At 46.8% G+C, this 71,138-nt stretch overlaps 2 protein-coding genes and 1 pseudogene across 4 annotated transcripts in view; 1 reads left to right on the plus strand and 2 right to left on the minus strand.

The window, feature by feature from the left end:
- Positions 1-11,615: 11,615 nt before the first annotated feature.
- Positions 11,616-12,713, minus strand: LOC308279095 (peptidyl-prolyl cis-trans isomerase D-like; annotated as a pseudogene). The gene has a single exon. The product of its transcript is annotated as a peptidyl-prolyl cis-trans isomerase D-like (transcript).
- Positions 12,714-21,490: 8,777 nt separating this feature from the next.
- TFE3 (transcription factor binding to IGHM enhancer 3) lies at positions 21,491-34,618 on the minus strand (the record flags this gene model as incomplete). 2 transcript variants are annotated; one of them, XM_080719252.1, is made up of 10 exons in its annotated part: positions 21,491-22,021; positions 22,431-22,578; positions 24,468-24,543; positions 24,729-24,785; positions 27,151-27,268; positions 28,989-29,093; positions 29,264-29,509; positions 30,622-30,925; positions 32,240-32,353; positions 34,500-34,618. In XM_080719252.1, 10 exons carry the CDS (start codon positions 34,616-34,618, stop codon positions 21,590-21,592), a joined length of 1,719 nt encoding a protein of 572 aa, XP_080575378.1. In that variant the 3' UTR covers positions 21,491-21,589. The 2 variants fall into 2 exon arrangements, with proteins under 2 accessions (XP_080575378.1, XP_080575379.1); XM_080719253.1 differs by lacking the exon at positions 28,989-29,093.
- Positions 34,619-66,234: 31,616 nt separating this feature from the next.
- Positions 66,235-71,138, plus strand: part of CCDC120 (coiled-coil domain containing 120) — a gene marked incomplete at both ends in the record, with an annotated part of 9,638 nt that continues 4,734 nt past the window's right edge. The window contains 5 exons of the mRNA XM_080719304.1: positions 66,235-66,297; positions 66,427-66,517; positions 66,661-66,794; positions 69,419-69,559; positions 70,377-70,647. Of these exons, the coding sequence (XP_080575430.1) occupies positions 66,235-66,297; positions 66,427-66,517; positions 66,661-66,794; positions 69,419-69,559; positions 70,377-70,647 (700 nt within the window). The remainder of the gene's footprint in view (positions 66,298-66,426; positions 66,518-66,660; positions 66,795-69,418; positions 69,560-70,376; positions 70,648-71,138) is intronic.

Here is a 71,138-nt window from a genome sequence, read left to right on the forward strand (position 1 = left end):
GCTAGAAAATCTTTATTTATTTATTTATGTGGTGTGTGTGTGTGTGTGTGTGTGTGTGTGTGTGTGTTACAGGGAATGGAATTCAGGGGCACTCTACCTCCGAACTACACACCTAGTCTTATTTATTTATTTATTTATTTATTTATTTATTTATTTATTTTGGTGGTACTGGGGGTGGAACCCAGAGGCTTTCTACCTCTGGGCTATACTCCCAAGCCTTTTTAATATTTTATTTGGAAACAGGGTCTCACTAAGTTGCTGAAAGCCTCACTAAGTAGCTGAGGCTGGCTTCGAACCTGTGCGAGCCTGCCCAAGCGCGGAGATTAAAAGCGTGCGCCACCATGCCCTGCTACACCTAGTCTTATTTTTTATTCTTTTTTTTTTTTTTTTTTTTTTTTGCTGGTCTCGGGATGGGACCCAGGGGCATTCTACCTTTGTGCTATACCTTCTGCCCTAATTTTTATTCTTTATTTTGAAACAGGGTCTCACTGAGTTGCAGAGGGCCTCACTAAGTAGCTGAGGCTGTCCGCAAACCCAGATCCTCCAGTCTCAGCCTCCCGAATGCTGGGATTACAAGCATGCGCCTTCATACCTGGCTATTCTTTATTTTGACACAGGTTCTCACTAAGTTGGAGAGGGTCTTACTAAGTAGCTGAGGCTGACCAGGAACTTTCAATCTTCCTGTCTCAGCCTTCCAAGTACTGGGATTCAAGCCTGTGTCACCATGCCGAGCATTATCTAGGCAATCTTAAGGCTCACCTTGGTTGTCTTTCGTTTCTCAGGGATCACTTTCTTTTAATTGTCTAAGGTCTTATATCTTGAAATGTCTTGTTCCATATATTTGTTTGGATTTCTATTTGTTTCAGGCAGGAGAGCAAATCTGGTTCACATATTCCATCTTGGTTGGAAGTTAGAAACCTCTTTATTGCTTTGTACTATCATCTGTATTGCTCACAGGATATTAAAACCTCCATCATGGATTTGGCTATTTTTCCTTTATTTCTTTTGAAATCTCCTTCTCCTACTCTTCCTATTTTCTTTTTTAAAAATTCTTTATATTGAGACAGGGTCTCACTAAGTTACAGAGAGCCTTGCTAAATTGTCAAGGCTAGCCTTGAACCTGCGATCCTCCGGTCTCAGCCTCCCAAATTCTGGGATTACAAGCTTGTGCCACCACGCTTGACTTAAGGTCTGCAATTTAGTGAGGCTCTCAACAATTTAGGGAGACCCTGTTTCCAAGGAAATAAAGATAAAAAGGGCTAGGGTGTAGCTCGGAGGTAGAATGTCCCTGGGTTCAATTACAAATAAAAATAAATAAATAGGGCTGGAGATGTAGCTCAATGGTAGAACACCCAAGGATTCACTCTCCAATACCACAAATATAAAATAAAATCATGCCCATAATTCCAGTGTGTGGGAGGTTGACAGGAAGATCACAGGTTCGAAGCCAGCCTCAGCAACTTAGTGAGGCCCTTAGCAACTTAGCAAGTCTGTTTCAAAATAAAAAATAAGAAAGGAGCTGGGTGTGGTGGTGCACGCTTGTAATCTCAGTACTTGGGAGGCTGAGACAGGAAGATCCCAGGTTCAAAGCCAGACTTGACAACTTAGTGAAGCCCCCACAACTTAGTGAGACCCTGTTTTTAAGTAAAAAAAAATAAAATCGGAGCCAGGCGTGGTGGCACACACTTGTAATCCCAGCATTCGGGAAGCTGAGACCTGAGGATCGCGGTTCACAGACAGCCTCAGCTACTTAGTGAGGCCCTCTGCGACTCAGTGAGACCCTGTTTCAAAACAAAGAATAAAAAATTGGGTAGGGGGTGTAGCTCGGAGGTCAAATGCCTCTGGGTTCCATCCCCCGACCTGCAAAAAAAAAAAAAAAAAAAAATCAGGCTGGGGGTTTAACTCAGAGGTAAATGCCCCTGGGTTCAATCCTCAATGTCCCCAAAATAAAAAAAGAACAGGCTGGGGGTATAGCAGCTCAGAGGAAGAATGCCTCTGGGTTCAATCCCAGAACCACAGGAAAAAAAAAAACTCTGTTTGAGGTATAAGTAGAATGCCATTGGGTTAAATCGCCAGCAACACACACACACACACACACACACACACACACACACACACACACACGAAAGAGCTGGGCACAGTGACACATGCCTATAATTCCTGTACTTTGAGAGGTTCAGACAGGATTGAAGATTGGAGGCCAGCCTCAGCAATTTAGCAAACCTCTCAACAATTCAGCAACAGCAACAACCACCTCAACAACTGGGAGCCGGGTGTGGTGGCCCACGCTTGTAATCCCAGTATCCCAGTACTTGGGAGGGTGAGACAGGAGGGTCACAGGTTCACAGCCAGCCTCAGCTACTTAGGTCCTCCACAACTTAGACTCTTTCAAAATAAAGAATAAAAAAATTGGGCCGAGGGTGTAGCTCGGAGGTAGAATGCCCCGGGTTCCATCCCCAGTACCGCAAAAAAAAAAATTCTTTTAAGGCCAACCTGGGCAACTTAGTAAGACTCTTCCTCTCAAAGGGGGCCTTCAAGCTGGGAGTGGTGGCGCACACTTGTAATCCCAATATTCAGGAGGCTGACACTGGAGGTTCTCGGACAGCCTCAGCTACTTAGTGAGGCCCTCCGCAAGTTAGTGAGACCCTGTTTCAAATTAATAAAGCTAGGCGTGGTGGCGCACATTTGTAATCCCAGCATTATGGAGGCCGAGACCTGAGGATCACGGTTTCTGGACAGCCTCAGCTACTACTTAGTGAGGCCCTCTGCAACTCAGTGAGACCCTGTTTCAAAATAAAGAATAAAAATAGGGAAGGGGGTGTAGCTCGGAGGTTGAATGCCCCTGGGTTCCATCCCTAGACCTGCAGAAAGGAAGAAAGAGAGAGAGAGAGAGAGAGAGAGAGAGAGAGAGAGAGAGAGAAAAGAAAGAAAGAAAGAAAGAAAGAAAGAAAGAAAGAAAGAAAGAAAGAAAGAAAGAAAGAAAGAAGCTGGGCGTGGTGGCGCACGCTTGTAATACCCGCACTTGGGAGGCTGAGACAGGAGGATCACATGGGTTCGAAGCCAGCCTCAGCTACTTAGTGAGGCTCTCTGCAACTTAGTGAGACCCTGTTTCCAAATAAAATAGAAAATAGGTCTGGGAGTATAGCCAGAGGTAGAAAGCCCCTGGTTCCACCCCCAGTACCTCCAATAAAAATAAAAATAAAAATAGAGAATAAAAACTAACCCGGGTGCACGCTTGTAATCCCTGCGTTTGGGAGGCAGAGAGAGGAGTATCCCGCAGGTTCGAAGCCTTTCTTGCTGGCTTAAGAGACACTGTTTCCAAATAAAAATATAAAAATAGCCCTGGGAGTGTAGCCCAGAGGTAGAAGGGCTTCCAGAAATCCCAGTACCACAAAAAAAAAAAAGAATAAAAACTAGGGCAGGGGGTGTGGCTCTGAGGTTGAATTCCCCTGGGTCCCAGCCCCAGACCCACATAAAAAAGGGAGGCTTCAGTATAGATCAATTGTAGAACACCCCTAGGTTCAGTCACCCATACTCGTCAAAACAAAAACCTCAGAGCATGTTCTACCATATTTGCCTCTGATTTTATTGCCTTCTAGAAAACACTGTCTACTTGATTATTAGCTTGAATATTTTTTGTGGGACTAGAGATTGAACCCAGGGACAGTCTGCCCCTGAGCTACATGTCCAGCCATATATTATAATTTTTTAAAATTTAAAACAGGTTCTCACAAAGTTGCTGATGGCCTCGATAAATGGCTGAGGCTGGTCTTCAAACTGCAATAATCCTGTCTCAGTTTCTCAAATACTGGGATTACAGGTGTGTACCACTATGCTTGAATTTAGTTTAAAAACATTTTTTTGGTACTGGGTATTGAGCCCAGGGGCATTCTACCTCCAATCTATACCCCCAGCCCTATTTTTATTTTTATTTCAAAACACCATCTAAGCAAGTTGATGACAGTCTAACTATTTGCTGAGGCTGTCCTCAAACCTGTGTTCCTCCTGTCTCAGCCTCCCAAGGACTAGGTTTACAGATGTGTGGCACCACAACTGGCTTAGTTTTTTTGTGGTGCTGGGGATGGAACCTAGGGGATTTTCTACCTTTGAGCTATACCACCAGCAGATTTTTTATTCTTTATTTTGAAACAGGGTCTCACTATGTTACAGAGGGCCTCACTATGTGGTTGAGGCTGGCCATGAAATAGGGATTCTTCTTTTTTTTTTTTTGGTGGTACTGGGGTTCCTGTAAGCCCTTCTACCTCTGGGCTACACTCCCAGACCTATTTTTTTTATATTTTGAAACAGGGTCTCGTAAGCCAGCGCGGCTGGCTTCAAACCTGCACGATCCTCCTGTCTCCGCCTCCCAAGCGCGGGGATTACAAGCGTGCGCCACCACACCCGGCATTTGAAATAGGGATTCTTCTATCTCAGCCTCTCAAGTACTAGGATTACAAGCGTGGGCCACCATGCCTAGATCAGTTTTTTCTTTTTTACTTTCTTTCTTTCTTTCTTTCTTTCTTTCTTTCTTTCTTTCTTTCTTTCTTTCTTTCTTTCTTTTTCTTTTCCTTCCTTCCTTCCTTCCTACCTTTCTTTTCAGTACTAGGAATTGAATACAAAGCATTCTACCCCTGGGATATACCCCTAGCCTTATTTTATTTTTTTTCATTTGAAAACAAGGTCTTGATAAGTGGCTGAGAGCCTCACTAAATTGCTAAGGCTGACTTTGAACCTGCAATCCTCATGTTTCAGCCTCTTAAATTCTGGGATTGTGCCACTAGGCCCAGCTCCCAGCTTAGTTTGAAAAAATTTTAAAATCACTTTCATGTGTTCGCCTATAATCCTAGGATCATTTTAGCAAGACTTGTTTCAAATTAAAAATAATCTGGGTGTGGTGACATACACCTGTAATCCCAGTACTTGGGAGACTAAGACAGGAGGATCCAGGTTCATGGCCAGCCTCAGTTACTTAGTGAGGCCCTCTGCAACCTAGTGAGACCCTGTTTCAAAATAAAAAATAAAAAATAAATGGGCTGGGGTGTAGCTTGGAGGCAGAGTAACCCTGGGTCCCACCCCCAGTACTGGGGGAACAAAAAGCATGACAAATAAAGAAAAGCCAGAATTAGCCGGGCATGGTGGTACAGGCTTTTAATCCCAGTATTTGGGAGGCTGAGACAGTAGGATCATGGGTTCATGGCCAGCCTCAGCTACTTAGTGAGGCCCTCTGCAACTTAGTGAAACCTTGTTTCAAAAAAAAAAAAATAAATAAAAGAATAGAGTGGGGGTGTGGCTCAGAAGTAGAATGCCTAGTAACTCTTAACTCTGTTTACATTGTCTTTGGATATACAATTTTTTTTTATTTTTAGGGAGTTTGTTTACCCTTCTGTTGCCTGTGCCATTGAAATCATATCCAAGAAATCACTGCCAATTTCAATGTTGTGAGGTTTTATGACCCAGATTTTCTTCTAAAAGTTTATAGTCTTAAGATTTATATGTAGGTCTTTTATCTATTTTGAGTTAATACTTGTATATGGGATTAGGTAAGGGTCCAATTTTATTCTTTTCCATGTAATTATTTTTCAACAATATTTAGTTAAAAGATTATTATTTCCACCACCAAATGTTCGTGGAAACCTTGTCAAAAATAACTTGACAATATAGGGAAGAATTTAGCTCTAGGCTTGTATTTAACTCCAATGGTTTATATATCTGCCTTTAGAACAGTACTACACTGTTTCAATTATTGTAGCTTTATATGGTTTGAAATCAGAAAATATATATCTTCTAGCTTTGTTGTTTTTCAAGATCGTTTTGGGTATCTGGAATCCATATTCCATATTAGGATAGATTTTTTTCTGAAAAATAAATATATAAATATATGATAGTTTCACCTAAAAAAACAGAAAAAAATATTCTCTGGTAAGAAAGAAAGCAAAAAGAAATATTGAAATGTTATCTTTAAGTCATCAAAAGCTTGGTATCAGACAAACTGTTATGTGAGATTATCTTCGTTAATTTTGGATAAATTGCTATAATACTAGATGTCAACCACTAAGCCAAGCATGGGAAGGAGGGATGGGGAGAGAATGGGGTGGGGATCGGGTGGGGGCTGACTGGGCGATGTGTGCATGTATGTCTACAAAAGTTTGTATCCCACTATGATGTATGAATACAGTGCACCAATAAAATTTAAAAAAAAGAAGTAGAATGCCACTGGGTTCAATCCTCAGTACCACAAAAAAGAAAGAAAGAAAAGCCAGAACTGAGAGAAGGAAACAAAAATGATTGCATTTGCTCTAATGTACAACTGGTCTTTCCGTCTTTTGTGATATTGCCACTTCTGATGAAACTCATGGATTTTGTAGAATGTCCCTCAATTTGGGTTTCTCTGATATTTCCACATGGTTTCACTGAGGTTATGAATTTTGGGGAAAGAAGACCCAAAAAGTGGAAAGCCTTTCTCTTTACATCATTTTAGGGGTCCATGATATCTTGTGTCTTATTACTGGTGAGACTAACTTGTCTTGGATAAGGTTGGTACCTTAACCATGAAGTTAATATTTTTCACTTTCCACATTCTCATCATAAAAAGCAAGACCACAAATCCAGTTCACATCCAAGAGAAGGAAAATTAAACTTCATTTCTTGGAAGGATGATAATTGAATTGTGTGGTGGGGGGGGCACGTGTACTTGGGATTGAACCCAGGAAACCAGGCATGGTGGCTCACGTTTGTAATGCCGGTACTTGGGAGGCTGAGACAGGAGGATCCAGGTTCCTGGTCAGCCTCAGTTAAGTACTTAGTGAGGCCCTCTGCAACTTATTGAAACTCTGTTTTCAAAATAAAGAATAAAAAGCTGGGTTGATGGTACAAGCTTGTAATTCTAGCATTTGGGAGGCTGATACAGACCATAGTATGTAGTATCGTGCAGGTTGGAAGCCAGCTGCAGTTACTTAGTAAGATCCTTTGCAACTTAGTGAGACCCTGTTTCAAAAAATAAAGAATAACCGGGCGTGGTGGTGCACACTTGTAATCCCCGCTCTTGGGAGGCTGAGACAGGAGGATCACACAGGTTCGAAGCCAGCCTCAGCTACTTAGTGAGGCTCTCAACAACTTAGTGAGACCCTGTTTCCAAATAAAATATAAAATAGGTCTGGGAGTATCGCCTGGAGGTAGAATGAATAAAAATAGGGCTGTGGATGTAGCTCGGAGTTCTGCCCCTGGGTTCCATCCCCAGCATCACCAAAAAAACAAAACAAAACAAAACCAAAAAACCAGGGAGGGGGAATTAAATCCAGTGGCATTCTACCTTTTAGCTATATCCCTAGCCTTTTTATTTTTGTAGTACTGAGGATTGAATTCAGGGGCATTTGACCTCTGAATTATACCCCCAACCTTTTTTTGTTTTTTGATACTGGGGATGGAACCCAGGAGCATTTGATCTCTGAGCTACACCCCCAGCCCTATTTTTTTATTCTTTTTTTAAAATTTTATTTATATTTATATATTATTTATTTATTTATTTATTTATTTGGTGGTACTGGAGGTGGAACCCAGAGGCTTTCTACCTCCGGGCTATACTCCCAGACCCATTTTATATTTTATTTGGAAACAGGGTCTCACTCCCAGACCCATTTTATATTTTATTTGGAAACAGGGTCTCACTAAGTTGCTGAGAGCCTCACCAAGTAGCTGAGGCTGGCTTCGAACCTGTGCGATCCTCCTGTCTTAGCCTCCCAAGCGCGGGAATTACAAGCGTGTGCCACCACGCCCGGCTTTTTAATTTTATTTTTATGGTTCTGGGGGTGGAACCCAGGGGCTTTCTACCTACGGGCTATACTCCCAAACCTATTTTATACTTTATTTGGAAACAGGGTCTCACTAAGTTGCTGAGAGCCTCACTAAGTAGCTGAGGCTGGTTTCGAACCTGTGTGATCCTCCTGTCTCAGCCTCCCAAGCGCTGGGAATACAAGTGTACGCCACCATGCCCAACTTTATTCTTTATTTTGAAACAGGGTCTCACTGAGTTGCAAAAGGCCTCACTAAGTAGCTGAGGCTGGTCTTGAACCTGCGATCCTCAGCCTTCCAAGTACTGGGATTACAAGCATGCATCGCTAGATTAGGCTCCCAGGGCTTTTAATTTTTAATTTGAAAACATAAACGGAATTTATTACCCTAGTATATCATACAGTCTTATCTCTGTTTCCTCACACTCATGTTTGTTTTCTGCTGCTCTCTCTTATCTCACCGTCTGGCTTGGCTACACAGCACATCCTTCAACTGTCAGCCCATAGCAGCAAAATGCTTATTCCACAACCCAACACCTTTCACAGGGTCAAGGTTCTAGCTCCGAAACCCATCCTTCCAGGAATGTCAGTGCTTGGGAATAAATGTTTAGCCAAGCAGGCCTCCCAGGATGGCTAGCTCCAGTAAGATGAGGATGGAAAGCAGCTGCTTGTTGATTGGCACTTTTCTGGACATTGAATGGAGAATCTTTTTACTTTAAGTTTTCACTTGTGTTAACCAGTCTGCTCTTTTTTTTTTTTTTTTTTTTTTTTTGCGGGTCTGGGGATGGAACCCAGGGGCATTTGACCTCTGAGCTGCACCCCCTGCCCAATTTTTTATTCTTTACTTTGAAACCGGGTCTCACCGAGTTGCAGAGGGTCTCACTAAGGAGCTGAGGCTGTCCTTGAACTGCAATCCTCCTATTTCAGCCTCCTGAATGCTGGGATTACAAGTTTGCGCCACCACACCCGTCTCTTCTTCTATTATTTCTCAGCCAATTTGGTCAGTCTCTGTGGAAATATAATGACACTACTCAGTACTTAGGATGGTCTGGTTCAGAGTTTTGGTGCCTTGCAGAAGCAATGCCCTTTGGGTCACTAGCCCATTCATACACTCATCTTCTAAGGCATATGAATCACATTTCATGTCTCCTTGATATGACCATCAAAGGTGGGCTTCTCACTTCCCAGTAGAGTTTGCCAAGGTCCCCCCGGTCATTTCATAGACGTTTTGGGGTTACTGAAAGACGTGGGAGCACACCAGAGCTCTTCCTCCATCTCTGCCAGCATTTTGTTTGCTTCCTGGTGCTTTTCACCAAAATCTCTGATCAACCCGGGCGTGGTGGCGCACGCTTGAAATCCCAGTGCTTGGGAGGCTGAGACAGGAGGATCGCAGGTTTGTGGCCACCCTTAGCTACTTAGTGAGGCCCTCTGCAACTTTGTGAGAACCTGGTTCAAAATAAAGAAGAAAAAATAGGGTCGGGTGTGTAGCTTGGAGGGAGAATGCCCCTGGGTTCTATCCTCAGTACTGCGAAAATAAATAAATAAATAAATATAAATAAAATAGGGCTGGGGGTATATCTTAGAGATATAACGCCCCTGAGTTCAAATCCCCAGTAACACACACACACACACACACACACACACACACACACATGTGCTCTGATCAACTTTTTTTTTTTTCAGTCCCGGAGGTTCCTAGCAGCTGTTCGGTGTTCCTCATAGATCTTCATGGAGGCTCTAGAAGATCTCGTGTAGCTTCTTGCAGTGCCCCGAGGAAGCAGTGGAGCTAGCTAAGGCGCAGGGCACACCCAGTAGCAGTTGTTGAGATTCTGAGGGCTGGGACCATTCCTAGCCCCGCAGTCAGCCGCCAGTCCTGAAGCCATCACAGATGACCCCTGCGCCACAGCCACCCAAATTGAAATAGGACCTTGCTAAGTTGCTAAGGCTGGCCTTGAACCTGCAAACCTCCTGTCTTCCCACCGTTCAGTACTGGTATTAGAGGTGTGTACCACCATTCCCACCTGAGATCAAATATTTAATATATATATTTTGAAATTGATACTATAAAGCTATGAAACTATTGTATTTCACCTTAGAGTTTTACCAGCTACTTTGTGTGTGTGTGTGTGTGTGTGTGGTATTGGGGATGGAACCCAGGGGCTTTCCACCTCTGGGATAGATTCCCAGATCTATTTATATATATATATATATATATATATATATATATATATATATATTTTTTTTTTTTTTTTTTTTTTTTTTTGGTGGTGCTGGGGTTCCTGGAAACCCTTTTACCTCCAGGGTACACTTGCAGACCTATTTTATATTTTTATTTGGAAACAGGGTCTCTTAAGCCAGCGAGGCTGGCTTTGAACCTGCGAGATCCTCCTGTCTACGCCTCCCAAGCACAGGGATTACAATCGTGTGCCACCACGCCTGGCTCGATTTTTGTATTTTATTTGGAAACGGGGTCTCACTAGGTTGCTGACAGCCTCACTAAGTAGATAAGGCAAGTAGATAAGGCTGGCTTTGAGCCTGTGTGATCCTCTTGTCTCAGCCTCCCAAGTACTGGAATTGCAAGCATGCACCACCATGCCCGGCTTACTTTAAGTTTGTAGTAGATCATTGTCTGCAGGAATTATTAGAGTTCAAAATTTTTTTTTTGTTTTTTTTGCGGGTCTGGGCATTCAACCTCGGAGCTACACCCCCAGGGTCTAAGTTGTGGAGGGCCTCACTAAGTAGCTGAGGCTGTCCATGAACCACGATCCTCCAGTCTTAGCCTCCTGAATGCTGGGATGATGGGATTACAAGTGTGTGCCACCAAGCCTGGCTGAATTTTTTTTTCTTATCCAGTCAGCTCAATGATGTTTTATTTACTTTTATTTTTTCCATTTTAAGTGTAAAGTTTATTCATATTGCTTTACAAACATCATCATTATCTGTGCACAAAATTTCTTTTATATTCCCAAATTGAAATTCTGCACCCATGAAAAATAACTCCCAATCTCCCCCTCCTGGCGAATTTTTAAATATTTATTTATTTGTTTATTTATTTATTTTTGCAGATCTGGAGATAGAACCCAGGGACATTCTACCTCTGAGCTACACCTCTTGCCCTATTTTTTATTCTTTATTTTGAAACAAGGTCTCACCAAGTTTCGCAGGCTCTCATTAAGTAGCTGACAATGTCCGCGAACTTTGATCCTATGGTCTCAGCCTTCAGAATGCTGGGATTACAAGCGTACGCCACCAGGCCCAGCATATTTTTAATTTTTGTACTGGAAATTAATTCCAGGGTCTTTCTACCTCCTAGCTACACTCCCAGCTCTTTTCTTTTTCTTTTTTCTTTTTTTTTTTAGGGTCTGGGGATGGAACCCAGGGGCATTCAATCTCCAAGCTACATCCCTTGCCCCATTTTTTATTCTTTATATTTTTTGTATTTTATAACATTTTTTATTAAGAGGGAACCTATTTCAATATTTCTAAACTGTAAACAATGAGGAACTGAAAAGTCAAAGTTATCACATTAGGGTCACATACAGACATTACTTTTGTGTGTGTGTGTGTGGGGGGGGTCTGGGGATGGAACCCAGAGGCATTCAACCTCCGAGCTACACCTCTGCCCTATTTTTTATTCTTCATTTTGATAAAACCGGGTCTCATTGAGTTGCAAAGGGCCTCACTAAGTAACTGAGGCTGTCCCTGAACCGCAATCCTCTGGTCTCAGCCTCCAAAATGATGAGATTACAAGCGTGAGGCACCAAGCCCGGCTCACACAGTAATTCTTAACATTGTCTCACTGGCTATATAAGCAACTCTGAATCCTTATTAAGCAAACATTTTTGCATATACCGCCTTCTCTTTATCTTTCTGTGCCTTTATTTTTTGTTTGACTTTCAGTAATTCTGCCTGGATGGCTTTATCTTCTGGCGCTATCTCCTGAGCTTTCTTAAGATCAGCCAGTGCTTGATCGTATTCTTTTAATTCTTGCCATCCTTGAGCCCTGCGGTACAGTGCTTTCGTATTTGATGGGTCCATTTCAAGAGCCTCCAAACAACTATCAACCGCTCCCTGCCAATTTGACATCTTCAGTGTACAAGCACCAATATTCAGCACACAGTTTAGGGCTATAGACTGCAGCCTGGATCTAGCTTCTTTCTCAATAACAGCCTTCGAACTATCCACATATCTTAAAACCTATGTATATTTTTTAATGGCCATCTCCCAGTTTGGGGATTTGAAAAAAGTATTTCCAATGTTTTTCAAATCTTCTGTTATTAATAAAATTTTATCTACATCTTTTAAATCTATATCTGCATCCTCAGGGAAATCTGGATGACTATCGCCAGAACCATCTTTTGGGAATATTCCCCAATCATCTCCTTCTTTCAGTTCTCCACAATGTGCAATAATGCACAATTTGGCAGGTTTTTCACCATCAACTTCTACATTTTCTAGTATCCTCGCCACACCTATTCCTTTAATTACTTGGCCAAATACCACATGTTTCCCATCCAAATGAGGAGTTGGGACTGTTGTGATAAAGAACTGAGAGCCGTTTGTGTTGCGGCCTGCATTCGCCATGCTCAATAAGCCTTCCCGATTGTGCTTATAATAAAAATTTTCGTCTTCAAATTTCTCACCATACTTTCTCCTCCTGTCCCATTCTGATTTGAGAAGTCTCCACCTTGAATCATAAATTTCTTAATAATTCAATGAAAAGGACATCCTTTGAAATGGAGAGGTTTCCCAGTCGTAGCTCCAATGCCTTTTTCTCCTGTACATAATGCACGAAATTTTTCTGCAGTTTTGTGTACAATATCTGCAAACAATTCGACCAACTCGCTCCCTGCCGATGTCCACGTCAAAGAAGACTCGGGGGTTACTGGGGTTGGAGGGCTTGGCCTGCGGGGATGGGTGCGACATCTCGAGTGCAGGCGTGTGGAACAGGACCTGGGGACTGTGTGCCTACCCACAGCTCACACTCCAGGACCTATTCTTTATTTTGAAACCAGGTCTCACTGACTTTTCTACTTTGTATCTTTTTCTTGTGGCACTGGGGATGGAACCCAGAGGCATTGATTCCACTGAGCTACACCCTCAGCCCTATATTTTAGTCTTTTTATTGTTGAAACAGGGTCTCACTGAGTTGCGAAGGGCCTTGGTAAATTGTTGAGGCTGTCCGAGAACCGCAATCCTCTGGTCTCCCAGAACGCTGGGATTATAAGCATGTGCCACCACGCCCAGCTCTCTACTTTGTATTTTGAAACAGAGTCCCAGTGAATTGATGAAGTTGGCCCCAAACTGAGGATCCTCCTGTCTCAGCCTCCCAGGTCCTGGGATTATTGGTGTGTACCACTGCATCTGGCACAGTGCACAGTGGAATTTGAATGAAAAATGTCTACTTCACTCATTCCTTCTACATTGAGTATTTGGAATTCTTTTTGTCTAGTACTGATGATTAAACCCAGAGCTTAGGTGTGCTTGACAAACATTCTACCACTGAGCTACAGCCCAAGCTCATTTGAATTCTTTCCTTTTTTTTCTTGAGCCTAAACCCATGGGTATTCTTCCCAGCTACACCCCTAGTCTTATGTATGTATATATTTTTGTGATACTGGGGACTGAACTCAGGAGCATTCTACCTCGGAGTTAAACCCTCAGCCCAATTTTATTTTAATTTTTAAACAGGATCTCCCGGAGGGTGATGAGAGTCTTACTATTTGCTGAGGCTGTCCTTGAACCTTCTAATCCTTCTTCCTCAGCCTCCCAAGTACTAGAATCACAAGCATGCACCACCAAGCCTGGCTTTATTTTTGAGACATGGTCTCACTAAGTTTCTGAGAATCTTACTAAGTTGCTGATACTGGCTTTGTACCTGCAATCCTCCTGTCTCAGCCTCCTAAGTACTGCTATTACAGGTATGTGCCACAATGCCCAGCTCCATCTGGAATTTTTTTTTTTTTTTTGGTGGTAATGGGAGTGGAACTCAGAGGCTACCTCTGGGCTTTACTCCCAGACCTATTTTCTATTTTATTTGGAAACAGGGTCTCACTGCGTTGCTGAGAACCTTACTAAATAGCTGAGGCTGGCTTCAAACCTGTGCCATCCTCCTGACTCAGCCTCCCCAGCGCTGAGATTACAAGCGTGCGCCACCATGCCCGACTTTTGGAATTCTTATGTAAGGAAGAGTTATCCCTTTGCTAGAAGTGTGTGTGTGTGTGTGTGTGTGTGTGTGTGTGTGTTTGTGGTGATAGGGATTAAACCCAGGGTCAGTCTACTTCTGAGCTACAATCCCAGACCTATTTTACTTTATTTTTGTGGTAATGGGGATGGAACCCAGGGGTATTTTACCTCCGAGCTAATACCCCAGCCTTTTTTTTTTTTTTGCAGTACTGGTTATGAAACCCAGGGGCATGCTACCTCTGAGCTTCACCCCAGCCCTAATTTTTGATTCTTTATTTTGATACAGGTTTCACTGAGTTGCAAAGAGCTTCACCAAGTAGCTGAGGCTGTCTGCGAACCATGATCCTCCTATTTCAGCCTCCCAAATGCTGGGATTATAAGTGTGCGCTACCACGCCCGGCTTCCCAGTCCTATATTTTATTCTTTATTTTGAAACAGGGTCTCACGAAGTTGCAAAGTGCCTCACTAAGTAGTAGCTGAGGCTGTCCGCGAACCTTGATCCTCCTGTCTCAGCCTCCCAAATGCTGGGATTACAAGTATGTGTCACCACACCCAGCTCCTATTTTATTTTTTATTTGGAAACAGGGTCTTACTAAGTTGTTGATACTTTATAAAGCCAGGTGTGGTGGCACACGCTTGCAATCCCAGTACTTGGGAGGCTGAGATAGGAGTATTACAGGTTCACAACCAGCCTCAGCTATTTAATGAGGACCTTCACTACTTAGTGAGTGAGGTCCTGTTTCAAAATAAAGAATAAAATAGGCCTGGATGCTCAGGTGTAGAATGCTCCTGGGTTCAATCCCCAGTACCGCGCGCGCGCGCACACACACACACACACACACACACACACAATATATATATATATATATATATACACACACACATACATACATATGCATACACACACACTATATATATACACACACATACATACATATGCATACACACACACACACACACACACACACACACATATATATATATATATATGAATTTGACTTATAGCCAGGCATAGTGGTGTATGCTTCTAATTCCAGTACTTGGGAGGCTGAGACAGGAGGATCACAGGTTCAAGGACAGCCTCAGCAAGTAGTGAGGTTCTCAGCAACCTAGTGAGACTCTGTTTCAAAATAAAGAATACTAGCCAGGTGTGGTGGTGCACGTTTGTAATCCCTGTGCTTGGTAGGCTGAGACAGGAGGATTGTGCTGGTTCGAAGCCAGCCTCATTTGGCTTAAGAAACCCTGTTTCCAAGTAAAATATTTTAAAAAATAGGTCTGGGAGTATATCCCAGAGGTAGTAGGCTCCTGGGTTCCATCTCCAGTACCACCAAAAAAATAAAGAAATAAAAAGAGCCGGGCATGGTGGCGCACGCTTGTAATCCCAGGAAGGGATTACAAGGAGGCTGAGACAGGAGGATCGCACTTCACGGACAGCCTCAGCTATTTAGTAAGGCCATCCGCAACTTAGTGAGTCCCTGTTTCAAAATAAAGAATAAAAAATAGGGTATAGCTCAAAGGTCAAATGCCCCTGGGTTCCATTCCCAGACCCGCAAAAAAATAGATATATAATTATAATAAATAAATAGAGAGCCAGGCGTGGTGACACACGCTTGTAATCCCCGCGCTTGGGAGGCTGAGACAGGAGGATCGCACATGTTCGAAGCCAGTCTCAGCTACTTAGTGAGGCTTTCAGCAATTTAGTGAGACCCTGTTTCCAAATAAAATATAAAAAGGTCTGGGAGTATAGCCCGGAGGTAGAAAGCCTCTGGGTTCCACCCCCAGTACCACAAATAAATAAATAAATAAATAAATAAATAAATAAATAAATAAAGTAAAAAGGGCTAGGACTATAGCTCAGAGGTAGAATGCCCCTGGGCTCAATCCTCATGAACAAAAATAGAGTATAGCAACATTGAGAAAACTAATGGTATCAAGGAGTCACCAGTCTGGTGATAGGGACTCAGCGACCAGGCCTGAGGAGTTGAGTGACAAGTTAGAAAGAGCAAAGGAGGCTTGGTGGCACTCTAGTAATTCCAATACTTGGGAGGCTGAGACAGGAGGACTGCAAGTTTGTGGCCAGACTCAGCAACTCAGGGAGGCCCTGATTCAAAAATAAAAAATAAGATAGGGCTGGGGGCATGGCTCAGAGGTAGAATGCCCCTGGGTTCAATCCCTAGTGCCATCCACCAAAAAAAAAAAAAAAAAAAACCAGAAGAAGAAAAAAGAAAAAGAATACAAAAGAAAAAAGAAAATCCAGCTGTGGTGGCACTCACCTGTAATCCCTATACTTGGGAGGCTGAGACAGGAGAATCGCAGGTTCGCGGACAGCCTCAGCTACTTAGTAAGGCACCTTCCAACTCAGTGAGACCCTGTTTCAAAATAAAGAATAAAAAAGTAGGGCTGGGAGTGCAGCTCAGGGAGTAGAATACCCCCAGGTTCCATCCTCAGTACTGCAATAAGTAAATAAATAAATAAATAAATAAACAAATAAATAAATAAAAAAGGTAGCAAATATGGTGGTTATCTTGTAGGGGGGAAGTCTGCAGTGATCATGCCCTCTCACAACACTCAGCGTTCAGTGTGATGGGAGATATGCAGGAAGTAGGCCTGGTCCCAGCATTCAGGCCTCATAGCCTGGTGGCAGAGATGCAGGGGACAGGCCTGATCTGAGTTTAAGAGCCCGTTTGAGGAATTCCAGAAACAAATATTTTTCCTCTTCATCAAGATACTTGATACTATTCATTTCTGGTGTGTGTGTGTGTGTGTGTGTGTGTGTGTGTGTGTGTGTGTTGCTGCCGATTAAACTCAGGGCATTCTATCTCTGAGTTACACCCCTAACCCTATTTTATTTTTTATTTGGAAACAGGGTCTAAGTTGATGTGAGCCTTACTGAATTGCTGAGGCTGGCTTTGAACCTCCATCTTCTCCTGTTGCAGCCTCCTAAGTACTGAGACAAAGCTCTTCATTTAAATTCTCCCATGGTAGCCAGGCGTGGCAGCGCACGCTTGTAATCCCAGCATTCAGGAGGCTGAGACCGGAGGATCATTGTTCGCAGACAGCCTCAGCTACTTAGTGAGGCCCTTCGCAACTCAGTGAGACCCTGTTTCAAAATAAAGAATAAAGAATAAAAAATTGGGCAGGGGTTGCAGCTCGGAGGACAAATGCCTTTGGGTTCCAGCCCCAGACCAACACACACACAAAAATTCTCCCATGGTGATTTCGTTCAAAACAACCCCCCCATGCCACTCCTGAATGGCAGGGGGCTGTAACTGTCTTCTGTATTTCTATCTTTTTATAAACTCTTTTAAATCTTCAAAAAAATCTGCCAAAATGTGTGATGGTGCATCCCTGGAATCCCTGTACTTGGGATGCTGAAACAGGAGGATTCCAAGTTTGAGCACAGCCTCAGCAAATATCAAGACCATGTTTCAAAAGATATAATAAAATAAGGCTGGGAGTATAACTTAGAAGGAGAATACCCCTGGGTTCCTCAGTACCACAGAAGGAAGGAAGGAAGGAAGGGAAAAAGAAGAAAGAGAGAGAAAGGCCAAATAAAAAATAGGGTTGGTGGTGTAGCTCAGAGGTAGAATGCCCCCTGGGTTTCATCCCCAGTACTATAAAAAATAAAATAAAATAGGGCTGGGAGTATAGTTCGGAGGTAGAATGTCCCTGAGTTGCATCCCTAGTACCACACAACAACACAATGCTGGGTGTGGTGACGTGTGCCTGTAATCACAATACTTGGGAGGATTGCAGGTTCAAGAACATCCTCAGTAAGTAGTGAGACTCTCAGCAACCTAATGAGACCCTGTTTCCAAATAAAAATAAAATAGGGTCCAGGGTATAGCTCAAAGGTAGAATGCCCCTGAGTTCAATCCCCAGTACCACAAAAAGAAAAGAGAAAAAGTCAGGTGTGGTGGCACACACATGTAATCCCAGTAATTGGAAGGCTGAGACAGGAGGATCTCAGGTTTAAGTACAGCTTCAGCAAGTAATGAGACTCATCAACCCAATGAGACCGTTTCAGTATAATTTTTGTGTGTGGTACCGAGGATTGAATTTGGGATATTCTACCTCTGAGCTATACCTTCAGCCCTATACCCTCAGCCCAATTTTATTGTTATTGTGAGGTCTAAATTGCCAGAGGGCCTCAAGAGGTTGGCTGAGGCTGGCGACGAACATGCAATCCTCCTATCTCAACCTCCCAAGTACTAGGATTACAAATGTTCACCACCATGCCCAGCCTGTTTCAAAATTAAAAAATAAGGCTGGGAGTATAGCTTGAAGGTAGAATGCTCCTAGTTCAATCCGCTGTACAAAAAAACGAAAACTAAAAAAACCCGAAAAAAACCCAAAAAAACTAAAACTAAATAATCCCCAAATGTCAATGTGTGCTCCAAAATTGAACTGTTTCCCTGTTCCTCTACCTTTATGGTGTGTGCCCGTGCATGTGAGTCTGTGCGTGTGTGTGTGTGTGTGTGTGTGTGTGTGTGTGTATACATTTTACTGGGGATTGAACCTAGGGGCATTCTACCTGTGAGTTATGCCCACAGCCCTATTTTATTTTTATTTTGAAACAAGGTCTTGCTAGGTTGATTAAATCTCACTACTGTATGCTGAGGCTGTTCTTGAACCTGGGATCCTTTCTCAGCCTCACAAGTACTGGGATTATAGGCATGAGCCACCAAGCTTGGCTCTTTATGGGTTTTTGTTAATGGTGCTTGGCAATTGAACCCAGGGCCTTGTACCTGGAAGCAAGCACTTTAACACCAAGTTACACACCAGCCTTTTTTTTGGAGATAGTGTCTGTTTCCCAGATTGGCAACAAATTTGTGATCCTCCTGCCTCAACCCTCCCAAACACTGTGATTATAGGTATGTGCATGCCACCACACCTGGCCATTATGTATATCATATATTTCATTAATAGTTTCCTATGTGAGCTTGTATGATACATAACTATTATCAGCTACCTATGAGGCTGAGGCAGGAGGGTCATAAGTTTGAGGCCAGCCTTGGTAACTTGGTGGGATCGTGTCTCAAAATAAAATAAATTGCTGGACACTGTGGTGCACGTTTGTAATTCCAGCATTTGGGAAGCTGAGACTGGAGGATCATGGTTCATGGACAGCCTCAGCTACTTAGTGAGGCCCTTCACAACTTAGTGAGACCGTTTCAAAATAAAGAATAAAAGGCTGGGCGTGGTGGCACACGCTTGTAATCCCAGCATTCGGGAGGCTGAGACCGGAGGATCATGGTTCAAGAACAGCCTCAGCTACTTAGTGAGGCCCTCCGCAACTTAGTGAGACCTGGTTTCAAAATAAAGAATAAAAAAAATATGGCTGGGGATGTAGCTCGGGGGTAGAATGCCCCTGGATTTCATCCCCAGTACTGCAAATAAATAAATAAATAAATAAATAAATAAATAAATAACAGAGGGTATAGCTCAGAGGTAGAATGCCCCTGGCGTCCATCCCCAGACCCGCAATAAAATAATAAAAAAGGGGTTTGGCCCATTACTTGGGAGGCTGAGACAGGAAGATCACAGGTTCAAAGCCAGCCTTGGCAATTTGATGAGGCTCTCAGCAACCTAGTGAGACCCTGTTTCCAAATGAGAAATGAAACTGGGCTGAGAGTATAGCTTGGACACAGAATGCTTCTGGGTTCAATTCCTAGTACCAATAAAGCCCCCCCTCCAAAAAAACCCAAAGGGGGTGGGGTTATTGCTCATTGGTAAAGTGTTTGCCCAATGTGTATGAGGCCTTGTGTTTAGTCCCCAGTACCGTACAGGGCAAAAGTGAGCTTGGAAGGCTGAGGGTGTGGCTCAATGATAGAGCATTTGCCTCATATGGGTAACACTCTGGGTTCCATCCTCAGCATCATAAAGCTAAAAAAAAAAAAATTCAACTTACAAGGATATTTTCCTTCTCTTCTGTCCTTATTCCCCTCATTTTACCATCTAGCATGTCTACTTACAGCCTGCCCACCTTCAGAAGTTATTTAAATTCTACTCCTAGGCTTCTTCAAACAGGAAACAGGCAGGAATAGCAGTATCTCTGACAAAATTCTTCTGGGAAATAAATCAGGTGAAACAATTGCAGCAGTTAAGATCTGTTATTGGCAGGCCAATAAGATGGAAGGATTATTTTGCTTACAGGTGGCTATCCTCTCTGCCCTCTTCCCTGTAAATCCCCTTATCCATCCCTCTGAAATGTTTCTTCCACAAACTTGTATCCCTGTTGGCCTGCACAGGCCACATCCACTGCAGTCAAAACAAGGATATGAGACTCTTTGCCAAAGTTAAAAGCGCATCAAACACGCCTAGCATTTATTACTTTAATCACAAACCTACAGACCCCTCAGTATACCCTCCTTGGGGCCTGGCCCCAGCAATCCAAAGCTGATGACCTCAGGTATAGGTGGCAGGAATGGGTAGGGAGTGTCTCGATAACTGGGAAAACAGGGAGAATCCTCCAAATGGAGAACTGGGTGGGGGATGGAGGTTGTGGGTGACCTAGCTTCTGAGTAGGGTCAATAAAAAATTAGATAAACAAATGAGAGGGTAGAATACATTTCTGTATCCCTTCCTCCAAGCTTGTCTTACAGGGGAGACTTCTGTTTCTTCCTGGGCTGGGGAACTCCCTAGAAGGGACCCTTCCTTCACCCTGGTCTTCTACATGTTGAACAATGCTGGGGTGCTGGTTCTGGGCACCTGGGCTGGGGCCTCACTAATCCCCATCCCCTCCCCAAACTTTCCCTAAATGAGGAAGGCAGGACTCTGCCCAAGGTCAGAGGCCTCTTACTCCAGACCTAGGTCTGGGAAGTCAATCTGTAGGATTTCAACTTCCGCCCCTTCCTCCAGGAGCAGGGTCAACTCAGAGCCCTCCTAGGTCAGGTCCGGTTGGTCCCAGGTTAAGGCGGGGAGCTTAAGTACCGCTCCTCCCTGCGGTGTGGAATGCTTGCATGGGATGTTGCTAAAGGCCAAGGGCAGGGCCATGATCTCTAAGTGGGGTAAGCCATGAGTCTTCCACACCTGAAATATCTGTGCTGGGCTCTTCCTATAGGAAAGGGGCCGGGTCACAGCCTCACTTCTGTACCTTACCTAGGCAGTTCAAGGTTCACGGGAAAGGGGCAGGGCTTAAACCCCCAGGGATGGGACCTCCATCATTTTGGCTCCTCTTCCAGTGCCAACATGGGTTTGCTGGCGGTTCCCAGAGACCGGATGGAGCAGTATCCTAACAACTCTTATTCCAGGAGACCTGGTTAGAGCAGTCCTTTAGGGGACAGAGTTGGGACCTCAGTCTCCTCCTCTCTCCTGGGCAAGGGTGGGACCCTCAGTTCAGGGGCAAGTCTGTGATCCCCAAAGGAGAGACCCCAATCTCACAGCCCTCTTCTCTAAATACCTGCACTGGGCTGTTCCTTTGGGGGAAGGGGTGTGGCCTCATCTGACTCCTCCTCCTTGCCTATTACAGGGGTGGGGCCTGGTCACATCTCCTCTTTCCCCCTGAATTCCTGGGTAGGGCAGTCTCATGAGAGGGTGGGGGAAAAGGCGGGGCCTCATCCTGACTCCTCCTCAGTTCCTGGGTGGGGAAATCCCAGGGGAGGGATGAGGCCCAATCAGGATTCCTCCTCCATGCTGAAGCTGCTGCGGCGGCTGCTGGCCTTGGAGACAGCTGGGGAGACTGATGAGAGCAGGGGATCTGAGGCAGCCCGCAGAGGGGACAGGGCACCTCCTGACAGTCCTCCCACCACCCCCTCCTCCTCCTCCATCAGAATGTCCTCCAGCCCCAGGTGGAAGGGGTCTCCCAGGTCCCCCAGGTGGTCACTGGGAAAATGCAGGTCCAGAAGGGCATCCGAGGGTGGTGCTGGGGGCTGCTGATGGGGAGCATTCTGGGCAGGCCCCCCCCCTACGTGAAATGTCGCTGTGCCTGGCCTGCCCTCCTCCTCAACGTCCAGCTGCTCTGGCTTGCGGCTGTCAGAGGCCAGGGGAAGCAGCCCTGGGTTGGGAGGTACTGGTAGCCCGTGGATCTGGGCCTGCAGTTCTAGCTCCTGTAAAAAATAGGATTGGGGCAGAATAAGATGCAGTTGAGTCAGAGATGGAGTGTAATGGTTAAAAGGGCAGGTTGCCTATATCCCAATTCATCCCCCGCCACTCTCACTGCAAATAAAGTCTAATAAAGGTTCCTGTCGCCTTACATGGATGTTGTGAGGATTAACGAGATCATGAATATAAAGCTCTCATCATAGTTCATGGCACAAGGTAAGTACCACATATATTAGTGGATATTCATTAGTATTCTTAGTAATGTTGTGATTGTTACTTATCCTCGTCATCATCATGAGTCAGAAAGTCTGGGGATCCCAAGTATGCCAAGAGGGGAAACCCTGGCTTGCTCCTCTGCCTCTGCCTGCAGGAAGACCCCACCCTCACTCCTGACACCACCTCCTCCATCCGGACCTGAATTCTGAGCTGCAAGCTGCGGTTGGCCTGCTCCAGGGATCGCTGCCGGCTCTCCAGGTCCTTGGAGCGCTGTTGCTCCTTCTGCAACTTGCGGATGTAATCCACTGAGGCCTTCAGGATGGTGCCTTTGTTCCAGCGCATCTCCCTGTGTGGCCCAAGGCAAGGAAAGAGGGGAGATGCTGCATGTGGAGCCTTAGGAGCTGAGAAGGGACTGTGCTGGGTTGATGGAGCACCCTACCACATGCCTAAAACTTGAGGTGGCAGCACATCCAGGGTAGGAAATGCTGGGGTGAAAACCCCCTGCCTGGAACCTTCCAGCAGTGCTGATCACACCCTGGAAGCCCTCTGTGACCTGACACCTCCTGGATCTCTTGTACGTCCTCTGATTTTGCTCCCTAGAGCCTCACTGGCTGCTTAATGCTTCAGAGACATGGAAATCTACTCCCATCTCAGGGCTGCTCTCCTAGCGGTGTCCTTTACCTACAATACTCTTGCCTAAACATCTAAGTGGCTCCCTGCCTGGCTTTTTCATTGGCAGTGCTGCAGATGAAACCTAGGGCCATGCACATGCTGAGCAGGTGTTCCATCAACCTTAGGCTCTTTATTCAGATGTTTTCCTTTCAGGTGTGGTCTGTCCGGTCCCACCCTCCTTACTCCTAGCAGTCACCCTCCCTGACACTCCCTCTCACCGTCTTTCTTTTGTTTTTCTTCTCTTTTGAGGTATTGGGAGTTGAATGCAGCTATACCACTGAGCTATATCCCTAGCCCTTTCCATACTTTACATTTTTTTGCGGGTCTGGGGATGGAACCCAGGGGCATTCTACCTCCGAGCTACACCCCCTGCCCTATTTTTATTCTTTGAGACAGGGTCTTGCTAAGTTGCAGAGAACCTCATTAAGTAGCTGAGGCTGTCCTGGAACCATGATCCTCTAGTCTCAGCCTCCAAAATGCTAGGATTACGAGTGTGCGCCACCATGCCTGGCGTTTACATTTTTTTTTTGGTGTGGTACTGGGGTTCCTGGAAGCCCTTCTACCTCCAGGCTACACTCTCAGACCTATTTTGTATACTTTTTTATTTGGAAACAGGATCTCTTAAGCCAGTGCAGCTGGCTTCAAACCTGTGCGATCCTCCTGTTTCTGCCTCCCAAGCGCAGGGATTAAAAGCGTGCGCCAGGCTATTTTTTACTTTTTTGAAACAGGGTATCGCTAAGTTGCTGAGCCTGACCTTGAGCCTATGATCCTTCTGTCCCCCAGTCTTCCAAGTACTGGGATTGCAGGCATGTGCCACCACACCTGACTTCCATATTTACTTTGAGAAAGAGTCTCACTTTCTTGCCAGGTGTGTGCGTGCACCTGTGTGTGTGTGTGTTTGTGTGTGTGTCACCTATGTGTCTGTGTATGTGTGTGTGTGTGTTACATTCTACCTCCAAACTCTACCCACAGCTCTATTTTATTTTTTATTAGGAAACCGAGTCTCACTAAGATGAACTTGTGATCCTTCTCTCAAGCTGGCCTTGAACTTCAATCCTCCAGCCTTACCCTCCAGAGTTGCTGAGCTTAAAAGCATGTGCCACCACGCCTGACTTCCTTCTGTTCTTTATTTTTTCCCCGTAACACTCATTGGATGGATCTCATGGATTTTACTTATTGATCTTGTATCCTCTCTGTCCCCACTAAAAACTAAGTCCGCGAGGTCAAGGATCTTTGCCTCTTTTGTTCCCACTGGTGCCCTCAGGGTCTAGCACAGTACCTGGCACAAAGCAGATCCTCAATAAATCAATCTTGAATGCATAAAGTGCTAAATGAATAGAATACTAAGTATGTATATCCTACAGGGAGCAGAGAGGACATAAAAACCATAATATCATGCACTTAAAATCTTAGATGGGGACCAGTGAGGGTCTACAAATTCCACTCAGTCTGAGACCAAAGGAGAACTGCTACTTAGGCGGAAGGCTCACCAAAGAATGACTTCCACAGCACAGGGCACCCACCCACCCCTCCCGCTGGCCTGGGGCCCCCAGCCCGACTCACGGGTCATTGGACTTGGGGATGAGGGTGCCCAGCTCCTTGATCCTATCGTTAATGTTGAATCGCCTGCGACGCTCAACTTTGGAGGCAAGGGATGAGAAAGAAAGAGTGGGAAAGAATGGTCAATGGGCAAAGGAGGGGAGAGAGAAAGCGGGGTGCTTGGAGGCCATTGGAGGGCAGGGCTCCGCATGGAGGGAAGGCTGGGACTTAGAGCAAAGCAGGGCTGTGCAGCGCGTGGGCAGGTGTGCAAGCTCTCAGGCTTACTCAAGTTGTGATTGTCTTTCTTCTGGCGTTCCTTCAAAAGGGCCTTCGCCTCAGTTTCTGGAAGAGAGTGGGGGGTGGTCAGGGCGTCCTGGCACAGAAGGAAGGAATACATGCAGATGCAGAGAGAGGGTTGGTGGGCTGGGGAGCAAGGGAAGTGACTTTTTTGACAATACTGGGATTGAACTGGAGGTCATTCTACCTCTGGGCTATACCCCCACCCCAGTTTTTCATTCTTTATTTTGAAACAGGGTCTTATTAAGTTGTCGAAGGCCTCACTAAGTAGTTGAGGCTGGCCACGATCTTCCTGTCTCAGCCTCTCAAGTACTGAGATTACAAGTATGTGGCTTCATGTCCAGATTTATTTTTTACTTTGGAACAGTATCTCACTAAATTGCTGAGGCTGGTCTCAAACCTGCAATCCTCCTCTCTCATCCTCCCAAATACTGAAATTACAGGCATGTGTCACTACACCTGGCTGGGAAGTGGCTTTTTAAAGAAATGTGGTCTCATTGTTTTGCCTAAGCTGATCTTAAGCACTTGAGCTCAAGCAATCCTCCCACCACAGGCTTCTCAGTAGCTAGGACTGTAGGTATACAAGCTATGGAGCCTGGCTTGAAGTAACTTTTTTTTTTGCAGTACTGGGGCTTGAACTCAGAAGCATTTTATCTCTGAGCTGCACCCCCAGCCCTATTTTTTATTCTTTATTATGAAACAGGGTCTTAGTAAGTTGCAAAGGACCTCACTAAGTAGTGGAGTCTGGCCACACACCATGATCCTCCTGCCTCAGCCTCCCAAAAGCTGAGATTACAAGTGTGCACCACCACACCTGGCTTGAAGTGACTTTTTTTTCAGATATTTAAAATTTTTTTAAACTTTTTATTGGTGCATTATACTCATACATCATATTGGGGTAAAAAACTTGTGTGTACATACATATACACATCACCGATTTAACCCCTATAAAATTTTTTTTGAAGTGATTTTTTTTTGTGTGTGTGTGGTACTAGGGATTGAACCCAGGGGAATTTTACTCTGAGAAGACCCACCTTCAGCTCTACTTTATATTTATTTATTTATTTTGGTGGTACTGGGGTTCCTGGAAGCCCTTCTCCCTCTGGGCTACACTCCCAGACCTATTTTATTTTTTTGGAAGCCAGCGCTGCTGGCTTCGAACCTGCACGATCCTCCTGTCTTTGCCTTCCAAGTGCGGGGATTACAGTGTGCCACCTCGCCCAGCTTTCTATTTTGTTTTTAAACAGGCTCTCACTAAGTTGCTGAGGACCTCCCTAAAGTTGCTGAGGCTGGCTAAGCATCCGGAATCCTCCTATCTCACTCTCCCAAATACTGGGATTAAAGGTGTGCACCACCACACCCAGCTTGCAGTGACTTTTTTTTTCCTTTTTTGTGGTACTGGGGCTTGAACTCAGAAGCATTCTACCCAAGAGTGACACCCCTAACCCTGTTTTTTTATTTTGAAACAGTTCTCACTGAGTTGCAAAGGACCTCACTAAGTAGCTGAGGCTGTCCTTAAACTGCGATTCTGTGTGTCCGCCTCCCAAAAGCTGGGATTACAAGCGTGCAACACCACACCTGGCTCTTGAAGTGACTTTTTAAAGTGCCTCTCTTGCTGGGCGTGGTGGCGCACGTTTGTAATCTCCACCCTTAGGCCGAGACAGGAAGATCACACAGGTTCGAAGCCAGCCTCAGCTACTTAGTGAGGCTCTCAGCAACTTAGTGAGACCCTGTTTCCAAATAAAGTATAAAATAGGTGTGGGTGTATACACTGGAGATAGAAAAGCCTCTAGGTTCCACCCCTAGTACCACAAAAAAAAGAAAGAAAAAGGGGGAAAGCAGCTTAGTCTTTTTTTTTTTTTGGTGGTACTGGGGTTCCTGGAAGCCCTTGTACCTCCGGGCTACACTCCCAGACCTATTTTTACATTTTTATTTGGAAACAGGGTCTCCTAAGTCAGCGTGCGGGGCTGGCTTCGAACCTGCGCGATCCTCCTGTTTCTGCCTCCCAAGCGCGGGGATTACAAGCGTGCGCCACCACGCCCGGCTAGCTTAGTCTTTTTTAAAGAGTACTGGAGTCTTGAGTCGGGCATGGTGGTGCATGCTTGTAATCCTAGTACTTAGGAGGCTGAGACAGGAAGATCATGGTTTAAGGACAGCCTTAGCTACTTAGTGAAGCCCTTTGCAACTCAGTGAGACCCTGTTTCAAAATAAAGAATAAATAAGAGGATTGGGGGTGTGGTTGGAGGTAGAATGCCTCTGGGCTCACTCTCGAGTGCTGCAAAAAAAAATACTGGAGTCTCATGTATGCTAAACAAGGACCCTATCACCAAGCTATATGGCCAAATCTGGCAGACCTGGGGCTCAGCCCAAGTCAAAAGTGGACGCAAGGGGCCAAGACCCTAGCACTTACCAGAAATCTCCCGTTTGATGTTAGGCAGCTCAGCTGGGCAGGAGTTGCTGACAGTGATGGCTGGTGTGGCCACGCCCTGACTGCTGTACACATCAAGCAGATTCCCTGACACAGGCAGCTGGGGACAGTGAGGGCACAGAAACAGTGGTTGGGAACTGGTCCCAGGCTTGGCCTTTCCTCAGAACCAGGCTCCTGACCCTCCACACCTCCCAAAGACAGGCCCTCTAATGCAAGGATTGGCCAATTCCCAGGAACTCTTAATTCTTCAAGGCGATTTCACACAGCAACCCAAGAGAGGGACAGAGTAAAGTAGACTTCCCGTGCTTTGCTGGGCGATCAGAGCCTAGCTGGCATGCCTACCAGCCCTGCCAGGCCCCTCAAATGCCTCAGTGGTCTCTGAAGCCCCTCTCATCAACCCTAGGGCTGGCTCTGAAAAGAAATGCTGGAAAACCATTATTCTCAGGTCTTTGTGAGCTCTGATGCGACATTCCAGTCCTTTAGCTCCTCCCTGCACAACATTCCGATCCAACATTCTTGGAACACTACAACCCAATCTTCTCAGACCTTGGTAAATTGTCATGACAACATTCCATCCAAAATCTGCCCTTCTGGAGAATTCCAACCTAATCTCCAGTCTTTCCCTGTGATCAAGCTGTACCACCTTACCTACCATGGTCTCCTTCTTCTAGCATCTTCATGCATATTCTGATCTCTCGGGGTTCTTTGCCTAACAATTCAGTCTTCGCACTATCTTGTATATAATCTAGTGCAATTCATTAATATGTAAGTACACCGAAGTCCCACCTTCTGATGAACTCTCATGTCTTGAAACCTCCTCCAGCCTGCTGCATCTGTCTAACCTAAGGTCTCAACCTCTAGCTGTGTCCAAATCAGTTTGTGGAGGTGGGATAGAAGCCATAGCCCCTGACATGTTAGGCAACCACTATTGCTGAGCTACACCCCAAACCCCAAATGGTACCATTTTTATAAATGCTTCTATCCTTTTGATAAGACACAGGGGAAAAAAACCAAAGCCATGGCTACTTGGGGATGCCTTAAAGCATGTTTTCAGAGTCTTAGAATATTCCAGAGTCAAAATGTTACATTGGTACATCCCTTGCTCTAGGAAGTTTTAACAGCCCTCTATAAGGTGCCTGCCTCTTGGCCCAATTCACTACAAAAGGAGGAATACATTCTAATCACCCAGGCATGGTGGTACACGCCTATAATCCCTGCACTTGGAAGGCTGAGATAGGAGGATCACAGGTTCAAGGACAGCCTCAGCAAGTAGTGAAACTCTCATCAACCTAGTGAGACCCTGTTTCCAAATAAGAAATAAAATCAAGCTGGAGATTTAGCTCAAAGGTAGAATGCCTCTGGGTTCAAATCCCCAGTACCACACACACACACACACAAAAATACATTTCAACCACTACAAGGTCCACCCACTGGTTATAACCCATACCAAGTTTTGAACCTTTTGATATGTTCCAATCACAACATAGTTTGATTATGTCCCAATGACCTGACTTTTTTGGGACATTCAAATACCTGCATGATTCCCACCTCTTGGTATTTCCCATAGCAAAGCCCAAGCACCCGGGTATGCCCTAATAGTGCCATTAATTCCCCATACCATGTATATGAAAATCTATAAGGGCCACCTGGCCACCACTCCATGCAGCTCAACATATGCCCACGAGCAATGGTGTACAATCCCCCCTCTTTTAGTACAACCCACGGCAAGGGTCTCTTATATTCACAGCCAGCATGGGTGTAGTCTTAGTGATAGAAGGATTGTTTAATTTTCAGACCAACCACCCATCTCAGGGCCTCACCGTGCTGGGGAGCTGCAGCCCTGCGGTGCCTCCAGGCAGATAGCTGAGCATCTCATCGTTGTAACTGGACTCCAGGCTGATGATCTCATCAATGACATCATCAATCTGGGGGCAGAAGTAAATATTGCAAAGGGTTAGAAGAATTGGAAGGGGAGGCTGGGGTGCAGCTCAGTGGTAGAGCACTTGCCTAGCACGCGTGAGGCCCTGGGTTCCATCCCCAGCACCACAAAAAGAATTGGAAGCAGGGTGCAGTAGGGTTGTCTATGGCCTCTTACCTCCTTCTCTGAGCTGGATCCGATGGTGAGCAATGCCATGGGGCTGTTGGGAGCACTGCCGGTGGGGCCAGTGGCGTGAGTAGCCTCAGGCGCAGGCAGTGGCTGGGCACTGGCAGGCCCCGGTGGTGGGGTAAGGGCCTGGGAAGCCAGCTTGGGCCCAAGTGTGGTGGACAGGTACTGTTTCACCTGCTGCCGGCGCGCCTGCTGCAGGTGGTAGCGTGTCGGGTTTTCCAGGTGGGTCTGTACCTGTGGGATAAGCAAGACAGGGGGGGAAAAAGGGGCAAGGTAGAACAGGGCTCAGAGGGGTGATTCTGAGCCTCACCCTGATCCTCTTAACTCAGCTGTTGCTAGGCTCAGTGGGCATCCTGGGCTTAGAATTTGAGAAGTCCTCAAAAATACGGCCACACCTCCCCAAAGACCCAAACTCCCTTTCTAAAAAATCCTTCACAAGCCAGGTGTGGCGGCATATGCCTGTAATCTTAGTACTTGAAAAGCTGAGACAGGGGGATTGTGAGTTCAAGGCCAGCCTCAGCAACTTAAACCCTTTTTCAAAATAAAAAATAAAAGCTAGGCATGGTAGCACACACTTATAATCCCAGCTTTTGGGAGGCTGAGACTGGAGGATCACGGTTTCTGGAGAGCCTCAGCTACTTAGTGAGGCCCTTTGCAACTCAGTGAGACCCTGTTTCAAAATAAACAAACAATAGGGCTAGTGTTGTAGCTTGGAGGTAGAATGCCTCTGGATTCACTCCTCAGTGCCACATACAAAAAGAGTACTGGAGTCTTGTGTATGCTAAACAAGCACCCTATCACCAAACTACATAGCCAAATCTGGCAGGCATGGGGCTCATGAGACCCTGTTTCAAAGTAAAAAGGCTTGGAGGTATAGCTCTGAGGTAGAATGTTCCTGGGATCCATCCCCAGTATCCCCCCAAAAATCCTTCACAGTCCCCAAGATACAACCACTGCTGGCAAGATCTTTCAAAGCTTCTAGAGTACTTTGTTACTCCGAGGCTCCTCAAGACATTCTAATGGTATAAGTACTTCTAATCTACTCTCTCTAACACATGAAGCCCATCCTACAAAGCCAGGGGCCACTTGGGACACTCCGGATCCTCCATAGCCCACCAAGAAATCCTCATGGCCCCCTAAAAACCCTCACAAGTCCACAAGGACACCTTAAACACTAAACACAAGGGACATGAGCACAGACCATTTAAATACTACCAGGAACCTTCCTTAGAAATCCTAGGACCTCATCCAAAAGATACCAGGAACTCAGGCAGACCACCCCTTGCTTCTGTGACCACTGCTCAGTCACTAGGAGGAACTCCCAGGGCCTCTAGGTCTCACCTTACCTTGAGCACCTCCCTGGGCACCTGAGCAGGGGGTGGACGGCCCAACGTGTGGCCCCCAGCAGAGACGCCAACCACAGAGATGGCAGGAGAGGCAGGTGCAGGGCTGGGGAAGGGAGTGGCTGCAGCCTGTTCCCGACGCTCACGCCTCTCCTGCTCTTGCGCCTGCGCCCGCATGAGTTGTTGCCGCAGCAAGACTCGTGATGAAGAAGATGACGACATGGCAGGGGTCCTGGAGCCCCCTGCAGAAGACGATGCAGAGAGTGTAGCTGGGGTGGCTGGTGTGGCCTGCAGTGATATTGGGAGGCTGTGGAATGGGAAATATGGGGCCACAGGTAAGCTAAAAGTCTCTTCCCAAAGGTAAGGGTCATATTGTGCTGGAGCAGACACAGGATCCAGGCCTGTTTTCTGCCTTCAGAAGCCACAACGTGGATGGGACAGACACAGGAACCAGGCCTGGTTGTGGTCCTTAAGGGTCTGATGGGAGGAGACACTGGAACCAGACCCAGTCGCAGTACTCATGGTGAAGCTTAGGTTTGAACCAGTTCATATTCTAAGTGGAGATGCCATTGCTGGGCTTTGTCAGAGGGAACATTAGCCTATTTATTTATCATCATCATTATTTGTGGTACTAGGGATTGAACCCAGGGGCATTCTACCTCTGAGCTACTCCCCCAGCCCTATTTTTAACTATTTTTTGAAACAGGGTCTAAGTTATGGAGGGCCTAAGTAGCTGAGGCTGGCTACAAACCTGCGATCCTCCTTGTCTCAGCATCCCATGTATTGGGATTACAAGCATGCATCACCATGCCTGGCTAGTTTTATTTTGAAATAGGGTCTCACTCTGTTGTTGAATCTCACTACTTGCTGAGTATGTCCTTGAACCTGCGATCCTCTTGTCTCAGCCTCCCAAGTACTGGGATTACAAGTGTGCACCACCACACTTGGCTCAACATTATCCTATTTAAAGGTGAGCCAAAGAAGAATTCAGACTGTGGCAGTGGACTGGCAATGCAGAGAGCCCCCTAGCCCAATCTGGGGCTAGAGATGCTCTCTGAGCTTCTGGGGGGTAGGCATCGGCCTAAAAGGGCACTCACAGGCCTCCCTTCTCCCCCTGCCTGGCCTCTGGTCCCAAAAGCTAGTCAGTCTCAAAAATCTGAGAGATTTCACAATCCTCTCTTCCGGCCCCTCTTCCAGGTCCCCTCCCCTCTCTTAGAGCCCGGGCGGATGACTCAGCACATTTAGACTTCCAGGCTGGGGCAAAAGAGACCAGCAAGGGTTCCTAAGCCATAGGGCAGGTGGGTCTGAAGAGTATGGGAGGGGGCTAGGCAGGGGCTATGGTTGTGGCTCCGCCCACGTGGGGGGCAGGCCGTGCCCTAAGATCTGGAAACTCCTGGCTTAAAGGCATATTTGTGTATGAATGGGTGGCGGGGGGGGGGGGGGGGGGGGGAGGCAGGGAGGTAAGGTTGGAGACCACCTAGCTTGTCCATCTGCCTTCCTGTGTGACAACATGCTCTTTCCGGCCCCAAACTTTATCAAATAGAAATCTGGGCCATTAAGGCCAAATCAGAGAGGGAGAGGCATGGAGAATTGGGAGGGGAGTCAGAGAAGCCAGTCATACCTGGAGCGCAGGGGCAAGGGTTGGCTTTTGAGCTCGTAGAAGCTGTCAGGATCAAGGATGTTCTCTAATTCAATGTCAGCAACAATGCCGGATTCCGGAAGCAAAGAGTTCAGGCTGAGGGTGGGAGGGATGGTGGTCAGTGATTGTCTGGAGAACTCTTCTCTTTTCTCCTGAGACAGAGGGGGAGGGGTCCTCATGCATACTTGGCCACCCTGCTGGATACCACCACTAAGAATTCTTACTTCTGTTCCCCACCCTCTTGTTTTGAGTTACCCAGAGTTGTTTAAGAGCCTGGAATCCCAACCCCCTTGCTCCAGCAATCACTTAGGAGAACCTACAGGGTTTAAAGCAAACAAGGACAATTCACTTTATAGGATTCTCACCTATGCATTCAGAATTCTCCCAGTCCCCACGCTCCCTACTGTTTTCTGGACAGTTCAAAGAGAGATCATGGCTAGACGCACAGGTAGGAGCATCCCTCCACATAACAGTCCATTGTAACACAAACTTGAACACATCACAAAGAGAACTAAGCACAATTCCTTCATCGCTTGACACGAAGAGTTACCACTTTGCAAAGGAGTTTTCCCGGCTCCAGCCAGAGTTCATGGGATGCTGATACACACCCAAATATAAAAATGGAAACATGAAAGGCTCCCCTCACGCCAACGGTCTGGATTTACAAGCGAGAATTTGAGAGGCTGATCTGCCTTATAGTAGCACTCTTTTAACTAGAGGAAACTTTTCAGACCTCTCCTGTTTTTTTTTTTTTTTTTTTAATAAATCAACACGTACACATCCCCAATACCAAGAGCCACTGGCACACAAAAACAAGAATCCATATACACCCTCTCTTCCAATTGTGCCCATCACTACAATGATCTAGGTGGTTGTATGGGATTAGAAGATGGTGAATGGATACACAGAAAGGCTCTCACTCAGCCCGCCAAGCTGGGTACAAGGGCCCTAATGTCCAGGAGCACTTACACACACATGGATAAATTGCACCTTTGAATGTAGTTAGATATAAAATTCTGAGAGGTTATGGGTGACTTTACTTGACAAAAATCCTCTCTCCTCCCCAAGGATCTGTCTTCCTTCCTCTCCTTACCCTCAGATGGGGCCCTAAAACCACCCAGGAAGTCAGGAAGAGGAAGCTAGGGGAGCCGCTGAGCTCAGCACAATTCCAAGCAGAAAGGAGGCAAAGCCCCCTCTCCTGCTCACACACCCATTGCACAGAAGTTGGGAGAGATGGGCTCTGGAGTGGGTAGAGGGATGGAGCTCCCTGCCTGTGGATGGGAGTGAGAAGAGGCCAGAGAGAGAACCCACCAAGGCCAGGATGGTGCAATCGGTACTCACGCCAGCTCTAGGGAGAGACTCGAGATTAGCCCCCAGGAGCTGAGAGGCAGTTGGGATAAAAAGAAGAGGGGGTGTGTGGGTAGGCAGAGGGCAGGGCTGGTTCGGAGGTGAGTGGAAGCAGGAACAAGACCCTCCTCTGGGTTCCCAAATAAGGTCGAGGCGTTGCAGAGGTAGAAGGATAGCATTATCTCCAACCTCTCTGTCTGCCTAGCAGTCTCCCATTCAAGCCCCTGCTGGGTGTGGGAAGAGGGCTTTTCCACTATCTCTCAGCCGGGTGGGTGGACAGCAGTAAAATAATTAATCTGGTCAAGGCTCGTTGAATGTTCTTCTTTTGCTCATCCACACACACTCACAAGGCTGGTCCTACACGGCAGATCTGAAGTAGCCCCAATCCCTCCAGATTCAATGTTAACCCAAACAGAGCAAACAGCCACTGAGAGTCACTAAGCTCCCCAAACAACACCTCTGTTCTCCAGCACCCCTTCTCCCACTCCAAGGGAAGAACACTCCTGGATTTCCTTAAAATCAGTGCCTCACTTGACAGTGTCCCCTCAAATTCGTTCCCCTCACATCCAACTCCGGGACCCCAAATTCAGCCTCTGATCAACCTTGCAAGTTCAGCTATCTCAGAGCACTTTGGGGACACTTCAGAATCTACCTTTTTAGACCCAGTCAAGGACCCCCCAAATCTGACCCTGGTCCCCCTTAATGCACTCCTTCCACGACTCCTTTAAGCCTCAGTCCAAGCAGGCCACTACCGGATTCCTTAGGTGCCCCCCCCCAAGACAGGAGCACAGACATCCTCCAAGTTTAGGCCAAGGGCCTCCAATCCCAGTCCCGGGCGCCCGACGAGGCCCCGGGGCACCCCAGTTGGCACTCCCGGCCCCAGACGGCCCCGCACCTGAGCAGCTGGGCCGAGTCCGCTGGCTTGCGCTCCTCCAACAGCACGAACACGGCTCGAGGGCCCTCCGCGCTGGCCTCTACGCCACCGTCCCGAGCTGGCTCAGCCGCATGAGACATGACGCCCGGCCCCGGGCGAGCCCTGCCAGGCCGGTCGGGCCTTGGCCCGGTCCCCCTAACAAAATAAGAGTCCCCCTCCCCCCGCTCGCCACCGCCTCCTCCTCCGCTAAGCCATGGAGCTAGCTCTGCGCGGGCGGGCGGCGTCGGAGAGATGGGATGGGCCGTGAGTCATCCCCCGCCCTGAACGGACTGACACCCCCCCACACCTAACCCCGGACGACCGCCCTCCTCCCCCTCATCCTCTTCCCCCTCCTCCCTGAGCTGGGGAAACTCCACAGGAAGTGACCACACCGGGGATGGACCGCTTGCCAGGCCACACCCCCTAAGTAAGGCAGCCACTTGCTGAGGGGCTATTTGAGGATCCGCCCTAAACCACGCCTTCAAGGTATAAGGAACAGCGTATTCTACCCGCCCTCATTCAGAGAAGGGGGCATCTAGCCCACGCCCTCAATGGCACAGGCAAATAGACGAGGAGTACTTAGGTTGAATCACGCCTCCACGATTGCGTCGCTCTTTGAGCCACTCCCTCTCTTCTCAATTAGCCCTTTGCAAGATAATATTATGCCGCTCCTTGGGTCTTCTGCGTCTGCGCACCAATGGCCTATCAGCGAGCAGAGGTCGCTAAACCCAGCTTTTAGCTGCAAAATTGCGCCCCCTCCCGGTCCGTAGTAGTAATATCCGGATTCTAGACCGCGGTCCAACCTTGATCTAAGGGTGCATTCTCAGCCAAAGGCATAGCTAAAGGCGGAGGTAGATATAATCGCTGGAGGTGCTTCCAAAAACCCTGTCAATTCGTGCTCGCAATCCAGTCGCCCAACTGATCTTCCTGGGAGCGCTCAGCTTGTTCTATGCCATCTAAAGTAGATGCTGTACTAGGATTGTTGTGCTACACACTAGATGCTAAATGAATCCATGACAGATAGATGAAGGAGTGGATGGATGGAAATTGGGTCTGGTCTTTCGGTGAATAACTTGTAGAACCTGAGGATCCAGGATTGGATATGGTAGGGGATCTCCTCTTTCCAAGCCTCTTCTCTCCTACATATTTGCTATTTAGATTTAAAATTTATTCTTGTGGCACCGTGGATTGAATCCAGGGCCATTCTACCTCTGAGCTTTACCTCCAGCCCTTTTTTATTCTTTATTTTGAAACAGGTAATCATTAAGTTGCAGAGGACCTCACTAAGTATCTGAGGCTGGCCAAGAACCTAGGATGCTCTTGTCGCAGCCTCCCAAGTACTGGGATTACAAACATGTTACACTATACCCGGCTCTTGTTTTTTTCTTTTTTTTTTTTTTCTGTATGGTACTGGAGATGGAACCCAGGGACTTTTCTACCTCTAGGCTATACCCCCAGACCTATTTTATACTTTGAAAACAGGGTCTCACTAAGTTGCTGAGAGCCTTACTAAGTAGCTGAGGCTGGCTTCGAACCTGTGTGATCCTCCTGTCTCAGCCTCCCAAGCGCTGGGATTAAAGTGTGCGCTACCACGCCCGGCTATTGTTTGTTTGTTTGTTTGTGGTACTGGGGGTGGAACCCAGAGGCTTTCTACCTCCAGGATATACTCCCAGACCTCTTTTATACTTTATTTGGAAACAGGGTCTCACTCAGTAGCCGAGGCTGGCTTCAAACCTGGGTGATCCTCCTGTCTCAGCCTCCCAAGCGCTGGAATTAAAAGCGTGTGTCACGACATCCGGCTTGTTTTTTATTTTGAAACAGGATCTCACTAAGTTGCTGAGATTGTCCTCAAAACTGTAATCTTCCTGTCTCAGCCTACAAAGTACTGGGTCTATAGATATGTGCCATACAGCCTAGCTATTTTTATTATTTATTTATTTATTTATTTATTTATTTATTGGTATTGAGGACTGAATCCAGAAAAGTTATACCTCTAAGCTATGCACCAAGCCCTTTATATTTTTTTATTTTAAAACAAGGTATCCCTAAATTAAGGAGGATGATCTCAATAAATTCCTCAAGAGCCAGGCCTGGTGGCACATGTTTGTAATCCCAGCATTTGGGAGGCTGAGGCAGGAGAATCCCACAGGTTCAAAGCCAGCCTCCATTACTTAGTGAGGCTTTCAAGCAACTTAGTGAGACCCTGTTTTCAAATAAAGTATAAAATAGGTTTAAGAGTGTAGCCCAGAGGTAGAAAAGCCCCTGAGTTCTACCCTCAGTACCACACAGAAAAAAATTCCTCAGGAGCCAGGCATGGTGGCACAGGCTTGTAATCCCAGCATTTGGGAGGCTGAGACAGGAGGATCCAGGTTCACAGCCAGCCTCATCTACTTTGTGAGGCCCTTTTTGCAATTCAGTGAGACCCTGTTTCAAAATAAAGAATAAAAAATAGGACTGGAGGTGTAGCTAGGAGGTAGGCTGCCCCTGGGTTCCAGTCCCATTACCGCAAAAAAAAAAGAAAAAAATCCTCAGGATGGCCTCTAATCTATGATCCTCCTATTCTGAGCCTCCAAAGCACCGAGAGTACAGGTGTGTATTGCAGTGCTCAATGCCTTTTTCTTTTCTTTTTTCTTTTTTTTTGCAGTACTGGGGATGAAACTCGGGTGTAGTCTACCTCCAAGCAACACCCCCGGTCCTATTTTTTTTTTTTTTTTTTTGGCGGGTCTGGGGATGGAACTCAGCGACATTCAACCTCCGAGCTACAGCCCCAGCCCTATTTTTTTATTCTTTATTTTGAAATCGGGTCTCACTGAGTTGCGGAGGGCCTCACTAAGTAGCTGAGGCTGTCCGCAAACCACGATCCTCTGGTCTCAGCCTCCCGAATGCTGGGATTACAAGCGTGCGCCACCACGCCCGGCTCTATTTTTTAATCTTTATTTTGAAACAGGGTCTAAATTGCAAATGGCCTAAGTAGCTGAGACTGTCCACAAACCCGGATCCTCCAATCTCAGCCTCCCAAATACTGGGATTACAAGTGTGTGCCACCAGACATGGCTCTCTTTTCATTTTAATTTAAGACACGATCTCACTAAATTGCTCACTATGGCCTTGAATTTGCAATCTTCCTTCCTCAACCTTCCTAGGAGCTGGATTTACAGGCATGCACAATACCGGCTCATTACACACGTTCCTGCACAGGCATGCTCCACAGTGCCCAGCTCTAAATCTTTTTTCTTTGCAGTACCAGATATTGCATTCTACCTCCAAGCTCTCCCCCCCTTGCCCTACGTTTTTTATTCTTTATTTGGAAACAGGGTCTCGCTAAGTTGCCGAGAGCCTCACTAAGTAGCTGAGGCTGGCTTCGAACCCGTGCGATCCTCCTGTCTCAGCCTCCCAAGCGCGGGGATTACAAGTGTACGCCACCACGCCCAGCCTGAATTAATCTTTTAAAAATATTAGCTGCCCAGTATTTGGGAGGCTGAGACAAGAGAGTCGCAGGTTTGAGGAGAGCCTTAGCAAGTAGTGAGACTCTCATCAATCTAGCGAGGTCCTGTTTTATTTATTTATTTTTTTTTGTGGGTCTAGGGATGGAACCCAGGGGCATTTGACCTCTGAGCTACACCACCAGCCCTATTTTTTATTCTTTACTTTGAGACAGGTCTCACTAAGTTGTGGAGGGCCTCACTAAGTATCTGAGGCTGTACTGGAACTGCAAGTCTCCTGTCTTCCCTCGGAATGCTGGGATTACAAGCATGCACCACCACGCCCAGCCAAAATCTTATTTCAATTTAAAAAATAAAATAGGGGTTGGGCATGGTGGCGCATGTTTGTAATCCCAGCATTCTGGAGGCTGAGATCAGAGGATCGAGGATCCCAGATAGCCTCAGCTACTTAGTGAGGCCCTCTGCAATTTAGTGAGACCCTGTTTCAAAATAAAGATTAAAAAATAGGGTTAAACCAGGAGTGGTAGCACAAGCTTGTAATCCCAGCATCTGGGAGGCTGAGACCGGAGGATTGTGGTTCTCGGCCAGCCTCAGCTACTTAGTGAGGCCCTCTGCTACTCAGTGAGACCCTGTTTCAAAAATAAAGAATAAAAAATAGGGCTGGACGGGCGTGGTGGCACATGCTTGTAATCCCCAAGCTTGGGAGGCTGAGACAGGAGGATCCCACGGGTTCGAAGCCAGCCTCAGCTACTTAGTGAGGCTCTCAACAACTTAGTGAGACCCTGTTTCCAAATAAAAATATAAAATGGGTCTGGAAGTATAGGCCGAAGGTAGAAAGCCTCTGGGTTCCACCCCCAGTACCACCAAAAAAAAAAAAAATAGGGCTGGGGGGCTGGGTGTGATGACGCATGCTTGTAATCCCCGAGTTTGGAAGGCTGAAATAGGAGGATCGTGCTGGTTTAAGAGACCCTGTTTGCAAATTTAAAAAAATATATAAAAATAGGTCTGGGAGTGTGGCCCGGAGGTAGAAGGGCTTCCAGGAACCCCAGAAAAACCCAAAAAAAATATGCTGGGGGTATAGGTCAGAGGTAGAATGCCCCTGTGTTCTACCCCAGTACCGCAAAAAAATAGGGCAGGGGGTGTATCTCAGAGGTCAAATGCTTCTGAGTTCCATTCCCAGCCCCACAAAAATAAACAAATAAATAAATAAAAATAAAAAGACTAAAAAATAGCACAGAGGGTGCAGCTCTGAGGTTGAATACCCTTGGGTTCCATCCCCAGTACTGCAAAAAATAAAATAAATAAATAATAAGCCTGGCATGGTGGTGCATGCTTGTAATCCCAGCATTTGGGAGGTTGAGACCTGAGGATCGCAATTCACGGACAGCCTCAGCTACTTAGTGAGGCTCTGTTTCAAAATAAAGAATAAAGCCGGGCGTGGTGACGCAGGATTGTAATCCCAGCACTTGGGAGGCTGAGACAGGAGGATCACACAGGTTCGAAGCCAGCCTCAGCTACTTAGTGAGGCTCTCAGCAATTTAGTGAGACCCTGTTTCCAAATAAAGTATAAAATAGGTCTGAGACTATAGCCCAGACATAGAAAAGGCCCTGGGTTTCACGCCCAGTAACACACACACACACACACACACACACACACACACACACACACCCCAGAATAAAAAATAGGGCAGGGGCTGTAGGCTGTAGCTCGGAGGTCCAATGCCCCTGGGTTCCATCCCCAAACCCGAAAAAAAAAATAGGACTGGGAGTGTAGCTAGGAGGTAGAATGACCCTGGGTTCCATCCTCAGTGCAACATAAATAAATAAATAAATAAATAAATAAATAAATAAATAAATAAATAAAAGCTGGCCTGGCATGGTAGTGCATGCTTGCAATCCCAGCATTCGGGAGGATGAAGACCAGAGGATCACGGTTCACAGACAGCCTCAGTTACTTAGGGAGGACCTTTGCAACTCAGTGAGACTCTGTTTCAAAAATAAAAATACAAGCTGGGCGTGGTGGCCCATACTTGTAATGCCAGTACTTGGGAGACTGAGACAGGAGGATTGCACAGGTTGGAAGCTAGCTGTTGCAACTCAGTGAGGTTCTCAACAACTTACTAAGACCCTGTTTCCAAATAAAATATAAAATAGGTCTAGGAGTGTAGCCCAGAGGTAGAAGGCCCGTGGGTTCCTTCCCCAGTCCCACAAAATAAATAAATAAATAAATAAATAAATAAATAAATAAAATTAATAATAGAGCTGGGGGTGTAGCTCAGAGGTACAATGCTCCTTGGTTCCATCACTAGCACCGCAAAAAACGAAAGAGAGAGAGAGAGAGAGAGAGAGAGAGAGAGAGAGAGAGAGAGAAAGAAAGAGAAAAAAGAAAGCTGGGAGTGTGGTGGTGAATATTTGTAATCCCAGCATTTGGGAGGTCGAGACAGGAGGACCACAGGTTCTTGATCAGCTTCAGCTACTTAGTGAGGCTTTGGTTCAAAATAAAGAATAAAAATAGGGTTGAAGTCCGGGCATGGTGGTGCACGCTTGTAATCCCCGCGCTTGGGAGGCTGAGACAGGAGGATCACACAGGTTTGAAGCCAGCCTCAGCTACTTAGTGAGGCTCTCAGCAACTTAGTGAGACCCTGTTTCCAAATAAAATATAAAATAGGTCTGGGAGTATAGCCCGGAGGTAGAAAGCCTCTGTGTTCCACCCCCAGTACCACCACCAAAATAAAAAATAGGGTTGGGGGTATAGCTCAGTGGTAGAATGTCCCTGGGTTCAATCCTCAGTACTGCAAAAAATAAATAAATAAAAATAAAATAAGCCAGGTGTGGTGGCTCATGCTTGTAATCCCAGTATTCAGGAGACTGAGACTAGAAGATCGCAGTTCGCAGACAGCCTCAGCTACTTAGTGAGGCTCTCAGCAACTTAGTGAGACCCTGTTTCCAAATAAAAATATAAAATAGGTCTGGGAGTGTAGCCTGGAGATAGAAAGCCCCTAGGTTGCATCCCCAGTACCACAGAAAAAATAAAATAAAGAAAAATAGGGCTGGGGGTGTAGCTCAGAAGTAGAATGTCCCTGGGTTCAATCCACAGTACTGAAAAGAAAAAACTAGATCAATGGTACAGAAAACAAAACAAAAAAGTCGTTCTTTATTCTACTAGGGATTGAACCCAGAGGTCCTCTACCACTGGACTCTATTCTCAGCCCTTTTTATTTTTATTTTAAAACAGAGTCTTCCTAGACGGACGTGGTGGTGCACATTTGTAACCCCAACACTTGGGAGGCTGAGACAGGAGGATCGCAAAGGTTTGAAGCCAGCCTCAGCTACTGAGTGAGGCTCTCAGCGACTTAGTGAGACCCTGTTTCCAAATAAAATATAAAATAGGTCTGGGAGGATAGCCCAGAGGTAGAAAATCCCATGGGTTCCACCCCCAGAACCACAAAAATAAAGTCTCCCTATACTGCTGAGAATGGCCTTGAACTAGTGATCCTCCTGCCTCAGCTTCTGGGATTGCAGGAGTGCACCTCCATGCACAGTCTTTTTTTTTTTTGGTACTGGTGATTGAACTCAGGGACATTCGATCTACCTTCAAGCTATACCTCACACTCAGCCCTTAATTTTTTTTTCTTTTCTTTTGTGACAGGGTCTGCTAAGTTGCTGAGGCTGGCTTCAAATATCTGTGATTCTCCTGTCTCAACCTCCTAAGTGCTGACGTTACAGGTGTGCACCACCTGAGTTCAATTCCCCAGTACAACAAAAACAGCAGAATTTCCTTCCATCACTAAGAGAGAAGTGAACCTTTCAAAAAATATTCTGGGGAGAAATGACATACTTTGCAAAGATAAATTAGATTATTCTTTTAGCTGGGTTTCCTGATATTGCCCAGAATGGCTTTGAACTCCTGAGCTCAAGTAACGTTTTGCCTCAGCCTCCCCATTATCAGGGACTACAGGTACATGTCACCTTGCCACCTTGCCTGGCTAGGAATATATATATATATAATATTTTTAATTATATTAAATTATAATAAACATTATATATTATTATAATAAAAATTATAATTTTAATTATATTTAAATATATATTTAATATACAAGACTGTATATATTAATATTTATATATTTTTTTGAAGTACTGGGGATGGAACCAGGGACATTTGACCTCCAAGCTACACCCCTGCCCTATTTTTTATTCTTCCTTTATTTATTTTCTAATCTGACCAGAAGGATTTTAATGGGGGCAAATCCTGGACTGTCTTTCTTTCTTTCTTTCTTTCTTTCTTTCTTTCTTTCTTCCATGGTACTGGGGATTGAACTCAGAAACATTTTACCTCTGAGCTATGCCCCCAGCTTTTCTTTCCTTCTTATATGTATTTATTTATTTATTTATTTATTTATTCATCCATCCATCCATTCATTCATTATCTATTTGTGTGTGTGTGTGTGTGTGTGTGTGTGTGTGTGTGTGTGTTAAATTGGGTTTGAACTCTGGGGCACTCTACCTCTGAGCTATACCACTAGCTCTATTTTTTTGTTGTTTTACTTTGAACCAGTGTCTCACTAGGTTGATTAGGTTGATGAGAGTCTTACCACTTGCTAAGGATGTTCTCAAACCTTCAGTCATCTGTCTCAGCCTCCCAAGTACTGGGATTACAGGCATGGATCACCAATCTCAGCTCTTTTTTTAATTTTGAAAATGGCCTTGCTAAGTTCCTGAGGGTCTCTCCCTAAATTTCTGAGTCCTGCCTTGAATCTGCAATCCTCCTGTCTCTGCCTCCCACGTACTGGGATAATAAGTGTGTGTCGCTGCATCTGGCTTGGATAATTTTATTTATTTATTTATTTATTTTTTTATTTTTATTGGTGCACTGTATTCATACATCATAATGGGATAAAAATAATACTTTTGTAGACATACATGCACACATCGCCCGGTTAGCCCCTACCCGATCCCCACCCTGTTCCCTCCCCATCCCTCCTTCCCATGCTTGGCTTAGTGGTTGACATCTAGTTTTATAGCAATTTATCCAATATTAACGATGATAATCTCACATAACAGTTTCATTTGTCTGATACCAAGCTTTTGATGACTTAAAGATAACATTTCAATATTTCTTTTTGCTTTCTTTCTTACCAGAGAATTTTTTTTTCTTTTTTTTTTTTAGGTGAAACTATCATACATTTATTTATTTATTTTTCAGAAAAAATCTATCCTGATATGGAATATGGACTCTAGATACCCAAAACAATCTCAAAAAAGAACAAAGCTAGAAGATGTATATTTTCTGATTTCAAACCATATAAAGCTACAGTAATTGAAACAGTGTAGTACTGTTCTAAAGGCAGATATATAAACCATTGGAGTTAAATACAAGCCTAGAGATAAATTCTTCCCTATATTGTCAAGTTATTTTTGACAAGGTTTCCACGAACATTTGGTGGAGGAAATACTAATCTTTTAACTAAATATTGTTGAAAAATAATAATTACATGAAAATGAATAAAATTGGACCCTTACCTAACACCATATACAAATATTAACTCAAAATAGATAAAAGACCTAAATATAAATCTTAAGACTATAAACTTTTAGAAGAAAATCTGGGTCATAAAACCTCTTATTCTTTATTTATTTTTTTATTATTTTTTTTTTGGTGGTACTGGGGTTCCTGGGAGCCCTTCTACCGCCGGGCTACACTCCCAGACCTATTTTTACATTTTTTATTTGGAAACAGGGTCTCCTAAGCCAGCGCACGCGGCTGGCTTCGAACCTGCGCGATCCTCCTGTCTCTGCCTCCCAAGCGCGGGGATTACAAGCGTGCGCCACCACGCCCGGCCTTATTCTTTATTTTAAAACAGAGTCTCACTAGGTTGTGGAGGGCCTAAGTATCTGAAGCTGGCCAGAACCATGATCCTCCTGTCTCAGCCTCCCAAACGCTGGATTACAAGTGTCTGCCACCTACGCAGGGCTCAATATATATATATATGATGTATATTGTGGTACTGGGGATTGGGGATGGAACCCAGGGGTATTCTATGTCCGAGCTACACCCCTAGCCCTATTTTTTATTATTTATTTTGAAACAGGATCTCACTGAGTTGCAAAGGGCTTCACTAAGTAGCTGAGGCTGTCCTTGAACTGAGATTCTCGTGTGTCAGCCTCCCAAATGCTGGGATTACAAGAGTATACCACCACACTTGGAGAGTTCAATTCTCAATACTGCAAAAAAAAAAAAAAAGCTGGGGTGCAGTTCAGTGGCAGAGAAGCCCTAGGTTCGATCCCCAGTATCACACACACCCAAAGAAGCAAGATATCAAGAAAATAGTTTGACATCTTCCTCAGCATTTTATCTCCACTACTTCATTTTCATCCTCACAATAGACCCCTGAGGAGGGTTCTCATTTTTATCTTCACCTACAGAAGAAGAAACCAAGGTACAGCAATATGAAATCACTTTCCCTGTATTGCTCCAGCTCATCAAACCTGCCTGGTATATGAACACAAGAACACTGTCCTCCTGTATTTCATAGCCTCTCCAATCCACACCAGAATATAAGGCTAGGAGAATAGGGCATGGCTGTGCACCGCTGTAATCAGTTATTCATGAGGCTGAAGCAGGAGGATGGGTTGGACCCAGGAGTTTGAGACTAGCCTAGGGCAGCATAAGGAGACCCCCCAACTCAAAACAAAACAAAACAAAACCAACCTCTGAGTGTGGTGGCGCAAGCCTGTAATCCCAGTACTTGGGAAGCTAAGACAGGGGCATCACAGGTTCACAGCCAAACTCAGCAATTTATTGAGGCCCCCTGCAACTTAGTGAGATCCTGTTTCAAAAGAGAATAAAATAAAATAGGTCTGGAGGTATAGCTCAGAGGTAGAATGCCCCTGGGTTCCATCCCCAGTATCACACACACAAAAAAATAAAATTCTTTTACCGGCTCAGTGGGAGTTTGTATCCCAGTGGTAGAGCACATGCTCAGCATGTACAAGGTCCTGGGTTCAATCTCTAGCACCACAAAAATAAAAAACAGCAACTACAGTCAGGTAAGAGATGCTACAAAGTATAAAGATTTGAGACACACCAGGAGCAAATATTTATAGCATTAGAACCACGAATTAAACATCCTGTCACATATCCCAATTCTACAAACACATATCCTGACTGCCTCCATAACAATGGCTTCGCCGGGCGTGGTGGCGCACGCTTGTAATCTCAGCGCTTGGAAGGCTGAGACAGGAGGATCGCACGGGTTCGAAGCCAGACTCAGCTACTTAGTGAGGCTCTCAGCAACTTAGTGAGACCCTGTTTCCAAATAAAATATAAAATAGGTCTGGGAGTATAGCCCGGAGGTAGAAAGCCCCTGGGTTCCACCCCCACTACCACCAAAAAAACAAACAAACATAACAATGGCTTCACCAAGACATGCTCACCCAATATGCCTGTCCCCATATTTCTGAGTTCCTCTCTCAAGCTCTCACTCCCCACTTTCTCAATATGCCTCTCTCCTCTATCTCTGGTGAAGCTAGGGTTTCACTGAGAGACAGCTTCAGGGTGTTGGGGAGATACGTAGGGTTGAAGGAGGCAGCTGAATGGAAAACTGAGGGTGTCCAGGGATTGAGGGATCCAGAGTGAATGGGAGTGGGGTCGAGGTCTATCACAGGACAGTTTGCATGCAATGGAGGGCTTGTTGGAAGATCTCTGGAGGAATAGGGCTGCTTGAAGACAGTTTGAAAGTGCAAGTGGCACATGCCTATAATAATTACTTAGGAGGCTGAGACAGGAGGGTCGCAGGTTCATGGCCAGCCTCAGCTATTAGTGAGGCCCTTTACAATTTAGTGAGATCATGTTTCAAAATAAAAAAGAAAATAGGGTTGGGGATATATTTCAGAGGTAGAAAACTTCTGAATTCAATCCCCAGTACCACACACACACACACAAAATAGGGCTGGGGGGTGTAGTTTGGAGGTAGAATGACCCTGGTTCAACCCCCAATACAATAAAGAATGAAAGAAAGAAAGAAAGAAAGAAAGAAAGAAAGAGAGCGAGCGAGCGAGCGAGCCAAACTAGGCATGCTGGCTCAGGCTTGTAATGCCAGTATTTGGAGGCTGAGACAGGAGGATTACAGGTTCAAAGCCAGCCTCAATAACTTAGAAAGACTCTCAACAACCTATTGAGACCCTGTTTGTTTCCAAACAAAAAAATATTAAAAAACTGGTGTGGGGGGATAATTCGGAGATACATAGGGTTGAAGGAGGCAAAACAAGATAAGCTGGGCATGGTGCACATGCTTGTAATCTTAGTATTCGGGAAGCTTAGACAGGAGGTTCACAGGTTCAAAGCCAGCATTAGAAACTTAGTAAGATTCAGCAATCTAGTGAGACCCTGTTTTTTTTTTTTTTTTGTGGTACTGGGGGTGGAACCCAGTGGCTTTCTACCTCCGGGTTATACTCTCAGATCTATTTTATACTTTATTTGGAAACAGGGTCCCACTAAGTTGCTGGAAGCCTCACTGAGTAGCTGAGGCTGGCTTTGAACCCGTGCGATCCTCCTGTCTCAGCCTCCCAAGCGCAGGGATTACAAGTGTGCGCCACCACGCCCGGCTATTTTTTTTTAATGAAAAAAAATTTTTTTGCAGGTTTGGGGATGGAACCCAGGGGCATTTGACCTCCGAGCTACACCCCCTGCCCTATTTTTTATTCTTTATTTCGAAACTGGGTCTCACTGACTTGCAGAGGGCCTCACTAAGTAGCTGAGGCTGTCCGCGAACCGCGATCCTCCGGTTTCAGCCACTTTCTGAGTACCCTGATCCACAGGGTCTCTCCTCACCACTCCAGCCACCATCCTATTCCAGGGCAGGCTCCCACTCTAACCCTCTCCTCCCCCCCCATCCTCCCGTAAAGGACCAACTCAGGAGGCTTTTACCCACTATGCCCTCTTAGATCCATCTGCTAAGGCAGGATCTGTGGTACTGGCAACTCATTTTATTGGACAATCATCCCGTGAAATTAAGGAAAATAATTATTATTTATTTATTCATTTATTTTGGTGGTACTGGGGTTCCTGGAAGACCTTCTACCTCCGGGCTACACTCCCAGACCTATTTTATATTTTTTAATTTGGAAACAGGGTCTCTTAAGCCAGTGAGGCTTGTTCCGAACCAGTGCGATCCTCCTGTCTCCGCCTCCCAAGTGCGGGGATTACAAGCGTGCGCCACCACGCCCGTCTAGGAAAAATTTACAAAAGGCTGAGGATAGTCTTCAAACCCCTATCAGAGATTTAGTTAACATGGCATTTAAAGTTTTTAATTCCAGAGAGGAAGACGCGAAGGTGGAGCGTATACTCCGACTTCGCCAAAAGGCAGATTTGCAGGCTCGAGCCCTGGTAGCTGCCTTGAGGCTGGAGGTGGAGGCTCAGCCCTCTGGAGCGCCACCTAAGGGGTGGAGGACAGCAACAACAACTACTTCCAGGAGCCTACCTAAAGTGGGGCAAGGTCATGCCCACCAATCAGATCATGCCCAGCATGCAGTCAGGAGGGCCACTGGACTGATACCCTTGGAAAAGCGGTGAGCCCCAGGTGCTTCAACACATGGGGATTACCTTTCCAGATCAGGTCCCGCCGCTGGCCCTACTTGGCCTGGCTGAAGACTGATGGCTCCTGGATTCCTCAATCTTGATCATCCTTGCCAGCCCAGGGTAACTCTCAAGGTAGTGGGTAAGCCAATCACCATGCACCACAGGCCCTCTTTAATAGGACATAATTGTTCTGCCTGAGGCTCAGGGCAAAGAGGTCATTAGCCGAAGACATAATTCCCTACACGTGGGACCTACAGTGCTTAAGCATTTCTTAAGCCCCTTGTTTTATTCTCTTCTCCTGCAACAGCTGATTAGTAAAGTCATTGCCTCCTGTTCAACTTGTGCTGCTGTTTCTCCCCAAGGAGGCCTTTGCCCCTCCTTTCCTACCCACCAAATGAGGGGACACTTGCCAGGACAGTAACTGGCAAATTGATTTCACCCATATGCCGTCTAACAAAAAACTAAAATATCTTCTTACCATGGTCGACACCCTAACAGGTTGAGTAGAGGCCTTTTCCTCAAAGGATGAGATGCCCAGAACCCTAGCCAATGTTCTATGCTTGGATATTATCCCTCGGTTTGGACTCCCTAATTCCATACAGTCTTATAATGGACCAGCTTTTATTTCTAAGGTTACTCAACAGGTGGCACAAGCCCTTGGCATTTCTTGAAAGCTCCACATCCCATATCAACCGCAGTCATCAGGAAAGGTAGAAAAAATGAATGGGATTCTTAAAAAACATCTAACAAAACTCTCTGGAGCTGCAGGTATCGTGACCTGAACTACCACTGACTTTGGCTTGCATACGGGCCACCCCTCGAAGCCCCACCTTCATGAGCCCCTTTGAATTACTGTATGGTTGCCCTTTTTTGCTTAATCATGTCCTCCCTTTGGACCCCCCCTCCTTTGGCTTCCTATCTCCCTTACTTGTCTTTTCTCAGGTGCCTTCTTAGGGAGCATGCTGACCGATATCTTCCCAATCCTGGGACTGGAAAAGGGGATCCACACCTGGCAGTCAAAGCCCTTAAGCCAGGGAATCAAGTCCTCCTCAAGTCGCTTCAACCCAAACATTTACAATCTACCTCATATCTGGAAAGGCTCCAAGGGCCAGCAACTACTGGGCTCCTTCCCTTCTGGGCAAGGTCAATAGTTGATAGGCTCCTGTCTTTCTCGGGACCGGCTCCCACGATTTACCTTTTCTTTTAATAGCTCCTTTTCTGTTAAAGTCTATTCGAACGAGTATTATCAAGCTGTCCAGGGTAACTTCAACTCCTCCTGCAGCCATACTCCCACCTGCCCACTTCCAAAGGACTCGACCTCTCCCAGCCAAGGGGCTCCCTATGGCACCCCTGACAGCAGGAATTAGCTTGGACTTGGTCTCCGCTCATTATCACCAAAAGGCCGGGATGATAGGTCGAGTCCTCTCTCCCCTCCCCCCATGTGACCCTTCAGCTGGGACAGGAGGCAGAACCTGGAAGCCAGAAGTGGAGATATCATGAGAATCCAGGTGCCGCAAGACTCCAAACATCGCGAGACAGACTCCAGAGGTCGCGAGACTACAGATGGCGCGAGAGAATCGGCATGCCTATAAAAGATCAGTACTTCCACTCTGCCACGTGACTCAGCCATCAGTCCCTTCCCCCATGGCCAGCTGACTCCCTGAAGGTGCCGGGTTCTGATTAAAGCAGCTTTTCTGATACCTTGGCTGGTGTTTTCCTCTTTTGAGACTCCTTAACTCTATTTTCAACGTTTCACTCAATAATTTATGGAGACCCTCAGCACCTTATGGAGGTTTTTACAAAATTTCAAAGACCTGGGAGTGGCTGGGCGTGGTGGCACATGCTTGTAATCCCAGCATTCCGGGACCGAGGACTCTGGTTTGAGGACAGCCTCAGCTACTTAGCGAGGCCCATCACAACTCAGTGAGACTCTTGTTTTAAAAAATAAAAAGACTAAAAAATAGGACTGGGGGTGTGGCTCAGAGGTAGAATGCCCCTGGGTTCCCTCCCCAGTACCACAAAAAAGGGGGGGCTGGGAGTGTAGCTTGAAAGAAGAATGACCCTGTGTTAAATCACCATTATGGGCGGGAGAGAATGGAATTATAGTTTGGGAGTGCAGTTCTGGGAGCAAGGAAGGTAGTTAGGGAATATTTAGAGGCAGAATCAGAGCCAGGAGTGATGGTGCACCCCTGCAGCCCCAGTTATTTAGGAGGCTTAGACAGGAGGATCTCAAGTTCAAGGCCAATCTCAGCAACGTAGCAAGACCCTGCTTCAAAATAAAAGATTAAAAGCAGCCAGACATGGCTACTTGAGATGCTGAGACAGAAGGATTACAGATTCAAGGACAACATCAGTAAGTAGAGAGACTCTCATTAACCAAGTGATACCCTGTTTCAAAAGAAAAATAAAATAGAGCCGGGGGTGTAGGTAGGAGGCAGAATGCCCCTGGGTTTAATACCCAGCACCACAATCAATCAATCAATCAATCAGTCAGTCAATCAATAGGGCTGGATAGAGTTTAGAGATAGATTTCCCCTGGGTTAAGTTCCCAGAACCAAAACAGGGGGTCTGGAGGTATAGTTGAGTGGTAGAACCCCACTTGGTTTAATCCTCAGGATTTTAATAATACAAATAAATAAGGGACAATTGGAGGATGTTGGACGGGGAATTTGGGGGTCAACTCTATTTTATTGTTACTGGAGATTGAGCTCAGGGGTATTCTACCTCTGAGATATACCCTTAGCCCCTGCCATTATTATTATTATTATTATTATTATTATTATTATTATTATTTACAGTACTAGGAATTGAACTCAGGGGCATTCTATCTCCAAGCTACACCTTCAGCCCTATTTTACTCTTTATTTTGAAAGAGGATCTCGCTATTGAACTGTGATCCTCCTGTCTCAGCCTCCCATGTGCTGGGATTAGAAGCTATGCCATCAGGCCTGGTTTCTCAAACCAGTTTTGAGTTGTGGAAGACCTCACAGATTGCTGAGGCTTGCTGTGAACCTGCTATCCTCCTAGTTCAGCCTCCCAAGTACTGGGATTATAAACATATGCCCGGGTTATTCTTTGAATTTTTTTCCGGAACTGGGGATATAATCAGAGGCACTCTATCTCTGAGCTACACCCACACCCCTATTCTTTTTTTTTTTGAGGTGTTGGGAATGGAACCCAGGGGCATTCTACCTCCCAGGGGAACCCCCAGTCCTATATTTTTTTGCAGCACTGAGGATGAAGCCCAGAGGCATACTACCTCTGAGCTACACCCCCACCCCTAGTTTTTATTTCTTATTTTGAAACAGGGTCTCACTGAGTTGCAAAGGGCCTCGCTAAATAGCTGAGACTGTCCACAAACCGCGATCCTCCTGTCTCAGTCTCCCGAATGCTGGGATTACAAGTGTGTGCCACCATGCCCGGGTCCTATTCTATATGCTTTATTTTGAAACAGGGTCTCATTAAATTGTAGAGGGCCTCACTAAATTGTAGAGGGACTCACTAAGTAGCTGAGGCTGGCTGTGAACCCATGATCCTCCTGTCTCAGCCTCCCAAGTACTGGGTTTACAAGCATGCACCACCATGCCATTTGTTCTTGGGCTTTTTTTCCCCCGGTACTGGGGATGGAACCCAGGGGCATTCTACCTTTGAGCTACACCCTAACCCTATTTTTAATTCTTTATTTTGAAACAGAATATCACTGAGTTGCAAAGGGCCTCACTGAGTAGCTGATGTCCACAAAGTGCAATCCTCCTGTCTCCGCAAGAGCGTGACTCAAAATAAATAAAATAGAGGTTGGGGAGGTTGGGGAGCAGCTCAGAGATAGAATACATTCAGTTCCTCCAGCACCACACACACACACACACACACACACACACACACACACACACACGTATCCCCAAGTCAGGCATAGTGGTACATACTTGTACCCTGGGAGGTTGAAACAAGAGGATTGGAGGTTCGTGGTCAGCCTCAGCAAATTTGTGAGCCCTGTTTCAAAATTAAATAGGGATAGATGTGTACGTTGACGGTAGATGCCCTGGATTTCATTCCGAGTACCAAACACACAAAAACAATTGTACCCCTAAACATTTGCCTATTGATCCAAAGCAGAATCTCCAATTCACCTTTCATGGGCACCCAAGCTGTCCCCCACTACCCCCAAGTTGTTTCCCCCACACACAAATAAATAAAACACTAAAAATTAGGGCTGGGGGTGTAGCTCAGAGATATAATGCCCCTGGGTTCCATCCCCAGTACCGCAATAAATAAATAAATATAAGAATAAAAATAAAAAATGAAATAAAAATGGGGTTCTAGATCAGAGGTAGAATGACCTTGGGTTTTGGGAATGTAGCTAAGTGGTAAAGTGCTTGCTTAGGATACAGACATCTCTGGGTTCAATCCCTAGTAGTACAAACAAACAAACAAACAAACAAGTTATGCCAGTCAGGCATGGTGGCACACGCTTGTAATCCCAGCATTCAGGAGGCTGAGACAGGAGGATCACTGTTCGTGGATCGACTCAGCTACTTAGTGAGGCCTTTTGCAACTCAGTGAGACCCTGCTTCAAAATAAAGAATAAAAAAAGGGCTGGGGGTGTGGCTCAGAGGTCGAATGCCCCTATAGGCTCCATCCCAGGACTGAAAAAAAAGAATAATGCTCCGGGTTATCTTTTTTTTTTTCGGTGCACCACCATGCTTGGTTTCTTGGGATTTTTTTTTGTGTGTGTGTGGTACTGGGGGTGGAACCCAGGGACTTTTCTAACTCTGGCTATACTCCCAGACCTATTTTATATTTTATTTGGAAACAGGGTCTCACTAAGTTGCTGAGCGCCTCACTAATTAGCTGAGGCTGGCCTTGAACCTGTGCGATCCTCCTGTCTCAGCCTCCCAAGTGCTGGGATTACAAGCGTGCGCCACCGCGCCCGGCTCTTTTACACTTTATTTTGAAACAGGGTCTCACAAAGTTGCTGAGAGCCTCACTAAGTAGCTGAAGCTGGCCTTGAACCTGTGCGATCCTCCTGTCTCAGCCTCCGAAGTGCGGGGATTACAAGCATGCGCCACCACGCCCGTGGAAACCTTGTCAAAAATAACTTGACAATATAGGGAAGAATTTAGCTCTAGGCTTTTATTTAGCTCTTGCTAAATTGCTCAGAGCCTCCCTAAATTGCTGAGACTGGCTGCCAATCTGCGATCCTCCTGTCTCAGCCTCCCAAATACTGGGATAACAGGTGTGTACCACCACTCCCCGGTTTGGAGATACAATTTGGGGGATGATGGAAGGTGGTTTGGAAATTGAAATTCAGAGGAAGAGAGTGATTTGGTGGTTGATGGGGTGAGGTTCGTGGTGTACCAGTGTTTATGAGTAACTTTTGTGTGCAATTTTGATGTCCATAGGGTGTAACCAGAGCATAGTTTGGGGTCAAAATAGTGTGATTTGGATACAGATTGAAGGGAGTGGTTAATTGTGCAGTTTGGGTGTTCCTAGAGGGTGAATTGGAGGTACTGCGTAGGATCAATAGACAATACTTTGGATAGCTAATTCGGAGGATGCTGGAGGGTGGTTTGGAGTGCGTTTGAGGAACGGTACAGGAGCACGTTGGAGGAGTTCAGAGGTGTAGTGATGGCTTCTAGGGAGCAGTCTTGGATAGTTCTCAGGGGTTCGCGGGGAGGTGGCTGAGGGTGATGGGCGCCAGGCTGCTCGCCGAGGGGGCGTGTTCTTGGCAGGGGAGGGGCTCTACCGGTCTAGAGAAAGCGTGTGCGCACGCGCTCCCAGTTCGTTCACTCCAGGAGCTCCCAGGACAGGAAAATCTAAGACCCGAGCTGGCGCCTGCGCACTAGGTCTCCGCCGCTGCTGTGGTCTCGCGCCCCGCCCCCCCGCCCCGGCCCTACCTCCTCAGGCTCGCGCTGAGCCGCGGAGGTGGCTGTGCCGCCCGGAGCGGACCGAGCGAGTTAAAGGTGGGGGCCCACCGCCCGTAGTGGGGCTGGCGCTCTTCTCCCACCCTCGGGGTGCCCCCGATCTGGCCCCCATCGCTAACGGTCGCGAGGCCAAACGCGGCCCACCGGCAGGGCGCGGAAGGGGAGCGGGCGCGCGCCTGGGGGACGAGCAGGGCGCCGCGAGTGAGGGGCGCGCCCACTACCCCGGCTGGCCTACCCCGACCCCGCCTACGCCGCGCCAGGACCCCGCGTGAGTAACGACCCTCGCCAGGGGAAGCTGAGAGGGGACAGGGCGGGGTTAGGGCCGAGATAGGCTCTCTAGGTGGTACCTGTGAGCACACCCGCGACCTCTGACCTCGTAGCCTCTTCCCTGACCCCTGTGTGATATGGCCAATCTTTTTCCACCCTGCGTGCCAACCTTGGCCTCGAGACCTTCAGTCCGACCCCTCACCTAACCATTTTCTGGCCTGGTGTGAGCCTCAATCCCAGTTGTGTCCCTCTAAACCCAGTCTTGACTCCTAAACCCACCAGGTTTGTCCTCAGGATCCTTGGCCTGGCCCCAGATCCTTGTCTGACAGACATCCTATCTCTAAAACTCATCCTGCCTTATTCTGATGTCCAACACTGATCCCACTTTCTGTCCTAATGCTTGACCTGTTTCCAAAATGCAACCCTTTCCTGTCTCCACCCCCCACTCACCCACCTACCCTACCCCATTCCCATCCAGTTTCATCCAGATTCCTGACCACCTACTTGTGTATTTTCTGCCCACCTTGTACTACCCCCCTGGTGTCCCCTATATCCCCTCTCACCACCTTTAAACATTCCCCCTGTCTCCTGCCCTGCCCCTGTTCTCAACCCTGCTCTGTTTCTCTTTTTTTCGAGTCCCATCACCCCCTCATCCTTTTCCTCATTCTATCTTGCTTTTTTCCTGTTCTGACCTCCATCCTGAACCTGACCTTTTCCCTATCCACTCCCTTGACCACTAGCTTGGCCCTTCCCAGTCATGTCTTCTGACTGCTGTTCTATATTGACTCTGACCCCTGCCCTGCTGTTTGTCTCCTTTTACTTTCTGTCTTGTCCTGAACCTCACTTCATCCCAGCCTCTGGCCAGTGTCCTGGCTTGTTCCCTGTCCTGCCTCTTTTTTGTTTTTTTTGTTTTTGGTACTGGGGATTGAACTCAGAGGCATTTTACCTCCAAGCTATACTCCCAACCCGGTTTTATATCTTATTTGGAAACAGGGTCTCACGAGGTTGCTGAAAGCCTAAGTTGTTGAGGCTTGCTTTGGACATGTGATCCTCCTGTGTCTTGGCCTCCCAAGTACTGGGATTACAAGCATGCGCTGCCACGCCCGGCTCCTGTCCTGACTTTTGACCTCCATCCTATGATGAATTTTTCTGTCTTGTCCCCTGCACTACTTCCTGTTTAGTCCTTTTATCCCACCTCACACCTATATCCTTGTTTTGTCTCTTACCATGCTTTTCCACCCTGTTCAGATCTTCCCCTTTCCTAATGCCCTCTTCCCATTCCTCCTGAGCCCAGGATTAGACCTTGCATCTGAACTTGAAGGTTTCATTGTTGCCTGGGCTTCTGAAGTACCCCCCAATGCTCTTGTTCCTCTCCCTGCCTTTGGGGATTGTGCCACTGAGTTACACCCCCAGTTGCTGACATTGGTGTTGAACTTTTGTTTTCCTAGCTCAGCCTCTGGAATAGCTGGGATTACAGATATGCACTAGCACATGCAACCATAAATTATTCTCTCAACTGGAACAAGCAACCCTATGAGCCCTGTGTGGCTGGTGGGGCTTTTGTAGGAGATCTTTCTCTTCCCCCATCTCCACCCCAGTGATCTCACATACAGCTTGTATTTCTATTCCTGCCCCAGGAGGGCATGGAAATGTTACTACGCCCCCTGCTCTCCCCACGTGTGAAAAACACCCTAAATTATTCATTAACTCTGGGTGTCTGAGAGGTTTGGATCATGTTTCCATCCTTGCAATGTTGGGGGCTGTCTCATATTGGGGGATACAGAGAGGTTGAGAATATATGCAGGAGAAGGGTACCTAGGTTGTATATGAATCTTCTGAGTCATGTTACTTATTACCCTCTACCTCTGGTCTTGGGTGCAGGATCCCTGCTTTCCTAGCCCTAAAAAGTCCATTTGGGTCAGGTGCTTCAGGACTTGGTGAGGGTGGGAAAGGAGCTGGGGTTTATTCCCCTCCTCTTGTAAGCATTAAAAATTTTGGTGCCAAACCCATCCCATCTCTGTGAACTGGTATATATGTGTGGGTTGGGAGTGGGCACAGGTGCTCACTGGATGTTAGAATCAGGCCCATCTAGCTGGGTGTGGTGGCACATGCCTGTGGTTCCAGCTATTCAAGAGGCTGAGGCTGGAAGATCACTGGAATCCAGGAGTTTGTGGCTAGCTTGAGCAACACAGACTGTGTGTGTGTGTGTGTGTGTGTGTGTCTGTGTGTGTGTAACTTCAGATTGAATCACACAGGGGCATTTTACCTCTGAGCTACACCCCCAACCCTTTCTATTTTTTATTTGGAAACAGAATCTAGCTAGATCACGGAGACAGTTCTTGAACCTACAATCCTCTTGTCTCAGCCTCCCAAATACTGAGATTACAGGCATGTGCCACCACGCCCAGCTTGACACTCTGCCATAAAAAAAGAATCAGGCCTATTCAGTAGTAGCAGTAAAAATAATAATATGGTATTTTTGTGCTATCTCAATCTACTTGGTTTGAGGATAGATGGGGAATATTTGGATTGTGAAAGGGTAACACGTTTTGTTCTTAAATTTTTTTATAGAATAATGAGTTTGAATAATACCAGATCCATATTATTTATCTAAGTATTTATACAAACCTATTAATAACGACCCAAGCATTCCTCACTGTCCCAATCTATTTGGCACCTGAATTCTGAAATAGGGAGACTTTGGGAAATTAAGAAAGTAAAATATACCAAGTTATCTGAAGGCATTTCATTTTTACATCTTACCTAGAGAGGAGGGAAAGTTCAGATAATTAGGGATAATGGCTCTAACTAGGAAATGTATTCAGGAAACCAGGCATGGTGGTGCAGGTTTATAATCCCAGTACTTGGGAGGCTGAGACAGGAGGGTCACAGGTTCGCAGCAAGCCTCAGCTACTTAATGAGGCCCATCTGAAACTTAATGAGATTTAAAATAAAGAATAAAAAGTAGAAGCCAGGCGTGGTTCCTCATGCTTGTAATCCCTGCATTTGGGAGGCTGAGAGGAGGATCATGGTTCACGGACAGCCTTAGCTATTTAGTGAGGTCCTCTGAAACTCAGTGAGACCCTGTTTCAAAATAAAGAATAAAACCCTGGCCTGGTGGCACACACTTGTAATCCCAGCATTCAGGAGGCTGAGACCTGAGGATCGCAGTTCACGGACAGCCTCAGCTACTTAGTGAGGCCCTCCGCAACTTAGTGAGACCCTGTCTCAAAATTAAGAATAAAAAATAGGACAGGGGGTGTAGCTTGGAGGTCAAATGACCCTGGGTTCCATCCCCAGACCTGCAAAAAAAAAGAATAAAATATTGGGCTGGGGTGAAGCTCGGAAGAATTATTTCCTGGGTTCCATCCCCAGTATCATAAAAAAAAGAATAAAAATGAATAAAAAATAGGACTGGGGCTATAACTCGGGGGGCGGGGGTAGAATGCTCCTGGGTTTAATCCCCAGTACTGCAAAAAAAAAAAAAAAGAAAGAAAGGAAAAGAAAAACAAAAAGGTATCCAGGGAGCTGGGAGTGATGGCAGGAGGATCACAAGTTTGAGGCCAGCCTGGGCAATATAACAAAACCCTGTCTCAAAAGAAAATAATAAAAAGGACTGGGGGTGTAGCTCAGAGGTAGAGTGCTCCTGGTTTCAATCCCCATGTGCTGCAAAGAACAAAGAAAGTATCCTGGGGCTATGGATGTAGCTCAAAGGTAAGGGAGACACTTGCCTAGCCCTAGGTTCCATCCCAGCACCCTCCCCCCCCCCTTTTTGTATTTGGATAGTAAGAGTTCCAGCAATTTATCTGAATATATTTGATTCTTGCATTTTTTGTTTATGTGTGTATATGGTACTAGGGATTGACCCAGGGGCATTCTACCTCCAAGCTATCTCCAGGCCTATTTTAATTTGGAAACAAGGTCTTGCTAAGTTGCTGAGGGCACCTTGGTAAGTTGCTGAGGCTGGTCCCAAATTTGCAGTCCTCCTGTCTTAGCCTCCCATGTACCGTGATTATAGGTGTGCACCACCATGCAATGTTTCTTGCTGTGTGTGTGTGTGTGTGTGTGTGTGTGTGTGTGTGTGTGTGTGTGGACTGGGAATAGAACCCAGGAGCATTCTTCCTCCAAGCTATACCCCTAGCCCTGTTTTATGTTTTATTTATTTACTTATTTTTGTGGTTACTAGGGATTGAACCTAGGGGCATTCTACCTCTGAGTTACAACCCCAGCCCTGTTTTTATTCTTTATTTTGAAACAGGGTCTCACTAAGTTGTGGAGGGACTCACTAAATAGCTGAGGATTACCAAGAACCTGCAATTCTCCTGTTTTAGCCTCTCAAGTACTGGGATTACAAGCATGTATCACCATGGCGCCTGGCTTTATATTTTATTTGAAACAGAGTCTCACTAAGTAGTTGAGGCTGTCCTTGAACCTGTGATCCTCTTGTCTCAACCTCCAAAGTACTGAGATTATAAGTGTACTCAGTCACATCCAGCTGTTTCTTGTTTTCTTGTTTGTTTTTGAGGTACTGGGGATGGAACCCTGGGAGCATTCTACCTCCAAGCTATACCTCCAACCCTATCTTTTATTTTTATTTTGAAACAGGGCCTCACTAAGTTGTTGAGGCTGGCTGTTAACCTGTGATCCTACTGTCTAAGCCTCCCAAGCCTGGTTCTTGCATTTTTTATATTGAATAGGGAGAGGTCGGAGAAGAGGCAAAACAGCTCTGTTTCAGATGTGTCTGGTTTGGCAAGCGCGGAGTGTTTGGAGGCTGAATGAAACCAGTTCTATCTGTCTCAAATTCATCTGAACAAGCAGGGCATGGTGGCGCAGGCTTGTAATCCCAGCATTTGGGAGGCTGAGACAGGAGGATTGTGCAGGTTCGAAGCTAGCCTCAGCTACTTAGTGAGGCCCTTTGCAACTCAGTGAGACCCTGTTACAAAGTAAAGAATAAAAAATAGGGCTGTGGTGTCATTCAGAGGTAGAAAGCCCCTGGGTGCCATCCCTAGTACTGCCAAAAAAACAAAAAAGCATCTGAGCATATTTAGTACCTGATTTAGGATGGTAAGATTTCAGTTAAGTTACTCAAGGTAAAATAGCCCCATTTAAACTTACGAGGTGAAGCTGAGAGGGCCCTGCTCTAGTTTAAGGGAAAAAACCTAGGGAATCCACTTGATTCCCTAGTTCTGTACGGAATACTTATAATTCTGACATACTGAGGACTGAAGGCAGGCCAGGTACTGTCCTAGGGAAGCCTCACATGTATTAACTCATTTAATGCTCACAACAACCCTGTAAGTTACATACTGTTACCATCATCCCCATTTAACAAATGAGAACATTCAAGGACACAGAAGTTAAGTGACTTGTCGCAGCAGTCATACAGCTAATAAATTACAAAACTGGGTGGGTCCCAGACCCAACATTACTAGCCTTGTAGGGTTCCTGTGATGCTAAGGGCCTGCTGGGGTGGGGCTTCAGAGTTTTGGTCATCTTCCAGGCTGGTAAAAATTGTCAACCAAAGCTGGCTACAGTGATACACACTTGTAATCCCAGTACTTGGAAGGCTGAGACAGGATCTCAGGATCAAGGCCAGCCTCAGCAATTTAGTGAGAGTTTGTTTCAAAATAAAAAAATAAGAACTGGGCATAGTGGTACATGCTTGTAATCCTAGCATTTGGGAGGCTGAGACCTGAGGATAGCAGTTCGCGGACAGCCTCAGTTACTTAGTGAGGCCCTTCACAACTTAGTGAGACCCTGTTTCAAAATAAACAATAAAAATAGGGTCGGGAGTATAGCTCAGAGGTAGAATGTCCGTGGGTTCACACTCAGCACTCCCACACAACACAAAAATAATGTCATGTGAGGTTCTTCGCATTATTTGGGGAGTTACTGGGATCGAATCCAGGGCATTCTATCTCCAAGAAACACCCCCAACCCTTTTTTAAATTTTCAAACAAGGTCTTGCTAAATTGCTAAGGCTGGCCTGAAGGATCCTCTTGTTTCAGTTTCCCAAATGCTGGAATTACAGGTATGTGCTAACATGTCCTGTTTCCCTAGTCTTTGAAATGGCTTCCTGAGTTCCCTTGGCTTCTTTTGCCTCTGTAAACACCTTTTACCCATTTTTTTTTTTGCAGGTCTGGGGATGGAACCCAGGAGTCTTTGACCTCCGAACTACACCCCTGCCCTATTTTTTATTATTTTATTTTGAAACAGGGTCTCACTAAGTTGCGAAGGGCCTCACTAAGTAACTGAGACTGTCCACGAACTGCGATTCTCATGTCTCAGTCTCTCAAATGCTGGGATTACAAGTGTGCGCTACCATGCCCGGCTTCTTTTACCCATTTTACAAATAGGGATCCTGAGCCTTGAGACCCAGTCTGCACGGCCAGCTGCTCCTGTCTCAAATATTAATGTGTGGGTGAGTGGGTGGTATTGGGATTGAACTCAGGGAGGGACATTCTACCTCAAAGCTACACACCCCCAACCCTATGTATGTATGTATTTGTTTGTTATTTTTTGCGGTACTGGGGATTGAACCCAGAGGCATTCTACCACTGAGCTACATCCCTAGTCCTATTTTTATTCTTTATTTGAAACAGGGTGTCACTAGGTTGCAGAGTGCCTCACTAAATTGCTGAGGCTGGCTGCGAACCTGTGATCCTCCTTTTTCAGCCTCCCAAGTATTGGGATTATAAGCATGTGCTACCACACCGGTTTTATTTTATTTATTTATTTATTTATTTTTTGCGGTATTGGGGATGGAACCTATTACGGTTTTGAGAGAAGATGATGCGGTGAAAGATGGATGTTACCGTCTGGGGAAACTGTCCCCAGGGACCTTTGTTAGACCCCTGAGAATAATTCCCCGAAGAAAACACAAAAAACCGCGGGTTTTTGTCCTGAACTAAGGATAGATATGCAACAGCCCGGACTCTTGCTGAAGATTTAAAGGAGTTTATTAAAAAGATAGAAATGCCGAAGTACAAAACACAGAACATACTTTTTATACACATGACATCCTCCATCTTGTTTCTCGTAATTCTGACGTAGTAAAAGTCCCCGTAAGGCTCCTTCTCTTACTTTTCCGCGGAACTCTTAGTTTTAGTTTACCGCCCAATTGTCTCCTTTAAGGAAGGTTGACCCCCTCCTCCCATCCTAGCTAGATTATCCAATTATGTAAACCTGTCTTTAGAATGAGGAAGTCCTAGTTATCCTCTTCTATAGAATTGCTAATTACCTTTAGCTAGGTTAATTTACATTGGAATAGTTGCCTGCTTCTTGGCAGAAACCATGTCCTTTCACAGATTTGCCCCTCACCCAATTTTTAAAATATATTTATTAATAAAGCTTTCTTAAATCTTCCTAGGCCATTCCCAATACTGGTACAGAACCCAGGGGCATCTTACCTCCAACCTACACCCCCAGCCCTATTTTTTATTTTTGAAACAGGGTCTCACTAAGTTGTGGAGGGCCTCACTAAGTAGCTGAGGCTGTCCGCAAACTGATCCTCCTGTCTCAGCCTCCCAAATGCTGGGATTACAAGTGTGTGCCATCATGCCCAGCTATTTTTGTTTTTGAAACAAGGTCTCACTAGGTTGCCGAGATTCTCATTAAGATGCTAAGGCTTGTCTCAAACCTATAATCCTCCTGTCCCAGCTTTCCAAGTACTAGGATTACAGGTGTGAGCCTCCACACTTGGCTAGAATTTTTTTTTTTGTATAGGGTATTGAACTCAGAAACATTCTACCTTCAAGCTGCACCCCAAGCCCTGTTTTATTTTATTTTATTTTACTTTTATGGAACTGAGAATTGAACCCAGGGACATTCTGAGCTACACCCCCAGCCCTATTTTTTTATTCTTTTATTTTGAAAAAGGTCTCACTAAGTTGCTATGGTCATCTTCAAACCTGTGAGCCTTTAGAGTCCCAAGTACTGGGAGTACAGGTGTGGACTATTGTGCCACTCTGTCTCTGTATGCACATCCCTCTTCCTAACATCCTTGGTGGCTCACTAAGAGATGGGAGTGGCCATGGCCAAGAGAACATTCCCCATCCATACCTAACTAGTTTCCCATCTGACCATTGCCACCTCCACCAGCCCTGGGCAGTAAATGAGGGGAAAAGCGGGGAGGGCAATGAAAGGGGCCTTTGTGTGCCAGACCGGAAATCTCACACCTAGGAAAAAGGTGGGCAGGGAAGGCTGGAGGCATTAACAATATGTGACAGAGGGAGTTCTCTTGGCTTGCCCCACCAAGTAGGGAGAGAGTACTCCTCATGATCCACCCTTTCGTGTCATGGCAGGGCTGCCACAGAGGCCTGGGTTACGTTGGGTCCTTTTTTATTGTGGGTCTGGGGATGGAACCCAGGGGCATTCTACCTCCGAGTTACACCCACAGCCCTATTTTTATTCTTTATTTTGAAACAGGGTCTCACTGAGTCGAAAAGGGCCTCATTAAGTACCTGAGGCTGTCCACGAACCACGATCTTCCAGTCTCAGCCTCCCGAATTCTGGGATTACAAGCATGCGCTGCCTGGCCCTGCTCTTTTTTTTCTTTATTTTTGAAACAGTTTCACTAAATTGCAGAGGCTGTCTGTGAACCTGTGATCCTCCTGTCTCAGCCTCCCAAGTAATGGGATTAAGAGTGTGGTGGCACACTCGGCAGGTTGAGTCCTTGAGATCACAGAGCAGTGTGTCCCTTATGGAGCACAGGATGTGTGACATTTGCCGGGACAGGCCCAGAGCCATGTGGTGTTAGGGTTGGGAACAGTACATTGTAGGAACTCAGAGCCCTCTATTTCCTCATCTGGCATGAAGACTGACCCTGGCCAGAAATGGCGAGGGAGAGAAATGGTGGGACCCAGCAAGGATGTGAAGAAGCCTGAGCCTTTTTCTCGCTCCTCCCTTCAGGAAGCACCCTGTGTGCCTATAGCCCAGGACCCAGCCTTCAGGGTTCTGATTGCACCATGGTCTGAATCAGGCCCTCTCATCCCTCTGAGCCTCAATTTCCACATCTGTAAAGTGGCTCTGAGGAGGCAGGTCTGTGCAATCCCCCTGTCAGTTTACTAGGAATACTTCTTCCACAGCTGCAGAAAGTGGCAGGCTTTTCAGACCTGACCTCTACTTAGAGGTCCACGTCCTCTATCCCTGACTTGAAAAACGATTACCCCATGACAGTAGGGATTCCTCCAAAGCTTTCCCTGCTCTGCCTTGACCTGTGAGGGAAGGGCAGGAGCCTTCCGAATATTATGCACAAATCCCATTCAAACCTGAAGCCCCTAGCTCCCTTGGGGAGAGTTGGGCAGACACTGATCTTCTGGGGATCTGGGCAGCAGGAGAGTCAGCAGGCATTCCTATGACTCTTAGTCCCTCCCTAGTTCTGTGCTAAGCATCTGGGGTGAGAAGTTCCAGTTCTTGGGCAAGCTCACGCCTAAGGGACCTGGCCCTGAGGCCCTCAGGGGTGGACTTAGCCCGGGTGGCAGGCAGGTAAGGGTTAAAAGGTGTGGGCCGGCCCAGTTCCTGGCCAGGTAGGCTGGGCCATTACCTAGTGGGAGGTGGCCAAGGCATCTGCCACTGCTGCTCACTGCCACTGCCAGCCTAGCCAGGGCCTGGTCAAGACAAGTCATTTTTTGAGGTACCTGAGTCTACCCCACAGCACCTTCTGGCATTGGTGAGTTCCTGGGGCCTGTGGGCCTAGGGGCGTGGGAGACGAGGGTATAGGGAGCTGGGATGAGGTGTATTGAAGTTCCCTTCGGGAGAGAGCCAGGTCTGTGGGAGAGGTACACCAACAATGTGGGGTGTGGCAGCAGCGGTGGGGGGTGTTCAGCACAGAAGAACGATGCCCAAAATGTCCAACTTCCTTTCTGGGACAAAGTGGTTCCTGGCTGGAAATGGACAAGGAGGGATCAGGAAGAAGACGAAGGAGTTCCCCTTCTCTTCTCCAACCCCACTTCCTCTCCTCTTTTCCCTCTGCCCCAGTAGCCTCTGCCCTCTCTCACAGAAGGCCAAACTGGCCTATTTAAAAACTATTGCCCAGGCACCTGCCTGCCCGCCCCCCATTTGTTCACTAGAGTGGAGGAGGAAGGTGCACAAGGGGAGGGTGGGAATAGATATTTGTTCCAGTGGTGGCAGGATGTGGAAACGGGGGTCCTGCTGACAGTGTTGGGGTGCCACCCCCCGTGAGGTGTCTTGGTTGTAAACAGTCATTACAGCCAGGAATTTCTCGGCTGTGGTGTCAGAAGAGCAGACCTGAAAAACCTGCTGGGCCCGCCTCTGGGTGTGGGGGTGCTCTCTGCAGCTCTCTTCCTGCAGCCCATCCCTGTGACAGGACCCTGGTGTGCGGTCACCAAACCCTAGGGGCTGGTTTGGGAGATCACTGAGATCCTGTTCTCACCATCTCTGGTCAGGGATGGGGAGCCCAGGTCCCAAGGCAAGTGTGCAGGGGGAAGGGGTTTGGGAGTCAGGTGTGGGGGTGTGGGGCGTTGACCTTTTTTCTAGTCTGCCCAGTGACCCCATGACTCATGCTCTAACTATGTCCCCGAGGTCAGGCTGACAGCGCGGAGTCCGGGTTTCTGTCTGGGCCCTGTGTTGGCTTCTAGGATGCTCCAAGCTCCCAGGATGGAAGGATTGAGATAGCTGGTATGGGATGTGTGACTGAAGAGGTGAATGGGCCCCTGGGGGGAGGAATTCAGTTCTTTTGGGGGTGGAGGAATTTTCAGTAGAGTCCAGTGATAGCTACCTAAACCCAAATGGAGCCCGGTAAAGGAGTATGCCCTGGGGCCAAGGGGCAGAGGAAGCTAAGCTGGGACAGCAAGGAAACCCTGCCATGCCACAAAGCAGGAGACCTTACACGGTGGGCGTGTGAGGGCCTCTGCAAAGGACGCACTCTGCCTAGCTTTGTAAAATGGCTCTAGGGGCTAACCTCATCCCTAGTGTTGAGGATGGGCCACAGCTGCCTCTAAAAAGGGATAGAGACCCTATGGAGCTGGTAGCAGGACTGCAGAGAAACCAGGAGCTCATAGTAGGCAGCTTGGTCATACCCTACAATGTAAAGATGGGGAAGGGGCTTGAAACTACACCTGTTTGCCAGGCATGGTGGCGCACGCTTGTAATCCCCACGCTTGGGAGGCTGAGACAGAAGGACAGGAGGATTGCACGGGTTCAAAGCCAGCGTCAGCTACTTAGTGAGGCTTTCAGCAACTTAGTGAGACCCTTTTTCCAAATAAAATATAAAAATGGTCTGGGAGTATAGCCCAGAGGTAGAACGCCTCTGGGTTCCACCCCTAGTACCACCAAAAATAAAAAGAAACTACACCTCTTTGGTTGCCTGGTTCTTCCCCTGCCTGGCTACTCTGTCATGACAAACTGGATTTCAGGATTGGTAGAGATGGGAGCTCTGTGGTCCCGTGAGGCCCTTCCAGTCACTGGCCATGGAGGTTAGGCCAGGTGGTGGGAGGTGATGTCACCCGGCTGCCCAGCTGGGGACCCAGCAGGATGTGGGAGGGAGGGAGCAAACTCCAGAGGAGAGGACAGGGAGAGCTGGTGGCCAGCCAAGGCAGGCTTCACTGTCCGCCAGGGCTTCTGGGGCAGAGAAGGACACAGGAGGCAGGTGGCTCCTTATCTGTGGCTGTGGACTTTGCTTCTTGCAGGTCCTAGCAGGGTGACTTCCCTATGCTAGTCTGAGGCCAGGATGGGGTCAGGAGAGGGGCTGGACGGATCCCAGGGTCAAGCGGACACTCCTCACTATCCCAGGGCTACAGGATGAGTTCGGATGGATATAGACCCACAGATCTGAACTGGAACCCTGGCCAGGCTCCCTTGGCATTTGTTCACTCCATCATTTGTTGAGTCAGTGGGCAGACATTCACAGAGCACTCACTGTGTGTGCAGTGGTGTTTAAGGTGCTGAAGATACTGACACAACAGGACAGGTACATTTATCAGCCTCATGGATTGGGAAGGCACATCCTCTTGTTGGACAGCAGTTGTGAGAGGACATCACACGGGGGCCACTTCTGGAAGTGACATTTAAGCCTCATAATGAGAAGCAGGGCTGGGGTGGTGAGAGATTGAAAACAACACTTGGGATAGCAGCCACAGCGGGGTCAAAAGCCCTGAGGCCCCATGGCGTCTGAGCATAGGAGGAAGTTGGGGGGTTGGAGCAGCTCTAGTGAGGAGAGGGTAGGACCGAAGAGGTGGGCCTAGGCTGTGTCCTTGGCTGCGGGTAGGTTATTTCACCTCCCTCTACCTTCTGTACCTCATCTCTAACACGGGGGGTTAAAATAATCAGAGAACTCTCATCCCCGGGAGGTTGTGAAGATTCAATGTGGCCTAGTAGGTAACTGTTCCAGGCACTGAGGTGCTTAATAAGAGCCCACTGCTGTGATGTTTGGTTGAATCTGTACCATTCATTCTCTCTCCCCAGGCAAGACTCGTGGCTGTGACCCATGGGCCTCTGAGGAGGCGTTGTAAGTCCGCCCAGCTTCCCACTTGCTGTGTTCCCACTCAATGGGAAGGGAACTAAGGTACCAGGGACAAGCGGGTCCAGACATCAACACAGAACCCAAGAGGGCAGGCAGGCAGGCAGGTGGGGCCCAGGGTACTTTTTATTCCCAGCTGGAGTGTGGGAAGCTGGGCTGGGCCAGGGACCTGGGTACCATGGGAGGTGCTTCCTTAATGGCTCCTGTGTATCACTACCAGGCCTTGTCCAGCCATCAGCCACAGCCTGCCGACAGCACCAGGATGGAAGTCAAAGGTCAGCTGATCAGCTCTCCTACCTTCAATACCGCAGGTCGGTGGCTGGTTTCCCCTCCTGTTCCCTCCTCCCCTGCTCTGAGTCATCGTCTGTCTGCTTGGGAAGGATTGGTCCCTGGCCCCACAGCTGCTTCAGGATGCGCTGGCCTTCCCACTGACCTTTGTTCCCTCTGTGTCCAGCTACTCTGTTTGGAGAGGCTGCCCCCCAAGTGAAGTCAGAGCGACTGCGGGGGCTACTTGACCGGCAGCGGGCCCTGCAAGAGGCCCTGAGCCTGAAACTTCAGGAGCTCCGAAAAGTGTGTCTCCAGGAAGCGGTGAGAGCCTTAGGACTGTCAGGTGGGGGGTGGTGAGGAGCCTCAGTCCTGGGTAGGCAGACTATGGTAGCAATTGCTGAACCACTTGTATGGGCTGTTAAGTTCCCTGTTTTCTCAAAGCTCAGCTTAGATATTTTAGAATCCATGAAATAGGGTGACATAAGTTCACAATCCCATTAACAGTTTAAAATCTTGTCCCAAGCTGGGTGTGGTGGTGCATGCTTGTAATCCCAGTACTTGGGAGGCTGAGACAGGAGGATTGAGTTTCTCTGAAAGCCTCAGCTATTTAGTGAGGCCCTTTGCAACTCAGTGAGACCCTGTTTCAAAATAAAGAGTAAGAGGAGCCGGGATTTAGCTCAGTGGCAAAGCGCCTGCTTTGCAGGTACTCTGCAGGTACTCTGGGTTCGATCCCTGGTTCCAAAAAGACAAAAAAATGAAAAAAGACCCCCTGGGAAAAAAAAGCTAAAAAATAAAAAATAAGAGCTGGGCGTGGTGACACACACTTCTAATCCCAGCATTTAGGAGGCTGAGACAGGAGGATCACAGTTTATGGACAGCTTCAGCTACTTAGTGAGGCCTTTTGCAACTCAGTGAGACTCTGTTTCAAAATAAAGAATTAAAAAATAAGGCTGGAGGTATAGCTTGGAGGTAGAATACCCCTGTGTTCCATCCCCAGTATTACAAAAAAATAAAAATAAATAAAATAAAATAAATAGGGCTGGGGTGTAGCTCAGAGGTAGAATGCCCCTGGTTCCATCCCCAAGACTTAAATAAATAAATAAATAAATAAATAAATAAATAAATAAATAACCAAGCTAGGCGTGGTGGCACCCACTTGTAATCTCAGCATTCTGAAGGCTGAGACTGGAGGATTGTGGTTCGTGGACAGCCTTAGCTACTTAGGGAGGCCCTCCGCAACTTAGTGAGGCCCTATTTAAAAATAAAGAATATTGGGTGTAGCTCTTCAGACTCTGAAGGGAGTGTTGTATAATATGTACTATAAAGACTGAGTTCCCTTTATAGACTGAGTTGCCTTTATAAAAAGTAAAAAATAGCCCAGTGTAGTGATGCATGCCTGCAATCCCAGTATTTGGGAGGATGAGACAGAAAGATCCTGGATTCAAGGTGAGCATTTCAGTAATTTAGACCCTTTTTTCAAAATAACAAATAAGCCAGGCATGGTGGTGCACGCTTGTAATCCCAGTACTTGGGAGGCTGAGATAGGAGGATCACAGGTTTGCATCTAGCTGCAGCTACTTAGTGAAGCTCCTTGAAACTCAGTGAGACCCTGTTTCAAAATAAAGAATAAAAAATAGTCGGGCATGGTGGTGCATGCTTGTAATCCCAGCATTCAGGAGGCTGAGACTGGAGGATCGCAGTTCAAGGACAGCCTCAGCTACTTAGTGAGGCCCTGTTTCAAAATAAAGAATAAAAAGTAGGGGAGGGGATGTATCTTGGAGGTAGAATGCCCCTGTGTTCCATCCCCAGACCTGCAAAAAAAAAAAAAAGAATAAAAAATAGGGCTGGGGTTGTACCTCGAAGGTAGATGCCCCTGAGTTCAATCCCTAGTACCACAAAAATAAAATAAAATAGGTCTGGGGGTGTAGCTCAGAGGTAGAATGCCTCTGGGTTCAATATCCAGCACCAAAGAGAGAGAGAGAGAGAGAGAGAGAGAGAGAGAGAGAGAGAGAGAGGGAGAGAGAGAGAGAGCGCGAGCGCGAGCGAGCTGGGTGTGGTTGCACACACTTGTAATCCCAGCGCTTGGGAAGCTGAGACAGAAGGATCACAAGCCAGCCTCAGGTACTTAGTGAGGTACTCGGTAACTTAGTGAGACTCTGTTTCCAAATAAAGTAGAAAATAGGTCTGGGAGTATAGCCTGGAGGTAGAAAGCCCCTGGGTTCCACCCTCAGTACCACAGGAAAAAAAAAAATTAAAAATAGGACAGGGGTGGTATATCTCAGAGGACAAATGCTCCTGGGTTCAATCCCCAGACCGGCCAAAAAAAAAAAATAAATAAAATAAAAATAAAAATGGCTCAGGTTGTACTTCAGAGGTAGAATGCCTCTAGGTCCAATCCCCAGTACCAAAATAAATAAAAATAGAAAGGGCTACAGGTATAGCTGGATGATATACCACCTGAGTCCCCAGGTTCAATCCAGTACCAAAAAAAAAAAAAAAACCCTCTCGCCAGGCGTGGTGGCGCACGCTTGTAATCCCTGCGCTTGGGAGGCAGAGACAGGAGGATCACGCAGGTTCGAAGCCAGCCGCGCTGGCTTAAGAGACCTTGTTTCAAAAAATATAAAATAGGTCTGGGAGTGTAGCCCAGAGGTAGAAGGGCTTCCAGGAACCCCAGTACCACCAAAAAAAAAAAAACCTCTAAAAAATTCTGGCCTCCAAAGCAGGTTTCCCAGCCTCCACTGCCCCAGGAGCTGGGCCCCGAGAGACCACAAATCTATACTTCCCCTCTGCCTGGTAGAGAGCTTGGGAGGAGGAAGATCAATATCGTATGTAGTTCTGAGCAGGTCAGGGTTCCTTGGCGGACTTCTATAGCTTCTGGGATTTTGACTGCTTTATCCCAGTCTCCCTAACTAACCTTTGATCCTCTCTGCCCTTGGCCCCTCCAGGAGCTGACTGGCCAGCTGCCCCCTGAGTGCCCACTGGAACCTGGTGAACGGCCCCAGTTGGTGCGCCGGCGGCCCCCAGCAGCCCGTGCCTACCCTCCATTACATCCCAACCCAGCACACCACTCCTTATGTCCTGTTGAGGTGAGCAGATGGTGTAGAGAGTAATACGGTGGGGGGAAGGCCCAGGGCCAGGTACTGGATGGGAGAGGTTGTGGCTGAGGGAGGAAGAGGCTGACAATAGAAAGGGCTTAAGGAGGCGAGTGCCTGGTATGGTGCTGGCCCTAGTCAGGACATGCTTCCCACCTTTAGAAAGACGAATAGGAGCTGGGCGTGGTGGCACAGGCTTGTAATCCCCACACTTGGGAGGCTGAGACAGGAGGACCGTGCAGGTTCAAAGCCAGCCTCAACTGGCTTAAGAGACCCTGTTTCCAAATAAAATATAAAATAGGTTTGGAAGTGTAGCCCGGAGGTAGAAGGCCCCTGGGTTCCATCCCCAGTGCCACAAAAAAAAAAAAGAATGATGAATAGGTTCCACCCCTCACCAAGATAGCCCCATCTGAGCTGGGAGTGGTGGCGCATACTTGTAATCCCAGCATTTGGGAGGCTGAGATAGGAGGATCCTGGTTTGTAGACAGCCTCAGCTATTACTCAGTGAGGCCCTTTGCAACTCAGTGAGGCCCTGTTTTAAAATAAAGAATTAAAAAAATAGGGCTGGGAGTGTAGCTTGGAGGTAGAATGTCCCTGGGTTCCATCCCCAGTACTGCAAAAAAAGATAGCTCTTCCTCATCAAGGTAGGCCCACCCCTGATGATGTATGAGCTCTACCCCTAGGTGAATAGGCTAACCCCCTAGAAAAGCAGACATTGCACCCAGTGTAGATGAGTTTCCCCATCCTCTGCTCCCTGTGTCTGGCCATTACTAATACTTGGTTCTGTCCCAACTCTCTTGGGCCCCTGCAGGAGCTGGCTCTTGAGGCCCTGGAGCGCGAAGTGTCAGTGCAGCAGCAAATCGCCGCTGCTGCCCGCCGTCTGGCCCTTGCTCCTGAGCTGAATCCAGAACAGCGCCGGCGACGGCGCCAGGTGCAGGCAGATGCCTTGAGAAGGCTGCACGAGCTGGAGGAGCAGCTCGGGGATGTCCGGGCCCGGCTCGGCCTTCCCGTGCTCCCTCCCCAGCCACTGGTCACCCCCCAGGGAGTCTGCCTGGGCACGCGCCTCACTCAGCTCAGCCAAGGTGAGTGGGGCCCTAGCATCCTACCAGTGAGAGTGGGAGAAAGAGGGCCAGGGAGACTCTTGCTGACAGATGTGGAAGGGATGATATGTGTGAGCAGCCTGTAAGAAGCGTTGTGATAAACTGGCTAACAGACAAGGGTGGGCCCTAGGAAACTGTAAGCACCAGAAAAGTGAAGACCCAAACCCATGATGGTCATGCATTCAGATAAAGGTGGGTTGCTGGGTGTGGTGCCGCACGCCTATAATCCCAGTACTTGAGAGGCTGAGACAGGAAGATTGCAGGTTGGAGGACAGCCTCAGCAAGTAGTGAGACTCTCCGCAATTTAGCAAGGCCCTGTTTTTTTTTTTTTTTCCCTGTGGTACTAGGGGTGGAACCCAGAGGCTTTCTACCTCCGGGCTATACTCCCAGACCTTTTTTATATTTTATTTAGAAACAGGGTCTCACTAAGTTGCTGAAAGCCTCACTAGGTAGCTGAGGCTGGCTTCGAACCT

This window comes from Muscardinus avellanarius, assembly GCF_963383645.1.
Source record: "Muscardinus avellanarius genome assembly, chromosome: X".
Classification (NCBI taxonomy): Eukaryota; Metazoa; Chordata; class Mammalia; order Rodentia; family Gliridae; genus Muscardinus; species Muscardinus avellanarius.